The sequence below is a fragment of the Pezoporus flaviventris genome, unplaced genomic scaffold, assembly GCF_033815535.1.
Source record: "Pezoporus flaviventris isolate CSIRO_AGI_PZ_B2104156 unplaced genomic scaffold, CSIRO_AGI_Pfla_v1 ptg000030l, whole genome shotgun sequence".
Lineage (NCBI taxonomy): Eukaryota > Metazoa > Chordata > Aves > Psittaciformes > Psittacidae > Pezoporus > Pezoporus flaviventris.
The window spans coordinates 9456989-9529077 of record NW_026892578.1 but is presented as its reverse complement, the minus strand read 5'-3'; the positions used below and the strand labels follow the sequence as shown (position 1 = coordinate 9529077).

Here is a 72089-nt window from a genome sequence, read left to right as displayed (position 1 = left end):
CAATGAGCTTTAGAAAGTACATGAAAATAACCAGAGCAACAACTTTGTTTCTCTTTTTCTGAAATGCTGAAAAAACCTATCAGCTTTCTGATACTCCTGAATCAGAGTGTTCGGATCTTGAAAATATCCTTCCACCCTCCCATCAGGGGGCTGATACTACTGTATTTGCATCTCAGAGGAGGGTAATAAAGTATTTAGTGCAGAACTGCTGGAAGGTGTTCAGTTTGTAGACAGCCACAACCAAGAAGTTTCAGAAAAGTGCCAATCAAGAAACCAGAGAATTACAATAAAAAATCTTTCTACAACATATTCATATGTTATGTCTTATTCATCTCAAGCTTTATTTATAGTAAGCTTTGAAAGATCTGTGGGAGCTATAAGGTACAGAGTTAAGTATATCAAACAGTTACGCAGTAGAATGTTTTTGAAATCTTTAAGGTTCCTGGCTCCACTCTAAGTCTATCTCCATTTTTGGACCATATTTCTTACCAACAGCATCCAGTCACACCTTCACCATAATAAGGCCACAGTTATTCTTTGTACAATTTAGGAGTTGCCTTAGAGCTGGCCTGAATAAAAAGGAGGGAAAATGAGGGAAGTGAAAAGCAGTGGTTGAAATAGACTGCTCACTGCTCTTAATCTTTATTTTATAGGATATACATTAACACCTTATTCTTCAGTGTATATATATTCCTGCTATCAGATCACTCAAGAAATGTGCGTGGTTAAGCCGACTGTAAAATAAATAATATAAGAAATAATAATAAAAAAGGACTGAAATGGAGGCCATGGTTAAATGTTACAATTAATCCAGATTTACTGGACATCAAAATAGCTGAAGCCACATGAGAAAAGTAGCCAACTGGGTTAAATCTGTTAAAAAAAAAATGTGCAATAGCAGCTTTGAGTCGACAGATTTTCTTGTATTAGCATGCCGAGCCTGATAGCACATTCTACATACAGCCAGTGTGTACCTTTTTCCTCTCCCTTGCTTGCTCCTCTTCTGTTTTCTAAGTCCAGAATCTGCAAGCAGATGCTGGCCCACACCATGTCCTTCTTTGCCAGAACCGCTTCTGAGGGTTAGGTCTTCTTTCACCCACAACCACATTCTCTAAGCCAAAACCACTACTTGGAATGATTTTTTCATCCTGGTATTCGATCAAACTAATCATATGACTTTTAAAAGACACTTAAGAAATAACTCCTTTTATTTTTGCTCCAGACTCTCTGTCTCTACGCCATCCTGACACCAAAGATATTTTATTCACTCCGACCAAATGGCAATCAGAATTACACCTCAAATGTGAGCCAATCCTGACAGAGAGTTAGGATGCTAAGTGCTTCGAGGCTGATTGCACTATGCAATTTGTTTGCCATGCTCCCCACTGGACCCCTACAGAAGCAGTGAACCTGTTAGAAAGAAAGGGAAGCAGTTCAGAAATAAACTGAAGAGAACAATAGTCTCTTCACTTTCTTGCTGAAGTCTCTGCCACTATGCGTGAAGTCAGGCTGCTCTGTGTACTGTATATAATATCTAAGACAGAGATAGCAAACTAGAGGAGGCTTGTGATAGAATGGATGACTGCAAAGCAGCGTAAAAGGACACAGTCTTGTTAGTGAAAATATGAACAAATGCCAATTTAATGAGGTATAAATTGCCATCATCTAGGAAGTGGTCTGCAAACACAGTCCTCACTACAGAAGGAGCAGAAGTTATTATAAGCAAATATGATGCTCACAGCTGAATTTAGGAAGTGCTACATCTGTAATTAGTTAGTGCTCTGAAAAGCTGAGCTGTGCTCAAAGTTTTGTTTTGCATTTTACGTGCAAAGAGTTCTGCTCTTCCCTTTCATTTGTCTGACATATTTACCTCAATATTTCTAGAGGAACCGATCTGTTAGCAGGGCTGTGAAAATGAAAGACTGTCAGGAAAGGAGTCTGGAAAGCCAGGGAAGGATGGAGGCAGACAGCAAAACGCTAAGATACGAACAGAAGATAGAGCCAATATGAGAGGTTATTTCAAATTAAAAAGGACACACATTCACAAAGGGCACACAGGAGTTTTGCACAAAGATATTTGCAGAAGCATCAAACATGAGTTTCCTTTGCTGGGTGACATGGGAGAAAAAAAAATAAGAAAAATGCAGTAGACACTTGTTAGGTTCCAACTTAGTTTTAGCTACCACAAGGCTTCAATGGTCGCCCAGCACCTGGCCCTTGATAGCAACCCACAGTTAACACGATGCAGTCAGCCCCAAGTGGAGCCCACCTATAGTTTTATTGGTGTGCTCTAGGTCCTTGCAGATAGAGTATACCACTTCCTAAGAATCCTGATGGATAAAGAAATAGATTTGAGACCCCTGAGTTCAGACAAAGCACAATCGAGACACCATAACGGTAACCTAAACCAGTATCGTTTTATTAGTTGCAATCCTGAGGGTAATTATCTAACGTAAGAAGAGAGAAAAGAGAGAGATGGGAAGGGAAAAAGAGGTTAAAAGTAGAAATAGTCACCACCCTGAATCCTGGGGCATCCTGTGGATCTGTTGATGGTCCTCAGCAGTCAATGGTGGGTGCACACGAGGATTCTTCAGTTACGGTCTTTTATAGTTGCAATTTTGCTGAGTCATTCCACATGAGCCATTTCATGCCAATTACCTCTGCAAGGAGTGATTGTGAGGGGCATTTGTGGTTGGCATAGAGGTGTGGTTGATTGTTCTTGATGAATCTCCAAATAAGGCATTGTTCCAGGCGGACTCCCTAGCCCCATAATACATGGTGTCTGCAGCCACATCAGTCCTTGTTTGGTCAGCCGTTTTGAGCAGAAGGTAAAACTTGAAATGGTGGCAGGTTTTCTGAGGTATCACAAAAAGTGGCAGAGCCAAGTCCCACAACACTGTTATTTGTATTCATCTTTTTCTCACTCTCAAAATTCAGCTACATGTTCTTCCATGGTCTAGCAAATACTGTGGATGTCACCATAGAAATTATGCCATTTACAGATTTTGCTGAGATTTGAGCTCTATAAGCACCTCTTTCACTTCAGAAACTGTCAATGGAGCAATATGCAGACTTTCTTTTACTTTCATCTATATGAAAGATGCTGGACAGTAAGAGAGAGAGAGAGAAAGATGCCATAAGCTTAAGGCAGGACTAACCTTATTGCTATAGCAACACCTCAGTGATACCTGATGGAAGGTGAAGGTAATTTTATTTTATAAAATCACTAAACCAAAATTGATTTAATGTACTCAGTTACACTGTCATATTCATATTCTCACAAGCACCAAGAAGACATCTGCTCATGCTGCATGTACCAAGGCCTTTTACCCCCAGGAAGTCTGCCCAGGTTTCCTTGTGACTGACGTTTTCTGGGTCTTGCTTAGGTATGCAACCCCATGCAGGTTTTAGGTCTGCCTTTTGTATCCTTGTATGGGCTGACCACGAATGTGTTGTTTGTATTCTCATCTGTCCCTGTCAAGGAGTCATTAGATTTACTCACTGTCATTTGTCTACTTACACAAGTGAATTTTGGCTCTTACCTGTTGTCTGTCTTCCTTCCATCACCTTTTAACGGCCCAAATCTGTCTAATATTGGCTAATGCCATTCCTTGTTTTAGGTTTTCCCTCTTCTTAGGCTTGTAATTTCAGAGCTGTTTGTCAAGAGAAGCAGCACATACATGTACCAGAGTCTTCTTGACCTCCTATTCAAAATACCACTGGGACCTGTGTTGCTCACAGCCCTCTTCCTGCCCTCCCTTCTTTCTGCTGCTTCCCTACCCAGAAATTTCCATTCTTTCTTCATTTAGACTGGTCATAAGGTTTCTATGAAAACTTTATACATTAAGTTGTATTGTTTCAAGAACCCTTTCATACTTTAAGGGCAAATCTACAGATTTGGTACAGGGCTACTACAGAAGTAGCATAGAAAACAGATACTGACTCAAGGTGTAGAAGGTTTTTTTGGGTACTAGGAGAAGTCTTGCTGCAGTTACTTGCAGACCAGTACTGACTATTTCACTCTGCTTTTTCAGTAGTTAAAGTGGTTGAAACACTGAATGAAGATGAATTAAATCTTATGAGCTTTTTTAGCATGCCCTGAGTTATTTGTTTCTTTTGTTATAATTAAGAATAAAGGAGCTACAGTCTAAAATTATCTTGGGTATGTGATCCCCACCCTTTTGGCACAGTACTGATTACTTGGTAAATTACTTTTAAACCCAACTATGTGTGGAATGACATGGACAATAATAGAGAAAAAAATTGAAAACTAGAAACATTATATTTACGAATTGTCTTAACTTAGAAACAGCCTTCAGATTTATTTTAAATCTCTTTGAAGTTTCCCTTCATACAAAATCTTCCATGAGAAGTAATTAAACAACTATGACATGGAGCTAACATTTAGTGCAATTTCATAATTTACCAAATTGGCAGTGAAAAAAACCTACTAACTTAGCAAGAAGTTGCTATAGAGTCGTACAGTTTGTGTTTCACTGACAGAGTTGTACATGCAGTATAATTTATACATGTTATTCAAAAATCTATGTAATGAGCTAGAGGTTATCTGGCAAAGCTTCTGATGAGCTTGTTTTATGTTGCAAGCTGCCAGAGTAGCAACTATTAAAAGCATTAATCGATATGCTACATCTTAGGACTTAGAAAACAATGCTTTATTTTCAAATGTTCCTGTAATCTTACTTTCTTTGGTATTGATCATCAATCTCCATGCTTCATATAAAAATAACTCTGTAGTACACATACTTCTGATTAAACCACTCATATTTTGATCTCTCCCTTATATCTCTTATACCCATCTTTTTTTTATACATAACTTTAGACATAGCTTCCTTTTTTACAGAAAGCTCCATTAAAAATGTAATACAGAGACTGATGGTGAAGGCTGTGAATAAGCTTTAAAGCCTAAACACCTCATCACTTAAACAATGTGGTCAGCCTTTGAAGCTTTATTAGGCCTGCCTGAGACACAAAGTCTGATCATTTTCACAGTTTTCCCACTTGGCAGTCATTGACTGTTAACACACCATTGAAACAGTTACTTAAGAAATTTGTGTTAAACTTATGTTTTATTGGTTTAACACTTTTCCACATAATAGGAATGAGAGTATGATTATAGATTAAAGGAGCACAACTATTTTTTTACTGAATATTTTTGTCTCCATTTGATGAGTTCTTCCCACAATAATAAATTGGAGCAATGTCACCTGATTTTTTTAAAGTATTTAAATGACAGGCCAGAAGAAGTATTTGAATAAAAAAATATTGATTTGTGTTCTATTAGGAAGTAACTAACAGGTATTTAAAATTTAATATCTCAGGCACGTAAGGGACACCTGTTAACCATATATTAGGATTGCTGACACAGATATAAAATATTTGCAAAAACAGTACCTTAAAGCTTCTTGGACAAATTTATTCTCCTCAGCATTGAAAGAACTGTGGTTTAAATGAGGAAAATAAGTTTAATAATAAAGACAATATAAGAAGAAAAGGAAACTAAATAATAAGCACAAAAATATGCAATAGCTGAAATTTTTCAACCCCTTTGACTTTCATCATTACAGCCTAAAAAATTAAAGCAGAAAATCTCCATTGGTGTCAGTATTCATAACTGCACTGGATCTGGCAGATTTATGCCAAATGGCTTTAGGCTCTGGATCCCTACGCTATAGATCTCCTTACTCTCTTTGCCTCCATCCTCACACCCCACTCCTCACAACACTTCCTCTTGCACATTCCTGCTCACAATGAAAAGTAATGGAAAACTTCCACTGTACACGATGGACCAAATTCCCCAGGCACCAGCATGTAAATATTTTTTGCTCCTTAAAGGAACTGAAGACAGGATCAGGACAATGAAGATATATCCCTTTCATATTCTGAGAAAATTCTTTCAAGCACCTGTGCTCTCCACCCGCTTCATTTTCCTGAAATGACTAAACCTCATTTTTGTGTGAACACTGACAACCTTATAGGGTATCTATTCCCTATCATTAACACAATGAACAATCAAGGTCAGAAACTAGATGATGCGTATGAAAAAATACAGTGTTGGAAGGCAAGCAATTTTTTGTTTTTTTTTAATGCTTTACTCATGGCAGTATGCTGCTGAGTCTTCCGAATGGCAAGATAATTTCTTCCCTTTCTTTGGAGATAAGCAGGGGTATTCAGTGTTGCTTAAGAAAACGCAAAACTTTTGGAATACAGATAGCCTTAAGTTCATCTTATATAATCAACATGTTAAATATGATTAATCCTATTATTGTCATATTGTTTCTGTTTTGAAAGGCAAATCAATATTCGGTATTGAACACATTGTACTGCTCAACAGTACTCAGAAATCTTCTAGGCCAAACGTTGTGTGAGGGTAACAGCCTATCAAGTTCCCATGGATACTCATAACGCATGAAGGCCTGAAGGTCAATGAGTCATGAGAAAAAAGTTACCAACCTGAAGATCATGGATGCTGCTTCTGTGAGCAAGTTCCCAAGAACAGTCGTGGTGCATGAGTGGCTGGAGGTCATGAGGGCATGAGAATTCGGGAGGTTCTGAACATAGAAGTCCACCCCTAGAGTTTACCAACTCCACTCTAACTAGCGCTCCCATAACCCCATATTACAACTAGATAAGCTCTTCAGAAATTTTAGGATGCCAGAAAAGACTCGACATATCACTGCTGTCTAGAAATGACATCTCTTAAAAAATAAGAGATCTAATATAATATATAGCTATCATGTTAACAGACTTTTCTAAAATGGACAACATAATTTTCGCAATGTATGTAAAATATTTATCAGAACAAATACACCCAATACAAATTTCAGGATGCAAGCCCTGAAGGCATCACAGAATTGCCCAAGCATTTCTTATTTTTGCAAGGAAGAGTAAACACCTAGCAACAAAACTCTTGTAAAGCTGACACTTTTTTACCCCATAATAATTTGTTTCACCATTTGCTCATATAGCAAGTAGTATAGCTGAAATACCTGAAAATATTACTAAGAGTTAAAGACTAATTTGAAAAATTCAGAGAAGAACTCAGGTCAAAGAGTTGAAGTTGCCACAATATAGATAGATAGATAGATAGATAGATAGATAGATAGATAGATAGATAGATAGATAGATAGATAGATTGATTCATATATTTAGTTTCAGTTTCAGGACAAAAAGATATGACATGGTATTTCACAGAAAACTCTAACTAAAATGTAGACAATATGTACATATGAGTAAATAAGCAAGCAAAAATTGTTTCTGAGAATGTGTCAGAGTGAATGTGCTGCAAAATGTACAACTAACTTGGATGCCATATAAAATGGAAGAATTAGAAATATCAGAACTTAATTTGAAGGCAAAAGGTTTTGAGGGATTATGAAAATGGTGTCAAGGAATAATGCATTCCTTTCACAACAGAGGCCATTTGTATATTTAAATAGAGGTCATATGGATGGGGCCTGTTTACCCATTAAGAAAATCTAACATCACAGCATTAGTTGAATCTTGTATTTGGCTTTAGTTTGGTGAGTTGTGGTGGCCAGAAAATAAGCAAGGAACATAACATTTTCCTCATTATGATATTTTTTAACAAAACACGAATTTTTTTGGTTATTTTCCCTCAAGACTTTTTGTAAAACAGAGAAACACAGAAGATATATTTATCTAAATTTTTTTGGAAATGAAATTGAGTTGCACGGTTATTCCAAGAATTTTTTTCACAATTATATTTTGAAATGGGAACTGACATTTTCTCATGCTTTGCAAAGACAGAAAAAGCTGTGAGCAGTTAAAAGGATGAAAATTAAAAACAGCACAGAGGAAACACATAACAGTGCAAAAGATCCATTATTTAACTTTGGATCTATTTTTTTTTTTTTTAATTGTAAAAATATATGTTTACTTTTCTTGTCTCTCACAGTTTTTTGGATGCCTGGATTTTTTGATTTTATGTGTCATGCAACATAAAAAAATAATGTGGACTCCTGGTTTCAGGACTTTAGTCCAATCAAGTTTACAAATTAGAAGAAAACTGTTCCTGCTATAGTTATTGAGTACCAGGAATAAATATCTTGTGAGATACAGTAATGAAGTAGGGAGGGAGAAAACTGCAGGACTGAACTAGGCTCAACAGAAGAAAAAAAAGCTGAGTTTTCATTAACTAAAATCTAAACTCCTTAATCTCCACTCCTTCTTAAGAAATCCATCAAAGTCACTATCTTCGCAAGAGTCAGATGCAGAAGACTGGCTTCTCTGTCTGCAACAACACTTACATGCCAGGCATGCCACAAAATTTCCTGGAGCACAAGACCTGGTTCTCAGATCGTATGTATGTCACGGCATGTGATGTGGGTGTCATTTTTCTTTTCTAAGAAAACCAGAGCATGTAGTAATAAGAGTCCATTGCTTATGAAGGTTTTATTCAGTAAGAACATAGCTGGACTGCGTCTAGGGATGGAGACAGTTGGAGCTGGGAAACTGGCAATACTCCTGGATCCTGCAATACATAATTAGCTTCTCATAATGTCAGTACACTTACAGCTAATAAGCTTGGTTTTGCTGATTTTTGGCTAGAAGGCTGGATTATTGCCAACCACTATGCCAAAGCTAACCAATAAATGATGTGAAGGCTCCCTCACAAAGCTAATCAATAAATGATGTGCAGTAAGTTTCTGCCGCTTAGACTGCTGTTTGCTTTGGTTCTTTACGGAGCATCTTCAGTCCCTCTGTTGAGCTTCAGTGCTCTTGACAAGTGCGTTTCTGGTTATGGTGATATTTTCCTCAACAATTACATTTATCAGAATCAGTGATAATTTCCTCAAAGACTCACACTCTTGGCTTTTGGGGCACATTATCCAGTTATAACTGTATCATGGGTTAAGCCCAGCTGGTAACACAGAACCACACAGCCACTTGCTCACTCTCCCCCCTTCCTCCCTCCAGCTCCCGAAGGGATGGGGAGGAGAATCAAAAGAATGTAACTCCCAGGGGTTGAGATAAGAACAGTCCAGTAACTAAGGTATAACATAAACCACTGCTGCTACCACCAATAGTAATAATGATATGGGAAATAACAAAGGAAGAGAACACAACCACTTGCCAACTGCTGACCGATACCCAGCCCAACCCGAGCAGTGATCTAACCCTTCCGGGTAACTGCCCCCAGTTTATATAGTAGGCATGACATGCTGTAGTATGGAATATCTCTTTGGTCAGTTTGGGTCAGGTGTCCTGTCTCTGCTTCCTCCCAGTTTACCATCCTCCCTGGCAGGGCATGAGACTCAGAAAGTCCCTGGTCAGAGTAAACATTACAGAGCAAAAACTAAAAACATCGGTGTTATCACACTGTTCCCAGGCTGAAAATCAAAAAAACAGCACTGCACCAGCTACTAAGAAGGAGAAAAATGACTGCTACTGCTGAATCCAGGACAAAAAGAATTCACTTTATCTTGAGGAACAAATCCCCCTATTCTTTGTTGGCAGAAAATGCAGCAGAAAATGCATCTTATAAAATTAAAAATTTAAAGTAAAGCACAACTGCAACTAGATTTAAAATGTTTACCAGCTTTTGCTTCCAGGGCTGAAAATCTTATGTCCCCACTAATTCATAGTAAGTAAGTATATTAAACATTCAAATTATGTATTTTTTTCTTATCTATTCTCAGGTATCAAAGCTGTATGGCTAGCAAAACAATCTTGGCTAAGGTCATTCATAATTAATCAGGGTGAGTTACTGTAGAAGACCTTGACAGTAACAGAAGTTCTCAAAGTTTGTTTCAAAATTTCCCCATCACATTTGTATAATTTTAATAACAGAAAAAGCAAATTCCCTATGAATAGGATTCAGATCTTTGAGCACATACCTTAGATGCTTCAAAACTTCATGAAGAAGAAGCAGTCTGGTTCCTCTCTCCTATTGCAACTCTTGGTGACTTAATTTTTCATTAAAAGGTCTCACAATATCAGACTGAAACTACATGTGGGGAAAGGGAGAACCTGCTTGTGGTGGAGGAGCTCAAATACACATGGATGTTTGTGAAAAGGAAAACAGCAGAGTTAGTTTTCAAGGCCTGGAGTGCTGTCCTCCACTGTAGGAGTTTTTCTCTCATTGCTCAAGACCACCTCTCTTAGAAGAGATGTTCAAGATACCTCTGCCAGCTGGGGAGCTCTTAAAGAAAAGCTGGAAGAAGTCTCAGTGAAGGCTCCCTCACAATCCTTGTGAGCTGCTCTTAAACTAAGACTAAGACTCCCCAGGTTGGTGGGTATCCATCTGAGTCACCTTGCAGCTGCATTGCAACAATTTCCATTCCTGCCAATGTACCAAATTGATCTCAACCTTATATCACAAATTTGACTGCCTGGCTTGGCCTTCAACCTCAGCATCTTGGGATCACTCTGTTTCCTGTCTCCAGACATGATCCTGACTCTGACCTGCAGGCTGACTCCCTGGCTAGACCTCAGCCCTGCCTGTCACCATGACCTTGCTGGGCACACACACAGCTCTGGCTGGTGCTATCACCATACTTCTCCCAGCTCCGCTCCTTCAGTGGTTGCTGTGGGATGGGGCTGTCATGACAGAGGGCCCAGACCTGCTGGCTCTGTGGCCATCTTAGCTCTGGTTTTCTTCCTTGGCTGCACGCTAACTGTAAAACCTGTTAGGAAAAGAAAGTGGGGGAGTATGTCTTTTGACAATAAGAATTAACTATTTGGGGTGTTTCAGGTAACCCAAACAGTGGATAAAGCCTAAAAGCAGATGAGAGAGAACAGTCCACCCAACCTGAGTGAGGTTCATCTAATGACTGTCAGATGACTTCCTTACTTCTCAAGGACCAAAGCTATTGCACACAATATTGTCTTGAGAACCTATGGCAGTACTTTGGAAAAAGATTTCACATGGACATAGGGGTTCTTAACATGGGTCATGTTAAACCGTGGGTGATCTCCTGGCCAGATGCAGCCTTTATTTACCAACATTGTTTACTCGATATTGAGCAGAAATTATGGTTAAGGATATGTTCACTTGAGTTTAAGATGGCAAAAAATCTTGCCATTTCGAGCCAGTTCAAGAGTCAGCATCACTTGAATGAAAAAGTTTTAAGTTCCTAACATATTTCAGACCTGTACAGTTTCACTTGGTTCAATACAAAGTCTGTAAAGGCCTAAATGTCAATAAGAACCTAAGATCTGTGGAATTTCAAGGAATATTTTATTTTGTAAAACTAAACTCAAAAAAGAAATACTCCTACATATTTACACACCTTCTTAAGTTAATCAACCATATCCTAATTAGAATTTTCTTTCTCAGTTGTCATGTATGTATGATATGTTCAACATTAATGAACAATACTAATTAGGTCATTAGACTGAGAAGTCTGTTAGAAAGTTGGATAATGCAATTAAATACCACTTCCATAAACCAATTTCTTTGCAGGAAAGATTTCTATAACATGAATCATTGTAAGTTTCAAAAGTTAGGATTCTTTTTCATTTCAAGTTCAAGTAAGACAGCTAAATCTGTTATTTTCATAATTTTATGCTCAAGAAATTTCATTTATGAGTTGGAACTGCCAAATGTCTGTCTATAGTCAGCAAGTTTTATCTCCCTTCTCAAAGAAAGTCTTCCTGAAAATAAGATTTGAAAGCTGACAAAGTCCATGCAAATGTGTGACTGTTGATCATCCTTTTTTTCTGAATATCTTATTCCTTATCCACTACCACAAACTGGCTGTGTTATTCTGTGACTGTCCCTCACCATCTGAAGAAATAGCTGCAGTTTTAATATATAGCATCAAACCATAGACAGGCAAAACTACACATAACATGCCTGTCATATGCCAGTTCCTACCTTATGAAAATTGCCACCAGCTGGTAGTACAGAAAATCTTTGCAAACAAGACAAATACTACAAATATATTACAATTTAGTAGGTTTTAAGAATATGTTTTGGAAATGTGATCATAATTTAGTTCTGCTTCTGGAATAGGCTCTTAAGGCCAATACGGGACCATATATTCCAGGAAAGAGAGAAATCTCATTTTTCTCCATGAGGTAGCTAGTAGTATTTTTAAGAGGGAGGACTATATGTCACATATTAACGTATGAAATCTCCTTGCAATATACACTTTCTCATCACAAGTTATTTTTAATTTTGCTGTGCATGAGACGGAATGGAGGAATCACTACAACCCTGAAAAGTGATTCACCAAACAACCTTTCAAGTTTCCTGGAAGTATTTTGTAGATGCTTGGACCTTCACCTAACCAGTACTCTTCTGAAGCATTTCTACTGCTCTATACCATGGTAGCAGGCTCTTTCAGCAGGGAATACTGCATTTAGGAAGAAAAGATCTTGCTTTATGTACACTAAGGAATAAGTTAAATGAAAACTGAGCAGAGAAATTAATGAAGAGGCTTTTTTTTAATAAAAGTAAATAAATAGGGGAATAATCTATTTATTCTCCCCTTGAAAGAGAGAATTTGATGAAGGGCAGTGCTTCTCCACTTAGAGATGAGTAATTAAAGTTGTACAACCTAGGGTTACCTTCTGTTATTGTCTAAGATACCAGGGCTGGCTTACCAAGGATGTCCCTACTTCCCTCTCTCATCAGCACCCAACTACAACTATCCAAGAGATTTGTGACAACTATGTACCTGAAAGCCTCTTGCATGATTCACTTCCTTGATTCCACCCCTGGCTTACAGACTCAGATGAAGAATGAATTTCTCTATTTCTCATGAGCTGACATGTCCTATCCCTGTCAGGCCTTTGGTAATTCTAACCTTTCCTCATGCCAGATACTCTGCCTTTATCACATCCTGAAGACCTATTGTCATCATACAAAAGCATAATGAAATCTTTCAGCTGAAAGTCTATGGGTGTCTTAAGTGCTATTTTTTTTTCTTTTTTTTTAAATGTTCTTTACTCAGCCAGGTTATTAGACTCTTTCATAATATAAAATGGAGATAGAAAATATTCTTTTGGCTTCCACCACCACCTATTGCAATCGAGTACAACAATGAATCAAAAGACTCAGTGTCCTAACTGGCTGAAGGCAAACAAGTTCCTTTTGACAGCATCAAGCCTGTCCTGAATTCTCAGAAAAGATGAAGAAATGAAACAGTAGGTGCTAAGTCTCTACCTCAGGAAGGAAAGCCACCTTCTACAGCATGTGGAAGACTGGTAGTTCTAAGAATCTGACCAGATTGTGAGATTACCACCAAAGCAGTGTAGTTAATTCAAAGTGCTGTCCGTTTTATCTGCTGTGGCTAATTCTTGGTACTTGGAAACAGCAACACTCTAGACATTAAGTGCTTGAAACAATGACAACGAGATTCATACCTCAACCTTACCCAAGACAAAACAGAAGTCAACTTTTGAATGTATGAGACCTTTCTGTGTGCTGGTTCTAAACAATCTTGTCCCAAAGCACTAGTATGTTTTTATTTTATTTTATTATTTATTTATTTAATTAATTATTACTGTTGATTGGTTAACTCTAGGTTTAAAAATGTAACCCATTTTTCCAAAGTTGCCATCTGACATTGCTATTCTATATATAGATTATACTAGAGCAATGAACTGGTTCTCACCAGAAAATTAAATCTACACCTGTCTTTGTGTATTCACAAGCGAAGGTTAGGGTGACGGAATGCACGTATTTGGCTGTGCATCAAGTGATCAAATATTTTATAGCTAAGAAAGGAAACTATGATTTCATAACATAAGCTTTCAGATTCCTTGTGCATTCAGTAATAAAGGAATTACTTTGAAACTGTCCTGAACCAATCATCTTTCCTGTTTTGTACATCTTTTAATAGATGTCATTCTAGCTAAAGGAATGAATATTGAGGAATATTATGTAACTTACAAATACAGGTAAACACTGTTGATAACAAGATGCATATTTTCCATGTTCACTTTATTGTACTTTTTTTTGATACACCTTTGTCAGCTTTCTGTTACGGAAGGAGAAAAGATGAGCTGAAAACCTTCAAAATGAAACAAAATGAAAATGAACAGCTGTATACTTGTAGTCTACTTTTCCATCACAGTTGTCCATAAAATTCTATGGTCTGGTTCTAAAATCCCCATGAACAAGGAAATATTTGTCTTATTCACATAGCACTTGTAAAGGGCTTCAAACTGTAGTAAATGTGGAAAATGTGGAAAAACTAAAACTTCAAGTATGAATTCCTGGGATTCAATCTGAATGCCAGAGACCTGACCTTTAACACTTCCTAGACCAAAAGAGAAACTATAACAAATATGTGTCAAGAGGTGATGGCTCTTCTCTCTGTCATCTTAAGGAACTTAGAAGTATCTGTGCCATTCGAAGCATAAGCATTATTGCATCAATAACAAATGATGTCCCGATGAAGCAAGCAAATCTTGAACTAATTAAGAATTAAGCTCTTTCATATTGTTGACTATTTGATTAGCTTTTGTTTGGTGAATGTTATGAAGACCTTTCTCCTTCCTCTATTTTCTACCTTTCTTTCTGAAATGGTGTCTCAAAAATAATCACAGAAACCTACTTTTGATTACATTTACAACTGTGATACATAACAGTTGATCTATTAAGACTAAAATGCATCTGCTTTCAGTGTAGAGGACTATTAATGGAATATGCCTGACTAAGTAAAGAGGCACTTACACATAGAATACAGCCTTGCCTGGACAAACTGGTGAAGAAATCTGTAAGATAACTCCCCAACAGCTTTAAAAAATGTGGAAATCAGTTAAGAAATCTGTATAAAATAAATACACATCTGAAATAGATAATGCCACTATATTAGTGTGGATAATATATTTTTCTTTTTGTGGGGGTTATATGAAGATATAGCTGTTTTCCATACCTAACAGTAATGCAGCTCCAATGCTGTTTTTTCTTTTTCCTAGAACAATGTCACAGAGAGAATAAAATGGTAAAAAACGAGCCAATGTTTTATTCTTGAAAATGTCAGCGAAAGTGCAACCAGAAGTATTGAAATCCTAATGCAGAATAAAATATAGTAAGTGAATTATAGTGGCCTTTCATTCAGTTTTGACAAATCTAGAGATAAGGATCTGCTGCAAGAACACAATGGTTATTGCATTGTAGAGCATTTATCAGGAAATGCAGAATATCAGGAACATGGTGTCAAATCCTTCCTTTAAATCTACAAAGAAGGACCAAACAAATCAAAGCATTTATAAACAGTTTACTGATAAATCCTGGAAATAAAATTATCTCCCCTCAGCTAAGCCTCTAATCTATGATTACTCTACCACCAAAATAGGTCTTCCATTTTTCCTGGGTATAACTGGATATAAATTTGCAAAGATGCGTGATTCCATTTTGAAAGAATAACAGTGGGCTCCCACAAACCACGGTATAACTAAAACTTGTAAGTCATTATAATTTGACTGCTACTGGGAGAATAGATACAAAAAAAAATGGCATTCCAGGACTGAAAGGGAGTAAAACGAGCTGAAACTGCAGAGAAATACTATCAATCATGCAGCTACCACTACAGCCATTGCACTGTACTTGCAGGCGTTGGATAGTCTTCTCCTTTTGAGTGATTAGTAAAACCAACTAATCACCTTTTTCTGCCTAGTGACAGCTCTCAACTCTGGTCAACTTCCATTTTTGCTAATAGTTAATAGCTTTTTTTTTTTTGTCTACTAAGGAGAAAGATTTTCCATAACTGGGAAGCAGAGAATGGTTGGCAAAGTGTTGAAAAATCAATGACATCTCTATCAGGGCATTTGATCATCATATTCAGCTTCTATACAGATTCATATGTACATATCCTGGCTATTTTAGAAGTGTAATTCCATAATTCCCAATGTTTATGTTTACAAAGGTCCATCTATTATCTGTGAATTGGAAGTTATACATGGTTTGCACTCATAACTTTATAGGTTATAAATCTGTACAATTCTACTACAGCCAATACTTAATTAATTCTATGAAAAGTGACAATTTATCCACCAGCACTCTCATATATGCATGTAACACATCAGATAACATTTTATATTAGAACTGCTTGCCAGCTGAGATGTCATGTCTTGTTTCTTCTATATAAATATAATATTTCTAAAAAATTATAGCAAGACATTCATAATGTGTATAGACTAAGTAAAATCACCAAGTTAGTAAAGATGTCTGAAATGTTATTAACAGATCATTTGAAAACTCTTTTTCTATACTACATAGAAGTATATGTAGTATAGTAAGAGCAAACATAATCGCATTTTATGTCCCACTTTAAAATCATCATCTTAATGCTCCTCATCAATATTAGTACGTACAAGAATATAGAAAAGCATCCTTCAGAATGTAATTTAAATCTTCTTCTTAATGTGACTTCAAACACACAAGAAAAAGTTGATTAATATCTTCAAGAAACAACTTTTTTTTGAAAAAAAAAAAAAAAAGACTCCAAACCTGACAGTCAAACCTCATATAAAATGTCATCAGGCAAACGGGTTGGAGAAAAGTCTTAATAGCTTCCATTGCTACTTTTCTTTGTATTGCAATGCCCCCTGCAGGTATAAAAGATCCTCTGTTTATAGCATCTTCTTTAGCTCTTTGAGTGGAGCATCTCATCTAAGAAACACATGACTTCCAAAAGTATTAATTGCAAAGCATTGTTTGAATCACACAACAAACTTATAAAGTAGAAAATAGAAGGTAGAGGACAAAGACCTTGATATATACTGTAGCTTAGATGGAGAAGACTATAGGAATAAAACAGAGAAAAAAACACGTTGAAGTAAGTAGTGAAAGCTTGTGTCCTGGCTTGTACTCTGTAGGTTTAAACTGGTGAGGAACATGATGATCCTCTAATGCAATTTGTATACAAAACCGTGGCCTCAGTCTTAAAAGAACTGCATGTTGTCATATTTTTTAAATGAACACAAGAGAAAAAGTAAACAAAATCTCTCAGAATGATAGATTTTGTGAAATAGCCATCCCTACCAATATATGCTAAGCATGAAAGAAGACCACTGATTTTATGTGATTACCATTATATTGACGAACATACTTTGGCAGATAATGGATGCTTTTATCTCTTTGACAGGTTTCAGATAGGGAGCCTATGGAGCAGGCAGACTGAGGCAATGTGAACCTCTGAAACCCTGGTGGGAGGCCTGATGCCACTCAACAGCAGTTACCCTGCTATGATTAGAGATTACTGGTCTATACCAACTGTGTTAAAACTAGATAATTTGAGGAATTTGTGGAAATCATTCAGATTCATAACTTAATTAAGGAAGCACATAAAAAAAGAGAGCAAGGAGATTTAATTGCTGATGGCAGGTAATGTTTGATAGTATCAAGTGTCACATTTCCTACTGCGTTAAACTCTGGAAGGAAGTTAAGGAGAAGCTCCATGATGTAATTACAACATACAGCAGATACCTCAGGCAAGGAATGGATACAAATGGATACAGTGGTTTCTCCATTTTTGTGGAACATAGTCTCAATGTAGGAACACATGAACTTCAACACCACCTGCAGTGCATAAGCCTAACACAGAGGAGTCTATAGGCATGGTCCCTTGCGTGTCTGCCATTCAAAAATTTCAAATTTGTAACTATAAATTAATAAATTAATGCCTTTAACCTGTAAAATACTTTCCCAAAGAAGATGCTTCTGTGTAACTCCAGCGTGGGCTCCTGTCTCCATGGGCCACAGGTCTTTACAGGAGTCTGCTCCAGAGCAGGCTTCTCATGGAGTCACAGCCTACTTCAGGCATCACCCCTGCTACAGCCCGGGGTCCTCCCTGGGCTTCAGGTGGAGATCTGCTCCAGTGCGGACCTTCATGGGCTGCAGGGGCACAGCCTGAGGGTCTTCATCATGGGCTGCAGAGGAACTTCTGCTCTGGTGCCTGGAGCACCTCCTGCCTCCTTCTGCACTGACCTTGGCGTCTGCAGGGCTATTTCTCTCACATACTCTCACTCGTCTATCCAGCAGCAGTTTTTCCCCTTCTTAAATATGTTACCACAGAGTTGCTTCCATCATCTTTGAAGGGTTCAGCCTTGGCCCATGGTGGGTCCATATTGGAGCTGGCTGGTGTTGGTTCTATTGGACATGGGGGAAGTTTCTGGCAGCTTCTCACAGAAGCCACCCCAGTAGCTCCCTGGCTAGCAAAACCTTGATATGCAAACATAAACCAGTAATTCAGCTGTATGTGAAGCTATGTAAAATATATTATATATAATAAAAATGAATAAATAAAATACTTGTGTATTTACAAATAGTTTCTGCTAATTTTAAAATGGCTTGGTCTTCAGTAGCACTGTGTTATAATTTCGGAAGCATAGAACTCCTCATTCTAGCTCTAAGGCTTTGACTGTAAACTTTTTCTTCAATTATATAAATAGCTATCACAGCTGCTTAATTACTACTGACTGATCAAGTTGGTCAAATGTTATATTTTACACATTAGATATATATTCCAGACTTCTGAATTGGAAATATAGAGCATGTATAATACTAGATGATAGAAATCTCATTAAGGAAATGTCTGTAAACAGATCTAGCTCAACCTCCAATTTAGTGATCTCAGCTTATGAACTGATGGGTTCCAGTGCAGCAGCAGTGGTAAAATATATATCTATATGAGAGATATAGATGCACATAAATGCACATGCACACATACATATGGGCATGTCCTTCAGTTCAGAAATATTTAATACCTGCAGTAGGCTGTATCTGTACCTTGAAAATCAAACCCCAAAAGTTCATCTGGAATTTTATTCTCCTTAACACTTCTGACAGTGACAGGATGTGTCCTGACATTCAGGATGTATATTTCAGAAGAATATAAGATTTAGGAAAGGGGGGAAGGGTGCAGTTGTCACATGTAAGTACTTTTCATTACTTCTGGCTTCTTCTAGAGCCACCTGTTTCATCTGATTTCCTACTCACCATTCTTTTACGTCTATATTTCACCCTTTCTTTTCAGACACTTAGTTGATCACTATTTCAGACACTTTTTCTTCTTGTCATCAATAGAGAACTGTTTATTAAAACTCAAAGACAGTAGATCGTAAGATGGTAGAACATTTACACAAGAATATAAAACCACATTTTAAAAAAAGCCCCACAATACAGAAATTTCAGAATGAAACATACAGGCTGCCCAACTATCCTTTCTGCTAATTGCTGAAGATACACAGATTAGCAAATTATTTCTATGGGTTTTGTGCTTCATGTCATTGAATTTGATTCTTGTTACTGAACTCAGACAAATACAGTGCTAAGTTCTGAAAAGAAGTATTTAGTCAAAGCCTTCATCAAGGCTTTCTCTGCAGTCTGTGGAATGAGACCTGTCCTACAGCAGTTATCTAAAGGGCAATGGCATTGATTGTCATCTGGAGATGTCTATCCCCTTTTCCCCGCAATCCAGGAGAAAATACAGTAAATAGCAAGCAGAGAGTGTTGATTTTCAGTGAAAATTTTGATAAACAGAAGTGGGTAAGTGGAATCTTCTTGCAGTGAGAAGAATTTAGGAATACAATTAGATATAGAGCTTTAAGTGTCAAAGAAAATCACCGAATAATCAGAATTAAACAAATAAACTACATTTATTTAAATATTGTAAAATTGTTCATATAGAATAACTACATATGATCAGGAATAAGCAGTCATTTTAACCTATACCTCTGGAATAGGAAACAGGTTTTTCTGGGAAAAAAAAAAAAATAAACTTTTTTTGTTTGGCAGGACTAGGTCATTAGTGATGGAGGAGTTAGGAAGAAGAGAATGAGGGACTCCCTTGTCCACAGCAGCACAGATCTATACAACCTTTACAGAAACCTCCAACCATGGGTTTCAGCTTGCAGGGAACTAGAGTGATCAAGAAATCTCTCTCAATTCTGTAAACCGTTGAAAGGACTCAGAAACTGAGGACAAATAACTAACAACTTACGGGGCAGAGGAAAAGGTTGAAAGCAAAAGCATGATGAATCTACCCTAGATTAATATCCTTCTATGATCAGTGAATAAAAATGGACCAGAGGCTAGGTTTCCATTCAACAACTACACATAATTAACCACAGCACTAATATTTTGCTGTAATTTTGGAAGTCTTTGAAATTAAATCCTTTGGAGTTTTTGTTGATGAAAGTGAAGCAGCTTCCCTGTGCAGCACTGACAATATGCAGGTAAACTCCAGAATTAAACTCTAGACTAATTTGATTGTGTTTGATTTTCCTAACAGTCAAAAGACTGTGGCTGTGTTATTGAAAGAAGAGCTGAAGCAAACAAAATTAATGACTTGTAATTTCATTTGCTTGATTCATGGAGGAATACTGGTGCAGAAAAGATACAGCCCTTTTTTTTCTTTCAGAGAAATTCAAAAGTTAGGTCTATAATAATGTCTTGAGCTAACCCCTGCTTTTACTCGGTCAAACACGTACGACACCAATGATGACATCTGAAGTTCAAAGAAGAGAACATGAGGTGAATGTGCAACAACAAGGGCACAAATATGCTATAAGGACCAAATTCTATAAAGTTCTAATGATTTTTAGAAAAATACTAGAGAAAACTTCATTCAGGTAAATTGTATGTGCTGAGATGTTGCTTACAAACAGCTCAAAGGCTGTTTTGTTGCATTAGCTGAAAATACACAAAAAGGTAGTTATTACCTACGTTCCCTTTAAAAAACAAAAACATATATATAAAAAAATGCAGCACATATATCCGAATTCTATTTGAAGGCATCTATCCACTCTTTCTGACTGAAAGTGCTAAAAATTAATCAAACACTTAAGAAGTTGATTCACTCTGGCGTAATAAAAATTGTCTATCAAGACAGGGAAGCTCAAAGGTAATAAATAACTGGCGTAAGCAAGGACTTCCTCTAGGACAATCAAAAAGAACTCCATTTTGGAGTCCATAACTTTCTTAAAAATTAGTAAACGAGTTCCAAAATCATAGAATCATAGAATAGTTAGGGTTGGAAAGGACCTTAAGATCATCTAGTTCCAACCCCTCTGCCATGGGCAGGGACACTTCATGTTAAACCATGTCACCCAAGGATCTGTCCAAACTGGCCTTGAACACTGCCAGGGATGGAGCATTTACAACTTCCCTGGGCAACACATTCCAGTGCCTCACCATCCTCACAGTAAAGAATTTCCTCCTTATATCCAATCTAAACATCCCCTGTTTAAGTTTGAACCCCTTACTCCTTGTTCTATCACTACAGTCCCTAATGAAGAGTCCCTCCCCAGCATCCCTATAGGCCCCCTTCAGATACTGGAAGGCTGCTAAGAGGTCTGCACGCAGCCTTCTCTTCTCCAGGCTGAACAACCCCAGTTTTCTCAGCCTCCGCATTTTCAGCTTCTTAAGATGGTCTCAAAACACATCACCTCTTAGCTCCATGTTCTTCTTACACAATACTTCACTGAGGGTTTTAAAACTATTCTACACAACTGAGTCACTTACTTGTGTTTCATGAGTGTTGCAGGGAAAACCTGCTTGATCCAGACAGTTTAAACCAAATTGGGATCAAAAGGCTTTGTTGAGCTTTCGAGAACGTGGAATTAGGCAGCAGTCAGTGAAGTGTTGCACTCAAGTACTAATGCAAGAGGTAAATCCCCAGACTAGACACATGAATGTTAACAAACACAAGCAAACACCTAAACACTCTCTGCTACAAACGTTGCGCTGTGTAGCAAACGCAGGAGAGATTTCTTGAATTCTCCTTTCCGAGAAGAAGACCTCACCATGAGCAGTGCAGTCGCAAATGCCAATTGGTGTATTGATAAGGAACGGTGAGGAAATGCTGTACGCTCTCCATGTTTCTGCAAAGTTCATGCAGAGGGAACCCAAACCCTTTTCCTTTCACCTTCGGGATCGCCACCATCAAATGACGGTACGGGCTATAAAAGCCTTTATGGATACAGCCCGAACACACAGATTTATTTACAGGGACACCCCGCAGCGGTGCCCAGGGTGTGGCCACCATGGGCAGGGACATCCCCCTGGGCTTCCTGGGCACAGGCACTGCCTCAGGGCCAGCAGCCCAAAGGCTTTTCTCCAAGGGATGCTGGGTGAAGGGGCAGCAGCAGCAGCAGCAGGGCTGCGGTGGGCAGGGCTGTAGGCGCCCTGTCACCCCTGTGTCATAGCGCCAGCATCACAATGCTCTGGGGCAGTATAAGGCGGCGGCGGCGCGTGTTCCACTGCCAGAGTGCCCGGCACTGCCACCAGGGCAGGGCTGGCAGCCTGAGGGCATCCGAGAGGAAGTCCTTGGGGCACCGGGGGAATTCCGGGGAGGGGGGAGGGGCTTGGTGGGGGGAACACTTGAAGCTGCACGAAGCTGCAGGAGGTTCTGTGCTGCAGTTCCAGCTCCTGGAGGGGCCACGCTCAAAGCATCATCGGATGGACGGAAATCCTGCTGCAGCTGCCGGGGACCCGCCGTCCTCATCGGCTGCGCACTGGGGAATTGCCTGTCGGGGTGCTGAAGGAGGGAACACGTGGAGCTGCACGAAGCTGCGGGAGGTTCTGTGCTGCAGTTCCAGCTCCTGGAGGGGCCACGCTCAAAGCGTCATCGAGGGCTCCTGCCTCAGCTGTCGGGGAGCTCGCCGTCCTCATCTCCTGGCGAGAGAGTGGCAGTGGCCAGAAGAAAAAGGGTGCACAGGTGGCTCAGTGCCCTCTCTCATTGCTCTGGAGCTCCCATTGCCGAGCACGGGAAGGATTCTTGCTGCGAGGATTCATCAGGCCAATGGCACTTTGCTGGTGTTGGAAGCCCCTGAGACGGCTCCAGGTGGAAGCAGAAAAGGCAGTGCCAGTGTCCCCTTAGAGGCGTAACCAGCGTGTGGACCGGGAGCAGGTCTTGCTCACATGCTCAGGGAGTAGCCGATCGCCAGCACTGGGGTCAGGAAGGAATTTTCCCCCGGAGCAGATTAGCACCGGTCCCCGGGGGTTTTTTGCCTTCCTCTGAGCACTGAGCATGACCACTTGTCAGGGCTCCTCTGGTCCATTGTGCCTGGTGCTCATGCTCCACGAAGTTGGCCCCTCATGTCCTGCAGCTGGGGGAGGAAAGGGCTTTTTTCACCCCAGGCTGCACTAGCAAGCGTCCCTGGGGTTTTTTGCCTTCCTCTGCAGCCGAGCACAGCCCCTTCATGGGGCTCCTTTGGATCATGGTGTCCCAAAGGCAGTGGCTCGTGCTCCACGCAGGCGGCCCTCGTGCCCCGCATCCGGGGGGAGGCAGCCTTCTGGACTCCCCAGCGTGGCCCTGGGACTTGCTGCTGTCCTCTGGAGCATTGAGCACCACCCCTTGTCAGGTCTTCCCTGGCCCTTTCTGGCTGGGTTCTTCTTGCACTGCTCTCCCACTACCACGGCACCGCTCCTGCCCTGGCTTTCCTTTGTCAGGCTGCAAGGGAGCTAAACAGAAGGTTTAAACTAAAACAGACTAAAATTAACTAAGCTGAACTAAATCAAATAACTTCATTTAGAAAGAAATAAAATACTCTTTCCACCTGTAACCGTTCTGATTTGTGTCTTTGAAAGTGCTTCTGGTGCTGAAATTCCCTTGGCAATTCAGATAAATAAGGATCTCCTCCTTGTACAATGCATTGTGAGAGCAGGGACTGGAACGGAATAAAATGGAATGGAATAGAACAGAAGAGACTGGAATGGAACAGAAGAGAATACAACAGGAAGTGAAGCTATGTTATGCATATAGAATCATAGAATAGTTAGGGTTGGATAGGACCTTAAGATCATCTAGTTCCAACCCCCCTGCCACAGGCAGGGACACTTCACACTAAACCATGTCACCCAAGGCTCTGTCCAACCTGGCCTTGAAGACTGCCAGGGATGGAGCATTCACAACCTCCCTGGGCAACCCATTCCAGTGCCTCACCGCCCTTAGAGTAAAGAGCTTCCTCCATATATCCAACCTAAACTTCCCCTGTTTACGTTTTAACCCGTTACCCCTTGTCCTATCACTACAGTCCCTAATGAAGAGTCCCTCCCCAGCATCCCTATAGGCCCCCTTCAGGTACTGGAAGGCTGCTGCTATGAGGTCTCCAGGCAGCCTTCTCTTCTCCAGGCTGAACAGCCCCAACTTTCTCAGCCTGTCTTCATACAGAAGGTTCTCCAGTCCCCTGATCATCCTTGTGGCCCTTCTCTGGACTTGTTCCAACAGTTCCATGTCCTTTTTATGTTGAGGACACCAGAACTGCACACAATACTCCAATTGAGGTCTCACGAGAGCAAAGGAGATGGGAAGGATCACCCCCTTCCACCTGCTAGTCACGCTCCTTTTGATGCAGCCCAGGATACGGTTGGCTTTCTGGGCTACGAGCGCACACTGAAGCCGGCCCATGTTCATTTTCTCATTGACCAACACCCCCAAGTCCTTCTCTGCAGGGCTGCTCTGAATCTTTTCTCTGCCCAACCTAAACTTCCCCTGTTTAAATTTTAACCCATTACCCCTTGTCCTATCACTACAGTCCCTAACGAAAAGTCCCTCCCCAACATCCCTCTATGCCCCCTTCAGATACTGGAAGGCTGCTGCTATGAGTTCTGCACGTAGCCTTCTCTTCTCCAGGCTGAACAGCCCCATCTTTCTCAGCCTCTCTTCATACTCGTTACTGGTCTCCAGCTGTACACTGAGCCTTTGACCACAACCCTTTGTGTACTGCAGTAATATCCTTCCTTCGGCTGAATTTAAAGTTATATCAATTTTTTGTTACTCAAAAAAGAAAAGAAAAACTTGAACTTCAATAAAAGTTATTCATAGTTATACCTTTCCAGAACATCCAGTGATACAGCCATAAGGTCAGCTGAAATAAATGGCTTTTCTTATTACTACAGCATAAGGTCCAAGCTACTACAGTCTTGCAAGTGTATCATACCAACATCAATTTCTGACATCAAAAAAGTTAAATATCTGATGTTGTTTCTGCTATTAGTTGGCCCTTTAATAAGGGGGCTTTTTTATGTATAGATACATATTGAATGTTAGAAATGCACCCTGGTTCTGTTGTCCCTCAAAGTCTGGCCTTATTTTGTCTTAGAAATTTACAGTACCATGAAAGTTCTTCAATTTTAAACCACAGAAATTAGAGGGACAGATATCAATTGTACAGGAAAGGGAAATATAAGTTGAGATATGCCAGCCTGCAATCAAATTTACTGTAAGAACATTACCACACAAATTGAACTATTTCAGGAACAGGCTAAAATGATACGAGGTATTACCCATTTGAGGATATTTGCAGATTGAGGCAAGCATATGCAAATTTCTTCATCTTGTACGACTCATGATTACACGATAAAAATGATTTCATCCTGGAGTCACATGTTTTGAAAGCATAAATATCCAGAAACTGTCAAAATATAATCTGTCAATCTTAATTTGAAATTTAATAAATCAGACTCTAAAAGATGATAAGCAAAATCCCTTTGTAGTAAAAAAAAAAAAAAAAAAAAAATGAAGCAAAAAGTACTAAAATTACTTTTAGTAAAAAAAAGATAATATACAAGAATAAAATTTTTGCCCAGGTATTTGCAAGAATTTAACAGGTTTTTGCTGAATAAACTTAACCTTTTCTAGCAAAAAATCTTTATGGGAATACAGTGGATTTACAGTATTTCACTACCTGACAGCTTGCACTTCAAAAACTTCCAGTTGCATGCATTTTATCTGAATATGGGCTGTCATAATTAAAATTAATAAAACCTAAATGGGTCAGACATGCAGATCAAAACAACTATCAAAAAGTAAACAAACAGCAACTAAAAAATTTAATTTCTTTCAGAGGTTTATCTAACTCCTATCAAAACATGAGTCAGTGTATATGCTGATTTAAGGAGGGAGGCATCACTTTCTCTGTCCGTGGAAGTCTCATCCAGGTTACAACAATATAGACATTGCCTTCATTTCTCCAGTGGCAATGGGTTTATTGTTTGGATTAGTTTGGCTGCAAGGGCAAAGAATTATTTTTGCCCTCAAAATCTCTAAGGTTAGTTATCGTTTCTGAAAGCACTAAGGCCAATTAAATGTAGCTGAGGGTTTTCTTGAAGTTTGCACATTCAAAGAAAGTGCAAAGAAAGATCACTGTACACAGTATAAGTCTAAAGCTACAATTTTATTATCAAATAAGCTGAATTTTATATTGCTTACAGAAATGAAATGCTTCAATAAGCCTTCCATATCTCTTTGAAAGCTGTGTACCTATTAAAACATCTTAATATGTACTTTTCCCTGCCAGTTGCCATGACTGATCAAGAGGAAATAAAAATGCAACTCCCTACTTCCTCAGGTTCTATGATTCCCATGCAGGCAGACAGGAGGAGAGAGTCCATCTTCCAAAGGCAGGAGCTATGTGTTCATTATTCTGTACCTGATGGAGGCATGTAAACTAAAGCTGCTTTTATGTCTCTTTTAAAAAAATGTAAAAATACATTAGTTTATATTATATATATAATATATATTTATTATATATATTATATACATTATTTATTAGTTTACTTCTGTGTATTCTGTAAGCATCTTTACCTGTAAATGTCATTTCTCATGAGGATTATGATAATGAAGATTGTCATGTATTTTAAAACTAGCAGGAGTTATTCATTCACAATACAATGATGGCAAAAGAGAATTTTTTGGGGGGTTTGTCACTAACACTCCCAGCAAGGAGAAATGCTTTGTCCAGCAGTAAGGACAAAGAAAAAGCTTGAAATATTTCTGCTTAAAGAGTTAGTTTAATGCTTATTCAACTATCTCAATAGTTAAATCTGCTTCAATACTTCACACTGAAATTATTCATAAAGAAATCGTCACCCATCTCTAGTGATGATTCCAAAAAGTATTTGCACATTCTATTTGGTATTATTACTTGAGTTCAACAAACTATTGGGAAAAGCTATTCATTAATGTGTATATTACAAAAAAAAAAAAATTTAAATGACAATTTTACTAATTAATTTACTGAATATTTAGGGAGATATTTTTTTCATGAACAAAACCAATAGAAAATACCCTAAAATACCACTTCTGAAATTACATTCAATTCTGGAAGGTTATTATAGAGCAATTTCTGAAATTAGACCTGTTTTTTGCAACAAAAATGTAACAAATGTAATTGCTTTGAAATTAGACTACTATCAAATATGAAAACATATTAAAAAGGGTGTCTGTCAGTTTCTCAGAGCAAAATATCCCAATTTTAAGCCATGTTCAGATACCATGCCCTTAGAACACATTGATGTCAAAAGCTACCATGGTCTATCTACAGCACTTAAAGGCTGTCATAAAATAGCAAATTATACTGAACTTACTGTGGAATTTTAAGTGTGCTTATAAGGAAATAAATATTTTTAGTCTGAATTTCACCTGTAAGAATTCCTGCATTCTGAAATTATTTTGTTGTTCTCAAAGTGCTCTGCTCTCCACAATACTTCCCAGAGATGACAAGCTCTGCCCCAGTATGAGAAGGGTGTGGGCTGAAAAGTAAGAAATCCTTGCTCATAGGCAGACCTCTTTGCTCCTGCCTAGGACTCCCAAGATGTGGACTCACAGCATCATCATTTGACAGCAGCTCCTGCTGCTTGCTGCCACACATCACCTGGATGCAGAGAGACTTGACCTCTTCTCAGCAGTAAGGTGGGAAATATGATGAGATTGCTTATGCAGTATCTACAAAGCTCAAGCAAAGGTTCATGAGGATACACAACAACAGAATATAGTCAGGACTGCCACGCAGGCACACTGGAATTTTTCATCCAACTGTTTTCACAATTTACCATTCACCATTCAGATGAAGATTTACTTAGAAAAAATTCTCAGGATGGCATTTATGGTAGAAGAACACATCCTCCCCACAAGTAGCTTCATGCTTAGATTATGGACTTCATTCTAAACCCAGCTCTGCCCCATCTGGAACAGATTTCAACTCAGATGAGCTTTCCAGCACTTAGCTAATTCAGAATAGGTATACTTCCACAGTTTTTGTTGGAGCTAAGCTATTTAAATGCCTACTGAACTAAATTCACATATAAATGAAAAAAAAATTGTTAGGGAGATGGGAAATAATATGACTCACCAGGAATTCTTCACATCTTAGAACTATTTCTAAAACATTACCACTGACAACATAAGTTAATTGATAGAAGTAGAGAGTCCTTTTATTCTTTTCATATACATCTTATTTAGACTGTTATAACTTCATCTTCCCTATATTCCCCAGCTGCAAGCTTTCAACTTCTTCCTTAAGTTGGGCAGAAAACAGTATAACTGGATAATATTTCATTAAACCCCCTGCTTCATCAGGTTAAAATATTGAGCACCTGGTAGATAATGTTATCAAATTAATCACACTTTGTCCACTTTTACCTCTCAAGAAGATTCAGCAAATCTGTCAGAAAATATTACTATAGCAGTCATGGTTAGTAAAGATATTCCAGAAAGTGGCAGACTCAATTTTCCATTTTTTGAGACATCAGGTAGTTTTAAAGTAAGCATTACTAAACTGCAGATATTTTTTTTTCTTTCTGGCTTCAGTTCTTTGCTAAATTCCTTTGAGTCTGGCAATGGCTTTTATTTTGTAGTCACAGTTGGAAAAGCGGAAGACATGCACAAAACACTCAGCACATGAACTTCGGGCAGGTTCCTTTGAAGGACTGAAATGTTACATATACTTTTGCCTCCTTTTCAAACTGTTTGGTGTATTAATATGTTTTACTTATGTACATGTGTCTATTGCAAGATCTCCGAGTCATTTAAGGAGATACTTACTATAAATTTATATCATCACTGGTAAAATTAAAAAAATTAAAAAAGATCCTGCAAATGCATCACGTGCATTGCTTCATTCACTATCATTGAGTACAAGTTAAATCTGAACTTTATGTATGACATCAATGTGGAAAAAGCTTCAATTAGCAACTGTTTGTCTAATACAAATGCTGTTTAATGTTATCTTTTAATGATCCTGCAAATACCAATACAATAATGCATTTTGCTCATTTTACAGTGATGGAGATGATTGTAGCTAGTAAAGTTAACTGGAATAAAATATAAAGTGAAACTGTAGATCTGAAGGAGCTGTGGAGCTAAAGCAGTACTCAAAACAGACAGATCTGATATTTTTTGAAGTTACTTAATATCATACGTGCCATAACAGATCAAAATACAAATTAGAACTCAGGTAATTTTGTCTTTTCTATTGCCATGCTCAGCAAATTTTCTATTGCTTTGCCTGAACTTCCCATAATTCCTTGTGAACTAGCTATTTTTAGAAAAAAGAATGCCTTGTCATAGCAAATCAACAAATAACTTTCTTCTCACAGTCTCATAGTGTCTCAGTCAGAAAAGGAGACGTTTAAGTTAAATGTTAGTGATGACACAGTTAACAGTATCTGTAGATAGTACAAGAGATCACGTGCTCTTGAGGTGTGTTACCTGGTGAAAGGGAGGACAAGTCATTTTGCTCATAAATACCATTTTGCACTGAGGCTGTGTTGAATCATTACATACTGCCTGTATGGAAGGAGAAAGCTGTGTTTTCATAAGGAGGGGGATAATAGGCCACACAGAGATCAAAAGTGGCCCAAAAAAGCTGAAGTGATCATTTATGTCCTTACTCAAGGAGTCTGGCTTTTATCTCAATTACTCTTTGGTATTTTTATGAAGATCAAATTCGCATCTAAGAACAGGAATCAAAGTTTTATCTATTCTTTTTACCGATGTACAGAAAGAGAAAACAAAGATGGAAATGCTTTGGAATGTTTTTCTGTTTTAACATCCAAACATTTTTTATGTCTGGAAGCTCAGTTATGACCTTTTTAATTCTGAATCAGTACCTACAAAGAATTAATGGGGCCTAACTAATCTACTTCATATTCACACCATCAGTTTACTTAGATAAATTTTCTATACTGTTCCTAAGTGTAAAAGCTTAACAAAGACTAATAAAATTATAGAAAGTATATTACAAAAAATAAACTAAGTTCTAATTTGCTTAATTACCAGGGGACAAATATTGTTACAAGTTACAGTATTTTCAAAATCATAGAATCATAGAATCATAGAATGGTTAGGGTTGAAAAGGACCTTTAAATATCATCCAGTCCAACCCTCTGTGTCATAGATAAAATGACACACTTCACTGGTAAGAGAGAATTAGCAACATATTTATTGATAGAAACCAGTGATTTACCAAGATTGAGTGGCAAGGTATTTACTGCATATAAGTCAGGGTCACACAAAACTGTGAAGGAGACCTTCCCATTCAGTCATGAGGTTCATAAAGGACCCCACTGATTTCTAAACTCCTTCTCAGACAGGAGTCTAGGTACAGGTGGATCCAGACTTGGCTAACAGTTTCTGTCTAAAGGGTCATGTGCACAATCAATCCTTTACATTACTTACCTAATATTTCCAAGTCTAGCATGCTATTTATCACTTATTATGAATCGGTTGTGGAAAGGAATCTCTTGACCTTGAGGAGTAACACTGAGAGGTGTTCCTGCTCAAGGGGAGATCCTGGTGCACAGCCCACTTCCATGCAGGAGTGAGATAATGGACTCATGGTCATGTTTGCATATCAGCTAAAGAAGTTAGGGTTTTTTTAAACTTGGCTCGAGTTGAACCCTGACTGGCATTATGATTAGGGGTTGCAAATTGCTCATATTAGCCCTTGGCTATTGCATTGTTATCTGTCTCCGCTGAATCCACTTTGAGTATGCAACCATCATGACCAGACACATCCATTACCGCCACTGGTGGTTATCACTTGGACAGTTACAAGAGATAAAAGTTAGGTTGAGTCAGGGAGGGAATCACACTGCCACACCCTGCCACGCACACGGACACCTTCCAGTAGACCAGGTTGCTTAAAGCCCTGTCCACCCTTGCCTTGAACAGTGTTAGGGATGGGACATCCACAACTTCTCTGGGCAGCCTGTTCATGGACATGGCAGCTGTAAACATGAACAGAGTCATTCACACAGGCTGTGACAAAAGGGAAAGATGGAGTGCAAAAGTAGACACTTTAAATGATATGTTAGGAAATGAAATGAGACAAGTTGTGGGCAGATGGAATGATTTAACAGCAATGTGCCATTCTGCTTTTATAGTGCCCTTTTGTTCTGACTGAATTTCCTATTTAATGGATGACTTCAGGTTTTGCTTTCTGGCTTCCAGACATTAATACATCTCACTTCGGAATTTCAAGCAGTGTCAGAGTCAGCATTTGGCAGCCAAGTGAGCCTACACCACTGCCAGGACAGAGGTTCATTCTGCCAAACTTCAACCATACCCCTCTGAGGAAGTTTTCTTAGACCTTCCTCAATGTCCATAAAGAAAAATAAGCAGTTTTAGAGATTGATTCATCTTATATATTTTAAAAGTCTACTCTGGGTTGAAATGAGTTCCTTTCTAAAAATGTCTATTTCTCTTCACTGACCAGTGAAGCAGTTTAGAATGACTAGCTCAAATACCCATGTCTAGACTGTAGCCCATGCTTGCATTCTTTTGATGAGTCCCGCCCAAGATGTCAAAAACCGAGAAGGAAAACATAAAACTGTCAGCTATATGAAAACTTATAAGCAAAAAATCGCTTTTATGAACTATATGGACATTTATGAAAGATAACTCTTAATATCAAACAACATGCATATATCTGTGATGCAAACACCACCCCCACACTCCCTTTACTTGGCGGAGATTAAAGTACCAAGAACCTGACAAAAATCTTCATTGTCACTTAGGCTTTTGGCTATAATAAAATCAAGCAGAAACAGAATAGAAAAAGAACAAAAAAGCAAAACTACCACCCCTGTTGTGACTGCTCCTAATTTTATTAAACACTCCTATGTTTTTTTTCAACAGGTCATAAGATTATGAAGAAATTCTTAGAGACAATTGGCAACATTAACAAAGATCTGCTTTATATTTGCAGATCTTAATTTCTTGGGGGGGGGGGGGGAATTCATTTTTTTATTTCTTTTTCACCAAATTAAACTCTTGGCAACATTGAACTTATCCTTTTGTTATTTTTATTAAGAAAAGATTTGCGAGTCAGACTTCTGCTTGACTCCTGGCCAGATCAAGAGTACTATAGAAGCGGGAACTGGAAAAGTCAAATGCCACTCAATATTGTTGGCAATACTGAACTGTAAAGACCAGCCAAACAGCAGTGCCACCTACTGTTTAGACTTTACAGAAACTCCTAAAAGTTGGGTCCAGGCACCTTATGTATGGTTTACAGTAGAAGGTTCACTTTGAGAAGGAATTACTTTCTGTAACAAACACGGTGTAGCTGAAAAAATAAGTTTAAAAGAAAAATTAAAACCAAACATCTGTGTATGAGTGAGATCACTGTCTTCTACTCTTATTTTTTTATGCAAAGTATTCCAGTCAGGGAAATAAGAATTTTAAACATGTTTTTTAATTAAGGGATAAAGTGGGAACTGATTTAATCTTCAGTTTTTTACAGGATTTTGCATTTTTTACAGGATTTTTTTGCATTTTTACAGGATTCAGTTGCATTTGAGCTTCCTACTCGCTCACTGACTCTCAACATGCATATACATGAAATGGACTTGCAGACTGAGTTAATACATGATTTGTTCTCATACAGATGATTTACAGAAAATAATGTTATTTTCAGATTAATTTATAAAAGGTACATAAAATATTAGCAGATTTTATTGTTAGGAAATGTTTGTACTGAAATGTTTAATCAGGTATCAAGGAGCAGCTCTTATCATAGGTGTAGTGGGGTCCATTGCCATGAAGACTAAATAACCCTCAGCAAATCTCTGAGTCTGATTTCATTCCTGCATCAGGCTGAGGCATGGCACACAACAGGATGGAGCCCAGCACCACAGATGCCAGGACGTCCTCTGAGCCCATGCATCAGCCCCAGTGAGGATTTCCCTGCTACCCTCTGAAACCCCTTCCCCTGTCAAAAGGCATGGGCCAAATGGGGCTGAGCATGGAAAGTAGCATGAAGGAAAAAGTTACTAGGTCATTTGGGAAGTAATGGCCATTTGTGGGGGTGGGGACATTTTCCCAGCCTGTAACAACTAACTATCCTTCTCTTTTATTACCCAGATAATGAATAATCTACAGCGCTCTTGGTGCATGTGTTTGTACCCTTAAGTTGCATTAAACATGGGTGGACACATACACAACGGCCTATAACAAAATTTTTTGTTGAGATCATGACTAACCAAAAAGCCTTAGCAGGCTCCTGGAGACACCAGTCTAAAAGGCTGTGAGTTTTAGATTACTCATCCCTCTTGTACAATGACTACAATATTCTAGTAATATTAAGTCTATGATAAATGCCAGTTGTTGAAGCCATGTGACAGCGAGGCTTCTAATTCCAACTACCTTGGGTACCTGAAAGACGAGAAGCCACTCAACAGCATCACAGAATGATTCGGTCTGGAAGGGACCTTAAGGATCATCTAGTTCTAACCCCCTGCTATGGGCAGGGACACATCCAGAGGGTGAGACACTTCATTTTGAGATATGGTACGAGCTGATTTAGCTTACTGTAGAATGCCAATGTTTACTTTACACTAAACAAATAAATAAATGAAAAATTTTGGCAAAAATTAATAGGGCAGGAAAATCTTCTAGCAAGGAATTTCAATGAATTTCAATTCCCATTTCAGAGCAATGCTTTTTTAAAAAAATTACATTTGTTTTTAATAAAGTATATCTTTACCTGAAATTCTTGGTTTTGGGTAGAACACGGTAACTGTAATACATAAAGGCAAAATCTAAACTCTCAGAGGCTGCTGAGAGATGTAAAGGTGCTGAAAGCCTGACCTAGCAGCATATCTAAGTGGCACAATATGATCAAATGCATGATTTAAATAATGCTACTCTGCTCAATAGACAGATGAGGCCTTTGGAAACTCGGGAAGAACTATCTGCTCTTTGATATTTAGAAGTAACTTGAACATGTCATCTTTGGGCTAGATAGCAGCTGCAAGTCAGCCCAGGGGAAATCTCACCTCAGTCTTTTTGTTAGCTGCTGTTACTCAGTTTTCATTAAAGCAATGCTCCAGATAAAGCGCAGACAGGTGCAAGGGAATAAAATTGAAGAGTACCTTGCCTGCTCAGCTTGATCAAAGCAAACTTAGTGGCCCCAAGTGATAAAATAGGGGCAGAAAGAAACACAGAAATCAAGATAAAGACAAACTTTAACCAAAACAACTATGAAAAATGTATTATGTGTTCCTCATAAACAGTACTATACCATTTTATTTAAGGAGCCTTAAATTACACAATGTCAGTAGTCTTCACAATAATTATGCTTTGTTTAGTTAATTATGTCAATCATACCCTCACTTGCTGCTCAAATCAACTACAGGCTTGTCACCCTGCAAATTACATCATACAAACCTAGTATGCACTGTTTGATATGACTAAACTCAAACAAACTACTTCAGGCTTGGACCGAACCTCTTGTAAGGTTCAGCAGATCTAATCAGCTACTCAGAACTCTTATATACTATATGGTATAGTATCTTTTTCGCTCAGAAAGTCTGTTAGCCTTCTGCCTTGAATGATTTTCTTGGTTCAAATCAACTAAATAGGAGAAATTCCTCATACTTTGCTGTTGTTGTGATTCCTTCTGAGAGCCCATATTACAGGGCTGCATCTTGAAAGTCCATTGTTCAACAGTGCCCTATGTTCCAGCTTTCTAATTTACAGCTTAAGACAGGTGCTTATTTCATCTAATATGACAAATAAAAGACACGTTGAGCATTTCTAAGGACAATTTAAATTAGGCAGCTCAGGGGTTTCCCCCCTTTAGGCAGAATTCTATGGCTTATTCACCAGTTGATGTTTTTGGTTTGACAGGTATCAGAGATCTTAGTTTTCTAAAATTTATCAAAAAAATGATTCAATGTCTATCCTGCTGATAACAATAGGTTTCTTCTGCTTACATACTGTTTAAAGACTTGTCTTCAAATCCTGCGAGACACTGCAATTATTCAGCTTATAAATCAAAAGAACCATCAGAAACTGGTAACTAGTAATTAATGATACAACGCCATGGGAATTACTATTGTAACTAAAGTTACTTGCTTTTTGAGCAGACGTTAAATCCACTTTCATTTTTTTTGGTGTTTTTCTGATAATTGATAAATAACAACTTTCCTTTCCTCCGCTTCAAGTTTTCTGGAACTTTTGACTTCAAATATATGCATCTATCTAGCTCTTCTTCCCAATAATAAAAAATCTTTCCCTTTTTCACTTTCTCTGGAACTTCTCTGGAAGCTCTTTTTTTATTTGCAATGACAAATGAAACTATTAATGCAAACTGTACCTCTTCTATGAAATTGAAGCCCAGCTCTGCACTGTGGACTGTTGCCTTGGCTTCAGTAATATTACTGTTTACAAACAAAGTTCAAAGATGTACTCCCAGTGTTTTTTATTTGTTTCCCACAGACTTGAAAAGAAGCAAGACAAGAACTGGAAAGAGCAACTAATGAGAAAAACCCTGCACTTCCTGCTCTGAGAAATTATCTTCCCATACAGTGCCCCAAACTGCATTTCACCTTCACATTTATTTGCAGTCAAACTAATTAATTTTATTTTTTTCTTTCCTGTAGGTATAATTCACAAAATGTACAGCTTTAAAAAGTACTTTTCCCTGAGAATTCTCTTCGGAAGTATACCTTCGAAAGATCCAGTCATGACTTGATCCACTAGATCTATATTCACCCTGCCTTTCAACAATGTGAACTTAATTTTGGTTTTATTTATTTTTCCCTTTTTATTACAAATTTCAATATTATGTCTGTATCATTTGGAGAAGATCTTTGCTAGGGCTTGCTAAATCTGATTTTATAAAATTGGCCATTAGTATCACGGCTGTTTTCCAAGCCAGCTGTTGAACTTTACCTTCTGAAAGACTTATGCTACTGTTCTTCTCTCTTATGAGCCTCAACACACTTTCAGCTTTGTTAATACCTCCTTTCTTGCTCAGTTCCTTTGAAGCTAGACATTTCCATCCTAGTTACCCACCCCCTTCTACCCTATGAAGTCACTAGACTCCTTGCAAAACCAGTTGTTTTTTATCTAGAAGCACCTCTGTTCATTTGAGCTTTCTGGGGGTACAGTTCCTACATTTGCTTTATCTGTGAACTTCTATCTCCTGTAATCATCACTCTTTGGGTCCCTGTTTGGACACATTAGTCAAGCACAAAGTGACTCTCCTAGCAGGATATACCCAGTTTAGAAGTATAAAAATTATTAATTGGTTATCATACACATATGATCACTACTAGATTAGGCATTAATATGCTCACCATGTTTTGTAAGACTATGCAGGGTCTTTACTAGCCAGGTAGACAAATGTCAGGAGCAGAGCCGCAGCTGTGCCATTTCTGACACCCTGGTTTTAATTTGTGATTTTATACTTGCCCATGTTGATGCTTTTCCTTGTCTTACCGTGTCTGCAGTTTTAGCTTTCTCATCTCACATGAATCTCCTCTTCAGATTTCCTGACAGGTTGTGGGTTTTTTTTTCCCCCTCCCCCCTCTTTTTTTTTTTCCTCACAACTCTGCAATTTTCTCAGTCTTCTGAGCCATGGTTATGTAGCTGTGTAGTATCAGCAATGGGCCTGGTATCCTTCAGAGCACAGATGCCCCAACAGACTTCAAGACAGAGGGAGTCACACTCCTCTTTTTTAGCACTGAGATGACTGTGACACAGAGGTGAGGAAATGAATTAGTTCCAAGTGGCTACCAGTCAGACCTGTAGGTTTGAGTATACATTGCTCAACAGTAACCTATATGCCCGTGCTTACTCCGTAAGAAAAGCTTATCTTTTTCCCTGTGATACACCACCAGACATTTCTTCAGATCTTAATACACTGCATTAAGTCATTATGTTTCTCAAACTTTTCGCTCTGTGTATCAGTATTTGGATCTAGGCCAATAATTTGAATTAATGTTGCAAAAAACGGTATTTAATCCTTTAATGACACCTATCTACAAGAAGAATCCTCTATTGTCCCCATGAAAATTTATTATGCAGAGCTCATAGAAGAGACATTCAATAGGGGATATAACTTTAAAATGAATATATTTCCAAATTACACACATAACATCTTTGTCAGTAATAAAGAAAGACAAGTTAAGTTTCACTCCCAATGATTTTCTTTGTATGCCTTCTCATTTTCTATGTAGGACTGTGAAATAAGAATTCAGTCTTACTAGCAGTGACAAGTTACAGTGGACAATACTGACCAACTTAATTGTGCTGACCAAAAAAGTAACACAGATACAGTCATATTCCAAAATCTCCTTTTGCCGCTGTAGCTTATCTTGTTAAGGGAACTGAATTTATATACATTTCCAAGTAACTATATCAGTGCTCCAAAATGCCTATTCTGGCACACACCATATAAAACCATCAGAATGTTTATATAACTCACGTAAGCTTTTTTCTTTTTGTACATTTTATTCTTAAGAAAATGGCAGAATATAACAAAGAACAACTACTAAGGGAGCAAAGAATGAAAGACATGTCATGCTATAAAAATGTTGAAAATGGATACACTTATCTAAACATGAACATGCTGCAGATATAATTAGCTTTGACACTTGATGGATAAGAGTCTGATCAAGTCTACCTATGGGAGAGGGCAAGAGAAAGGACTGAGTTGAGACGGGGAGAAGTCTTATTTACACTTTCTTCTAAAAGGGTAAAAGAGACACTAGTGTCAGCAGCTACATTTGGAAGACAATGTCTCTGCTATCCCTGGCAATGACGTGGCTTTGCCTATACATGGAACTATCCTTGATTAAAGTTTTCATTCTCACCAATTCATAAATCTTAATCTGTATTAAGATTGGAATAAGATTAATATTGGAATAATTTTCCAGTTCATTAATAGATCAGACATATTACAGAAGGAAGAAGAGATTACCTAATGTACCTGAACCCACATCTGGGAGGATGAGAACAAAAAGGGTCCTCCTGCTATGCTTGTGACCTTTGCACTTGTCATAGCTGTGAAACAAGTATTAATTTAGATGCAAGAGTGGTGCTCATGATGCTACTGCCCACTACAAATTAGAATTCTTGCCTGTAATTAAAGCAGGCTTTTTTCTTAGACATTTACGGCTCGTCTCTCATCTACAAGCACACCCTGTAAATATGGGGAAAGAGCACAGGATGATGAAAAGGCAGTAACTCCACCATGAGATTATTTGGTTGCTGCAAAACAATTCCAGGGCTCTGTTTTGCAACTATTGCTTTTTAGAAGTTGGAAAGACGACTGAACTATGCACAACCACTTTAGACAACAGAAGCTGCCAAGGTCCCACACAAAACAGATGCAGCTCCTTCTATCCCAAACCCATACCAGCCTTTCCCATACACCAACAAAAAGTAATAAGGGACTCCAGAAGTGGAGGCTTGTATGTGAAGTCTAACATATTTCTTTTCCCCAGCTAGTTTAACTCCAGTAAGGCCCCTGGGAGACTTGACACATACACTTTTATCTCCCTGGTTTTATTCATCCACTGTTGGCTATAGGATCCCTCTCCACCTGGAATCTACATGCTGAGCTGGCTCTGCTACTCGCCTGCCAGCAGGGTGAGCAGACTCACCTAATTAATACACACGCACCCCCCCAAAAAAGGGCAAGACTACCCAAACCAAACCAAAACCCAGGTTCAATGCCGTCTCGAGGTCACCCCTTCAGCCACAAGGAAGCGCCTTCGCAGTGCCGGACCGGAAAGCGGCGCTGACACGCGCCACTGTCTCCCGGTTGTCAGCGGCAGCTCACTGAGTGGTGTCGTGAGTCAGGCAGAAAGGCACCCGGCGGGCCTCCCTCCCTCGGGAGGCCCCGGAGCAGGAGAAGGAGGTGGCCAGCCTAGGCAGGCACGCTGCCTCACCCAGCACCTGTGGGCACGGCGGAAAGAGGCCACCCCAACTGGAACAGCCCACAAGGTCCCCTCGAGGGACGTAACTGCTCATCTCCTCCGTCCCCCTCACACGCTGACTGTCGTGCCGGGCTGCCCCGCGCTGCGCACGCGCGTAGGAGCAGCAGCATGGGGAAGGCTGTACTCCCTCCCTTCCCCCCCCCCCCCCCCCGCCGCTTGGCTTCCTCAGGCTCCGTGGGCGCCCTTTCGTACTCCCCGCTGCAGCTCACGGAGCCAGCGCTGTCGCCGTAGCCGGGGAAGGCAGCGCAGCGGGGGAGGCCCTCGCCGTCTCCCGAGGATAAAGCCACCCGTGGACAGGGTGCGCTCCTGGGTGCAGAGGTTGGGCACTTCAGGGTTGGGCTTGGGCCCTTTTGGAGCCGCCCGGCACCCGTCGCGCACCCCCTTAGCGGAGGTTGTAAGCGTTCGTGGGTTCTGCGGCTCCCCGCGGACCTGCTTCCCTGGTCGTCGTGGAGGGACGTGCGGCCGCTCTGGTTCGGTCTGGGTCCTGGTGCCGGGGATGTGGCTCGCAGGTTTCACTGTAGACCCCCGGGAGGGTCTGGGGCTGGAGCCTCCGGGAAGGGAGGCTGGGAGAGGCTGGGGGTGAGCTGGAAATTTGAAGGGATGTGGCCCTCTTAAAAATCGTCCTTCGGTTGCTAAGTTTACAAGTTTAAAAGGCGCGGTGACTTAGTGCTGTGTTCGCTTCGGCTGTCATGTGACGTTTAAAAATGTCTCAGGGTTTCTGCTGTGTTTTGCTTGTTTGTACCCGTTGTTTACTGAACAACAGTGTGTGTTTGGGGGAATCGAGTTGCATTCCAGGCCTGTTCTCATGGCGCACAGGACGAAGCAGAAAACTTTAAACTCACTTAGTCGGGATTCAGTTTGAAGTTGATAAGTACACCTGAGACCTCACCTGTGCAGAAGCGCACTGGGTTTCTTTGCACTCATGGTAAGGGCAGTAACTTGTTTTTCATCTGAAAAACTTAATTTGCATATGTTACTCTTTATGGTCAAGGTCTTGCTGGGTTTAAAGCAGACTTGTATTTGATTTGTAAGTCGCTACTAGGATATCCTTGTAGAATGGAAGATTCCAAGGCTTGTCTTCTATCAGCCAGAGTGCTTGAGTTTTTCTTACTAGGATCTTGACACCCGCACTTTGTTTTTGTGAGCTATTGGTTTGAGTTTGCTGGAACACTCGTTGCACATTTTTCAGCTGAGGTAGAGGGAGCACAGTATCCACATTGTTAATCATAAGGCACAGTTCATTTGCTTGTTCCTTGTGTTGCTAGCAATATTAGTCCTTCCTGTTTCTGAAATGAACAACTGAATTCATGGTTAGTGGTGAAGAACACAGTGCCAGATGGATACTGAACAAAAGTTCTGCTTAGAACTATTTCACTGTCAAGTGAATCAACTGTTGATACATCTGTGTTTTAAATAAAGTGTTTGTGAAGAGGATCTTGTTACAATATCAGGGCCTTGGTGTGCAATTACCTTTCAACTATTCTTAAATTTTGTTTTGTTTTTTTCCTTAATGTTTTTAAACAGATTATGTTTAGAAGAAAGTTTCTACTGTGTTTGGCAATGGTGTCCAAGCTCATCGATACTTACTTTGTAACTTCATGGTGAAACAGCTTCTAAGAGTATCAGTTTAGGTACCACATCATCTGGATCCAGAGGTCACTTTTAAGAAAATGTGGACTGTTAAAAGTCTTTGTAGTGCTCAAATACTGTTGCTTCAGTTGAAAAAAAACAGATCATGTAGTTGTACACTACCAAAAACTCAGCAGTTCTGGATTGGAATTCTGAACTGTCGCACTGTAAGAGCACCCTGTAACAAAGTTCAATTCCAAGTAAGTATTTTTGTGAGGCTGTAGGTATAAGTGATGAGCATCAATACAGTGATAATATAATTTCCTTGAGAAATCTGCAGAGCTAAGCTTTTGACCTTGCAGCCTTATTTATGAAGTGAAGATACCTTTAGTATATCAAGGTAGAGGGCTTGTCAGCAGCAAGTTGCAGGAGAACAAGTGTTTCAGAAGGATGTTTTTTGTCTGACAGTTCTAAGTTAAAGGGAAATACTAATTTTTTAAAAAATTGTACTTCAGGCAATACTGCACTATATCTGGCAGGCTTATTAGTTAGAGTGATAGCCATTTGATGAAGTATAGGACCAGAGCTCTGTAAACTTTACTAAGGCAATGTTGAACAAAAAAGTGGGGAGTGGGAGGGGAAGGTCAATTTTTATTGGGTTGGTAAGGGAGGATAAAAGCATAAGAGTCTGGTCGTTAAAAACAAAACCCCACAAAAAACAAAAAAAAAAACAAGAAAAAAGAAAACCCAGAAAACAAAAAAACTGTGGATATAAACAAAAACAATGGGAAAGGACACCAAATGAAGGCTAATTTGACTTTGAGAGTTTCAAGTAGCAGTGTTTTTCTAGATGTCTAATTAAGTTCCTCTTTAAAATATAAATTTCTGCCTGTATAAATAGTGGAACACTCTGGTGTCAACTATTTAGGGGGGCTAAGCAATTGAGAACCATCTAGATGGTTTTACAACTATTTTAATTGACTGTTGATCTGTTTGGGGATAAATAATGTTTATCCTATATCTTCCTGGTTTTCTGTTTTTAATAGTAATATTTGACTGTATGATTATAGGTTTCAAAGATGAATGATAAACAATCAGTAGTAGATATGGGAATGGCTACAAGTGCAGAAGAAACTAAAATAGATGCTGGAAAAAGTCCCAGTGGAGTGTGCGATAGAAGCCAACATTCATTAGAAGGTATTGAGCCTTTTGCTGCCATCTTCTTAAGAAGGAACAGCCTTCCCTGTCCTCTCTAGACTTGTATTAATAATCAAGATGGTCTAAACTCTTAATTTGAAATCTTTGTATCATGCAATGTGTTTATTTTTTTACTCTAAACAATCACAAGGATTAACTCACAAATCCTTTTAAGGGGCTTATACACAATTTTTCTAGTTAAAAGGACCTGTGTATTTTTCCTAAATGTCTTAATGGCTGATTACATAGTGTACTGATTATTTTGTATTGATTATTTTTTTTTTCTTCAATGTCATCACACTTTTTCAATGCTTATTCCATGTGACTGAAGTATTCTTTACTGAATACTTCTTGAGTATTCGTAAAGGCTATGAATGATCTGTGATGCTAGTGAACGTTTCTTTTTCTGTTATAAATGTGAAAAAAATTGGACATTCTTGTGTGAGTGGTGATTTCTGATTCAGATAAATTAGTCATTACAATTATAACCTTTATTTTAGCAGTGCTGCCTAACTAAACAGTTCTTTCTGTAATTTTGGTTGTTTTATCATTCCTAGCTAATAACTAATCCTCAAACGTGCTGTTATGCGTCACATATTTTAGTTCCTGTGCTTCAGGGTGCTTGGTCATTCACATTCTGTGCATATTTAATTTTTGTTTATAAAGATGTTTTAGTCAGTTGCTTTGGGCATTTTCAGCTTTTATTTACAAATGAGATGACAGGGAGGTCGTTATGATTGGTTAAGACGCTGAGATCCTGTGCTCTTTATATCATTATATTGCTCAGGAAACAGCAGTATGAGAAACTGCTGTGCTATTTCTTGTGCATGACAATTAGGAAGAGAGTACCTATTCTGAAAAAGCTGTATTGTACTGTGTCGTAATTCTGCTGTACAGGCTTGTCTCCTTACATACGTTCTCTTTTAGTTTTGCATTGCAAATGAAAGATACTGCTGAGTAAGCCAAAAATGTTCCCCTGCTCCCCCATCTGTTACTCCCTCCCTGGTGTATTTTTAATCAGCAGCATATTTTTTTGTTGTTGTTTTCACAGATGTGAGAATCTTTTAAATAGAAGTCTAAGGTTTATGTTTATTCCTGAATGCTCCTGCATTATCTGTAAAGTAATGAGATTGAGCAGGACCAGCGTCCTTCTGGATTCTTCTTTTACTTCTCTTTTCTTATTCTTCTATTTTTTTTTCTTGGATACAACAGAAGCGTATCTATCTACTTGGTTAAAATGACAATGTTTTCTAAAAGCAGTAGCAAAAGCAGTTGCTCTGTGCTATTGCTATGTCATATTTATGACAGAACTTTACAGTGTGCACTGTCCAGCTGAAATGTACTTATGCATCTTTTAAGTTTCGTTGACAGTTTTTCCTAAGACATGGCAATATGATAACTTTGAGTTAATAGATAATATCTTTAATGGTCAGAACTTACACTGAACCATCCAGGAGTATTTGTTCTGAAGTCCTGTGGAGCAGGTGTTTCAAAGCATTTCTAAGATAGCAAGATTTCTGCTGTTGGCTCAGGCAGCTGAAAAAATGGCCTATGTCCAGATGTGACTATGCTCCTATTTCTGGTAGTCTGTAAGAAATCTGCAGGGGAATAGTCATCCTGTAGACTTAGTTCAATTTCTCTGCATGTCCTCTTGGGAATTGTTATAACCCAACTATTCGTTTTGATCAGAAGAGGTCTACCTAGATTATCAAAGCAAAAGACACTTCTGAATCATACTGTCTCTGAAATTCACCGTTCTAACTTGCAAATCAAGTGTTGCCATAATGTATTTGCAGGAATCAAAAGAAAAGGGAAAGTTTGTATTCTCATAAAAGGGTGTACATTGGTTTTCTATTTATTGCTGTAATGCCTGCTTTCTTATCTTCTACTCAGATTCCTTTGCAAGGTGAAGTGACATTGCTTAGCTGCATCTGTCATGTAGGTAGTTTCTTATGGAACCACAATTTTTACTCATCTGTATGATCTTTGTAGGTTAGTGCTTTGTTACAGATTTGTTTTAACCGGCCTTCAATGCAATGTACAGAACCTCCCTGCAGGCAGATGCATAGTGCAAGCCCTGAGCCAGTTTGATCTGATAGCTGGCCTTGTTTTGAGCAGAAGGTTTGGGCAGCAGACCTCCTGAATTATGCTATAACTCAGTGTTTTATTTTTTTTTACTTCTCACTATTTACCCAGTCATAGTGTCATTACAAGTATGTGCAAAACCTGTTTCTCAGTCATGCAGCTAGATGTAACAGCTGGATCTGTCATTTGAACATGAATGTAATCTGCCAATTAACATTTGTACTGAAGTATTTTTAAATTTCATATATATGTGACATACATAACATAGACCTGGGAGCTGATTCCAATTAATAAAAATGTAGTGCCTTGATAATGCAACTAAACTGTTGTTACTTTTGATTTGAAGTCCTCTTGGGAGACCTGTAAAACAGTGCCGTATTGTGTGTCATACAAATCCAGTGGATCAAGTACTTCTACTGGGGGGGGGAGGAGCAGGAGAGGTAAGAAAAAAAAAAAGGTTGAGGACTTTTAACTGCTGTTTGGGTTGCTTTCACTTCATCTTTTTGGACTTGAAATTAGTCTAAATAGAGTACAAGACTGACAGTATTCTTTAACAGTATTTCTTGACTTGAAATCCTAGTGTTATTTTTTTCTTTTTGCATGCTTATCTCTCCCTGAATCCTTCTGTCAGTCAAGCTACTGATGTGAATACTCACTGAATAATCTCTTTCTGTCTCTTGGGTAGGGGAATAAAGAGCGAGAAGTATGGGATCTAAGTATTAAGAATTAACTCTCATTTAAAAAATGAATGCCATGTATCCAGACACTCAAGAGAACAGCAGTTACTCACAATAACTGGTAATTAGGAATAAAACTCATCAGAAAATGAAATTTCCTCATGAAGTGTTGTAAAAACAGGAGCGGACATCTGACTTTAGTCAGTATATTTGCAGTAGTTTTTGTTCTGATCTGTTGTGGGTTTTTTTATTTAATCTTAAATTTCTTAGTGTAAGTATGCTTTAGTTTTCATCTTTTGGTGTGTTTTGTTTGGCTTGGGCTTTTGTGTTGTTGTTTTTTTTTTGTGAACATCTAATTATCTTACAGTAGAGAGAGATAACCTTTTGGAATGCTTTGTGGATGAGCCTTGTAGGAAGTTCAGAAGATGTGCATGGACATAAGCATATATATGCTTGGTTTTATTTACATAACCGTATCCTACCCATTATCTTAAAATTATATTTCGTAAGTCCTGTAGATGTAATTCTTGCGATCTGTGAACTCTTACTTTGCTTATTTTCTGACCAATCAACTACATAAATATGGTCCTTATTTTATATAATGTTTACTATTAGTAGTGTCTTGAGACTGAAATCTTTTTGGAAAAAAAATGGGAGTTAATTTTTCCATGCTTGTGTTTCTTCATACCTAATAGTGCAGTTGCTTTGACCAAGTTCACCTTCTTGTCAGAGTGGCCCATGATGCAAATGTATCTTTGCTCCTAATTTGTAGAAGGCATGGAAACAGCTGCAGCAGTTCATTAAACTCCTGAGAGTTTAGCTAGCCTGAAAGGAAGCACATCATGGAATCATACTTCAAAGTCTGTTTTAGTTTCCTGGCACTTGACTGAAAAAAAAACCCCTCAAAGTAGAGTTATGTTTATTGTTTTCCAGTAAAATCTTGAGTAAACTTTTATCTTCTCTGCAGTACAGTGATTTTTATTTAGATTAAAAGATCCTTTCTTTGTAAAATTAGCAACATGATTTAGCATTTACTTCATTGCAAATGCCTGTCATTGTCATAGCAAGAGTCGACCTCAAGTCCTTTCTATCAGTACAAATGTGTAAGATGCTTTACAGGTATTCCTACTTGTAAGTGGATGTGCAAGGGTTTTCAGTGTAAAGGGGGTAAAGCACAGTCTATAAACTGCCTTATGATAGTATAGTGTTTTAGCAAAATGATAATGCACTAAACATTACAGTATTCCCTGTCACTGAGACATTGTTGCATTTTAATAATTGATTCATTGATGGCTTGACTTCACGAACGAAGATTTGGGAAGGGCTTTACCCACGCTTACTACAAGAGCCTTGATGACTAAAGAGGCCAATGTGGGATAGGCAAATCCAGTTGCAAAAAGCACAGTGAAAGGTCTCCTTGGGTGGTATAGGCGAGGCACGATTCTTTGTACGTTGTCTTTTCTCCTCGAGACTAATTCTGCCTGTGTTCTCAAAGGAGACAATGTTATGGGTGACTAGTTTGGTTTAGCAGTTTAGTATGTCTTCTCTTCTAGTGTTCTTGAAACCTGTTTCTTATCCTAACCTTTCCTGCACCTCTCATCTCTGTGCTGATTAGGCAACTTAAACCAAATTCTGTTTCTGTACGTTTGCCTCTCTTCGTGAGAACAGATACCACAGTGTCTGTAGATTATTTCCAAAAGAAACATCTCATCAGCTGTCTTATTACAAACCAATAAAATCGAGTATATTCCTGAGTGACCAACTTTTTTTTTTTTGTCCTATTCATGTTGATATGTACCCAGATAGACTAGGTGTCTATTTTTGATTTAAAACGAAGATAATCTGTCCAATATCCTGTATATCTGTACAATATAATCTGTGGAATATCTTGCTCTCATAATTGTAGTTATTTGCAGAAACAAGAGCTAAAAAATATACAGCATCATATGTTATTCTTTTTAGTAAACCGTCCCTAATTATCTGAATTTATGCTTCTATTTGTGTTTTGTTAATTTTAAATTACTATATTCTTGACCCCTTCAGAATATGTTTTCCTGCATTTAGTACTTTATATTTTGCTTAATATTTTTTATTTCTTATTTTAATAGTAGCAACAATATGTTGTGGGCTTTCTTTTTTCTTTTTTAAATAAGAAATGATTCTAAGAATTTGTCTATTAATGATTACTAATAATATTACTAAGCAAATGAGTTCCAAAGGTGCAGGAAACAAGCTACTTCTTTACAGAATTATATTGGGTTCAGGGCTGTGTATGTGTAAGGGGAGTGTGATGACACAGTAGCCATCAGTTTTATAATTTGACTTTGACTGTAGATGACTAACCGTGTTTGCTCTGCAGTGGCATTCTTTTACCGCTTCTGAGTAGCTACCTTTGCTTTGTATTTCTTTGACAAATTAGATGAAATTTTGTGTATATATATGTGTGTATATATATATATATGTATATGTGTATATTTATTTCTTGATTGAAAAAGGGATTTGTCCCAAGGAGTAATTTAGGGTTGTTTCCAATTTTGGAACTAAATGCTACTTGTTCGATGTATTTAGTAATCAAAAGTTTTTACTTTTCTTAAATAAATTGCTGTTTGTTATTTAGATGTAGTATATTATATGTTCTGTACGAAAAGAATAGATGTATATTATAAGATAAAATTAACTGATCCTTTTTCCGACTGTGAAACTTTATCTCCACAGCAAAAATGAAACACATCAATCTGTCATTTGCAGCTTGTGGTTTTCTGGGTATTTACCACTTGGGGGCAGCAGCTGCTTTTTACAAGCATGGTAAGAAGTTACTGAAAGAGGTGAAAGCTTTTGCGGGAGCTTCTGCGGGATCACTGGCTGCCACTGTCTTATTAGCAGTACCAGAAAATATAGAGGTAAATTAATAAACTCGTAGGTATAGAACATGATAATTTTCAAGGATATTTTTGATATATCATCTACCATTAATTTTTTAAAAGTATTTTGGTTCTTGCTTTAATCGCTGTAAAGGACCAGGACTTGTGTATATGTTTTTATAAACAAAATCTGTTGACTAGTGGGCAGAACTGTTTACGAAGCAAGTATTTCTTTATGGAAAAAAAAAAACCTGTCATAGGAAACTTGTATTTTAGGCTATGTAAATATAATGTGTGTGAATGTTCAGTTGTATGCAGCCAGATATACGTTAATATACCAGAGTCTGTGTGTACTTAATCCTTGTCCATTACAAAGTTAATCATTGTGGTCTTGGCTAGAGTTAGGCTTTGTTATGCAAATGAATAGCACTATCCTTTCCTTTTTTTTTGTGAAAGGAGATGAAAATGGTAGATTGAATGTATCTTCATAAAGTCAAAGAACACCACACACTGGCTCAATTTTTTCCTTCCTGACTGTGCTTCATTAGCCAGTACAAGAATTGGCTTGTGCACCTCCTTTTCACTAAGTACCATTCACAGTGTAACAGCAGTAGCCCCATTATATCATTGTAGCATTTTGTGCCTTTTTTCTCCAGAGATGCCACTCTTTTCTCACTGTGAATATGGCATCATGTAGAGACAGCAAAGTTATATTTGATGACAACTCTATTACAGGTTCTGTGGGGAGAGCATTAGCTTTCATTTTTGTTTGGTTGGTTTTCCCCATAGTTTGTCCTCCTGAAGTGCCTGTAGTGACTTTCATAGAGGACTAGGCCTTGCCAAAATGCTATTTCTTTAATATTTTGAATTATAATAAACAGCATTATTGGGAGGGAAGGGAAAGCTGTTAGATATTTGTCTAAGTACACTTAGGTTTCAGTCCAGTGAGCATCACCTAACTTTCTCCAGGCCTCGCTTATTAAAGCTTTCATTGCATTTGGTTAAAAAAATATTCCCTGCTGATACCACACTTTGCCACTGATTTTTCTGTTTGTTTGTTGCTTGTTTCTGCTGGGATATGAACATAGCTTGCAGAATTAGCTATACTTCTGTTGCTTTCAGCAGTAAGTTATTCCCTGGCTTCTTTCCACCACCACCCCAGGTACATTCTTTATATGATTTGGTATTGGGCAAGTTCCACTCTGTTGTGAAGAGAACCTTACTTGAATTCTGTTAAGATGTTAGTAGCCTCTGACTAGTAGTTCAATTTCAAGTTTGTCTGGTATGATGCATACCTCTGATTTCCTTTGTGGTGAGTACAGCAGCTATACTTTTAACAGTTCAGGGAACTTTTTCTGCATATTGTAGCATCTAGGTGAGCAATGACCATTTGGTCCTAGCCTGGTCTAACGTATGAAGATCTTTCTAAGTAAAAATGTTAGAACATTTTTTTGTTGTCGTTGTTTTGTGGAAACTAAGTCTGTATTGTATTTCTTCCTAATTCTAATGGAATTTCAGTAAAGGCAGTGTTTTGTACTGAATAGAATTAACTTTTCATATCAGGGTAATTATATTATTACATTCTTGAGTTAAAATATTTTATATCTACATCTTGCATCAGTTAATTCGTTTTCCTTTTTTTTTTCCTTCTCTCTCCAGAGATGGCTATGTTAGACAAGGTAGAATTAGGATTTTCTCCATCTCATCATAGTCTCAAAGCTCTAAAACAACCTTTCCTTATCTTGGAGAGAATTTTACCATTGAGGATTTCTTGTTTTGAATGTTGCTGTTCTAATATGACAGTTTGCAAATGTTTTTCTGTCATGTCTTGAATTTTTGTCACTGTTGAAAAGGCATGGGATTTGAGAATTCTAGGGAGTCTTCTAAAGTTATAGATAAGTATGTATTTATTTCAAAAGTACCTTGATCATGTTTGATGTCAAGTTTGCTTAATACAAGTAGTTACAATTTCTAAACATGTTCTCACTCACTGTTTTAAATTTAGATGTATTGTTTAAAGCTTCTAGCACTAAAATCGTAAAACAGTCATATCTGTAAGAAGTTGTCCCTTTTGGCAGCAAGAATTGAGAGTCTAGGTATGATTTATTCTTAGTACTTGTAATATGGAAAGTAGTTTCCTGTCATTCACCTAGGTTTGCATTCATCCAGCTCCCTTTTGCTCCATCACTTTATTAAATCATCTTAGGTTTAACGATAGTAGTTCTGAGGTGCCTCTCTGTGGGGTTTTGTTTCTTCTGTATTTGGAGAATGAGGTGTCTGAATGTGCAGCTGACTGACTACAAAAGCCTAACTGCCTAATGTAGATTAATACTTTGTGCATATAACTAGGTTTATATATTAGTTTATATTTTTGAATTGGCTTGGAACTGGCAATGGCAAGTACCTCAGAGGGTAAAGGTGCAAATCTAACTTATGTGAAATGAATGTGCGCAAATCTTTACAGGGGTTGTTATTTTAAGAGGTATGGGCCTCTTTATGTACTTTTTTTGACACATTTATTCAAAGGCCGTATAGAGAAAGTGGATGCAAAGACTGCTTTCCTGTCTTGAATGCTCTGTCATACAAGTGATGTGACAGAGTTTAACTGCTTCAGTCAGCTTGCTCATGATCTCATATTAATCCTTACCCCAACGCTTTCCTGGTTTTCCATCCATTAAATCCTGTACAGTTCTCAGTAGGACACACTTTTTTTTTTTTCACCTCTGGTCATATCAATCATTTATTTTGTTACTAGCAGCATATTTGTCCTTCATGCAGGAAGCTAATATGCCAAGAACCCAAATCTATCTATAGACATCTTTTCCTCTGTAAACATGTGGTTATATATGTAAATAAGGGCATAATATATTTATTGAATTTCAGAAAACTGCATGAGATTGGATTTAGGTTTTTCTTCCCCCAAATCACTAGAGAAGTCTGCATGAAAGGATAAAAAAAATATATATATATATAAATACTGAATAGTGAGTCTTAAGCATTCTGAATCATAATTTATTGCTTCAGAATCTTATTGCTAAAAGATAGATGCTACCAATTCCTTTACTCTCCCTTTGGAGTTCTTATGGCTCACACTTCAAGCTGTTTTTCTGCAGTCACTAATGCTAGGTATTTCATCTTGTATAAAAGAAGTTTTCTGTGCAGTGGAATCTGTTGTCTGGTTTTCTGTAATGCTTTTTCTTTGTATGTCATCACCCATCACAGTATTCCATTCGTTAAGTGCTTTCATAGTATTGTATTCAATAAGTATATGCATTTATTTATGTAGCATGTATTTATATATGTGTATGTACTTATGTAGCATGATTTTTGCATTAGTGAGAAGAAATTGTGTTAATTGTAATATTTTACATGCTTATGGGGATCTTGTATATGGTTTTAGTATTGAAGTAGTCTTTAAAATAAAAGGTGGCTTCACACTTGAAATATAAATGACCATTCTTGTAATGGCATGGTTCAGAGAACTGACTGTTTAGCAGTAGTAATGCATAGAAAAATAACCTTTAATTTTCCTTGATTGTTAAAGTTGTGATCTTGTGATGAGGGATTGTTATTAGTATTATTAGTGTTATAATTATTTTTATTTGGGATCTAAATTTCTTACAAAATAGTTCTTATAAAGGATCAACATTTTGTTATGCATATAATATTACAAACCAAGCACATAAAAGAATTTCAGTCTGATCTTATAGTGCTCTCTTGATTAAAGTTTTAGCTGCTAGCATGTTTTAGATACCACAGTTGAACATACTTCCCATAATTAAAATATCCTTAATAGTGAATGTTTTTAATTTCCAGCAAAGTAAGCAGTTTGCCTATGGATTTGCAGAGGAAGTTAGAAAATTGGACTTCGGTGCTTTAACACCTGGTTATGATTTTATGAAGACACTTAGGTACCTATCTTAATGCATCTGTAAGATCATTTATGTGTGAAGCTCTAAATAAAACTGGAGAGTGTGCATATTTTTTCTATACTGTGGGGCTCTCAGCACTTTTTCACCCCTAACATATTTGCAAGGTTTTAAAATAGTGATGGTGAATAACGCTAAGCATTTTCATTACTCTAGGGAAGGCATAGAATCTATTCTTCCTCCTAATGTTCATGAGATAGCTGAGAACCGGCTTTATGTGTCAGTCACTAACACCAGAAACGGGGAAAATCATTTGGTTTCAAATTTTGCCTCCAGGGAGGACCTCATTAAGGTAATGATGTTGAATATTGCTGCCTTAAATAAAAATGCTTCAGTTTCCTCAAGACTTAGGAGAATGTTATTAGCTTTACAATAAATCACTATTTTACTCAAATAGTCACACTGTCAGTGGTGCTACAACCATAACATAAATGATGGAAGCAGAATTCAATCCTACAGTTTCACAAATTCCACTACAAGTTATTTTGGTGTTTGTGTTTCTTTCATTTGTCTTTAAAGTGCTACCTTGTAGGCAAAGTGTGTTTAAAAAGCAAAAGGGTAACTAATGGTTACAGTAGATGAGAGTAAAACAGATAATCTCAAAATTTTGTAACAATTTGCTGTCTTTTTGCTTCTCGTCATTGATACCATTTATACTTTAATTCATCATGAAAGTAAAGGTTACTGAAAATCCAATACTTTCTACAGCTCCTTGTGGGGAATAGATATAATATAATGTTAAATACCATATATAAACTGTATTTTAACTGTCACTGGAAAGCATATCTTTTACTGATCGTCTCTTCTTTTGAATGTCACTTTTAAAATCTGGATCAAGATTGTATACATAATCTGATATGAAATGGTAGGAGGAATTCAGATGCATGTAAAGCAAATGTTCTTTCTAGTAATTGACTATACCTTAGTGGAGGATATCATAAGATATAGCAAAATAAAGGAGGAAATAGAATAAGAAGGAATTCCTTCTTTCCCTACTCTTGTGGATGGGAAAAGATAAGAGTAAATAAGATCTTCTTTATAATTAACACTTAGAGAAAAAAGAGCATACTCGGTAACAAAATCTCAATGCATGTAAATTTATGCATTGCAAAACTAATGTATTGACTGATTAATGCCATATTATTTAATATGGGTATACATGCATGAAAATACGTATGGTTCGGAATTACTTTGCTGCCTTTTCTTCACTTTTTTTTCTCTATTCTTTCTCATTTATTTTCTGTAGGTCCTGCTGGCAAGTAGTTTTGTACCAGTGTATGCAGGAATTAAGCCAGTGGAATATAAAGGAGAGGTAATTTTTCATTAAGTGTAACTACAAACTTTGTTGTGAAAGAGTATTTTTCATTTATGATGCAATTATATTATCTTAAGGGAAGACAACTGCAATACTATATTTATTAGAATAGTTATTGTTTCTGTTGATACTGTAGATTAACACCATGAAAAAGGTAACATGAGTTTGTTCATGGGTTGTTTCAAAAATTGTGGGTGCTGAGACTGAGATGATCTCTGTGCATGAAGCTGTTTCCTTAACGTCTTAGTAAAGATGCTTCTCATGACAAGCTGTGTTACCAACTTTAAAATGCTTTTTGAAATTTAAAGGACCAACAATCTGCTTTTCTGTTTAATGGAAAGAATGGTAAGGAAGGTCTTGGCAGATTGGACACTGCTGGAGTATGTGTGCTTGTTTACATATGTGTTGTTCTCATGGTGTGTACGGAATTACATGCTTGCCAGGCACTTTCAAATCTCTTACCTTTGGACAAGCATTAAAGAATAAACTTTTTTCCTATAACACACAGTTATGAAGTTTTCAGAGGTGTACAGTACTATAAGAAAACCTTTTCACAGTTGCCTGTACTTGATTTATCTTCAAGAATATTTTTGTCTTTCTTCCATAAATATATTAATACTTCAAGAATAATTTTGACTGTTTAGTATGTTTGTAATAACTAGAAAGATGAAAATAGCCATTTCTTTCTTTCTGAGAAATACTACATGGTACTTTTCCCTTTACTCCCTCATACATATCCACATGATGTCTTTAGAACATCTATAATCCTCACAGCAACCCTGCAAAGAAGAAACATCTCCAAAACAATATGTATTTGTTTGTAGCAAGAGGGAGTTGGAGTTTGTTATGTCAAAGTTTGCCAGCTTTAGAATTATGTGTACAGCAATATATATCAGCTAAAATGTTGGAATGATTTAAATCAGTATTGCCTGACAGTTGCTTGCAGCTTCCCATGATCTGATTGGAGTCTTTGTATGTTGTTTGTGCATTGTAGTGGTCATGCATGGATGTTTGGGTTCATTCTGCCATTAGTTAAAGGGAAGAAATGACATTGTTAAATTTCTTGTGTTCTTCTTTCAATTAAGAAATTGAAAAGGTGCTTTGGAGTTTTGTACAAAGCTCATCTAAAACTCATTTTATTAGATGAACTCTGCTATTATGGTTTGCAGAGTATTGCAGTATTTACTGGAACACCTGCAGCTTCTTCCTAGTGCACACTTCTCATTCCTGCCTAACTTAATTCTTTGCATTCAAAAGTGAAATCAATGGATGTTTTTTTGCAGAAACTGGTTATTCTGTTACTTGAAAGCTTGTTTGTCATTCCCAAAGCTTCTTACTACCCTCTGTGAGATTAAAAAAAAAGGTATTTTTTGGGAATGAGGTTGTTTTCATTTATTGTTACTTGTTCTGATTAGTTCTGCATGTCTTCACTGACTTTTCTCATACTCTGTAAAACATTGCATTGGTGGTTTGGGGATATTTTTTTTTTTTTTTTCTGTTAAATGGATATGGCTTCCATTCTCTTAGTCCACAGCACTTAGAGCAGGGTGGGAACTTAGGATCTCTCTTGCAATAGTAATGAGTTTATGTGAGTGGGTACTGGAGGCCCTAAAGGATTCAGTATAGAGCCAGATATGTGACATGTAGCCTCCTGATCTAGGCATTGTCAGCACTGAAATCAGTAAGATGGACTGGATATTCATTTGACTCTGTGAGGTCACCTGTCATATTAGCGTATTCCAAGTTTTATGGAAGCTGTACTGTAAAAGGCCAGTGTTCAGTCTGTCTGCATTTACACTAGTTTCAGTTATTCCTTAGGTGGTATTCCAGGGCAGCATGGAGTCAAGGTTACTCTCTGCTAGCTACTGAAGTCTACTGGCCTTATATGTGCTTCAGAACAGTTAATGTGCATCTTCTCTGTGCTACATATGTCACTTGCATACATATTACCAGGTCATTTGGGAGCATTTTTAAAATGTAATTCAGTATGATATTCAGGTGTATGATGCATGGTAAGTACGGGAGTATGGTGCACTTCTGCTGGAATGGTATCAAATAATAGCCAAATTTTTTGATAGCTTGTCCGTACAACCTAGGGTAAACTGCTCGCAACAGTGTTCTTTTTAGGAAGAATACTTTTTGGGAAGCATTTGGCTTGCACTGAAATGGAATTTGGGTGTGGTCCGTGTAAAGACCAGGCTTGTGCCCCTAGACTGCCTCTAGACACAAAATATCACAGAATCACAATCCTAGAATGCTTTGGGTTAGAAAGGACCTTAAAGGTCATCTAGTTCCAACCTTCCTGCCATGGGCAGGGACAGTTCCCACTATACCACATTGCTCAAAGTCCCATCCAGCCTGGTCTTGAACACTGCCAGGGATGGGGCATCCACAGCTTCTCTGGGCAGCCTGTTCTGGTGCCTCGCCACCTTCATAGTGAGGAATTTCTTCCTAATATCTAACCTAAATTTACCCTCCTTCAGTTTAAAGCCATTACCTCTTGTTCTATAGCTATTTGCTCATATAAAAAGTCCCTCTCCAGGTTAATTGTAGGTAAAGCTACTGGAAAGCTGCTGTAAGGTCTCCCCTGAGCTTTCTCTAGGCTGAAGAACCCCAGCTCTCTCAGCCTCTCTGCACAGGAGAGGTGCTCCAGCGCATCATCTTTGTGGCCCTTCTCCGGACTTGCTCCAACAGGTCCAAGTCCTTCCTGTGTTGCGGGCCCCAGAGCTGAACGCAGTACTGCAGGTGGGCTCTCATGGGAACAGAGTAGAGGGGGAGTATCGCCTCCTTAAACCTGCTGGTTATGCTCCTTTTGATGCAGCCCATGATGTGGTTGGCTTTCTTGGCTACAAGCGCAACACTGCTCATGTTAAGCTTCTTGTCAGCCAGTATCCCCAAGTCTTTCATATGTGGGGCTCTGCAAGAATTCGGTTGGTTGCTTTTGTTTTTCCTTCCTCATTCTTTCCTATACTCAGCTTCTTTAGCAGACTTGTTATCTGCTCCCTCTTATGTGCTATAGTTGTTCAGCTCTTTTCCACCTTTACCTTCAGCTTTCCAGCTATTGCTGTCTTGTATTGTATATATAAGAATACAAGAGGCTCTGGGAGAAGAGAGGAGTCATTTTTGGTTTAGTTTCTGCAATCACTTTACTTGAACATACATGTTGTCCAGCTCCTAATTTGCATCAGAGTAATATTTTAGAGGAGTATATGTTTCATGATATGTTTCATGTGTAATATTATTATCTGATGTTATCATGTATGTGTTGCAAAAAATTCTGCCTGGGGCATTTTGTTACTAGGTTAACAAGACTTATCAGTAGCTTGATAAATACCTCATGTATTTACACATAATGTCAAATGCTCATTAATGAAACACTCTGTGTGTACTTTGTCAGGTCTTTGATTTTTATGTATTATACACAAGTTATTAACGGTATTCCGAGAAGGGATCTTGTAAGTTTTCTTAAGGGTGGGGTGGAGGAGGGACAGGAAGGATGAAGTATTCAGTCATGATCATACTGTCCTAAGGTTACTTTTAAAATATTTCTGTTTCCCAATAGAGGTGGGTTGATGGTGGCATTACCAATGGCCTTCCTATCTTGCCTTTTGGAAGAACTGTGACAATTTCTCCTTTCAGTGGTCGTTTAGATATATGTCCACAAGATAAAGGACATGTGGATCTTTATATTAAATATGCAAAACAAGATATAATGGTGAGTTGCTTGTTTGTTAAATAAATTCATAAGAAGAAAAAGTAGTTGTGCAGTTAAGGCTATGCTTATTTTTAAGTGTCTGGTTTGTGCCTATATATCAACTTAAGTAGTATTTTGGCATTTTCTGGTTTGCAAATGGAGGGTAAACTTTTTCTTAAATACAAGGGAAGGAAAATGTAGAATAAAGAAGAAAGGTTGAAAAACATTGATCTAGTATGAAATTGAGCAAATTATCACAAGCTTTTAAATGTAAATAATCTAGGCTTGCTTTAAGTGTCAGCTGGTTTTGGCTAAGCAGAGTGTTTATAGGACTTCTGTAGAATACCTTGGAGAGAGAAATGCCAGAACAGCCCTTCATCCTTATTGAAATCAGCTGCTCTAACTGAATTTAAAATACAAGTTTAAGTTGTACATTTGAAATGGTATGCAATGACTTGTCACTTCATTGCTGAAGAAAGCTTGTGAACATTTGTGACCACAGTGCTTTCTCAGAAGTCAGATGTTATAGAAACATTTCTGCATACTGAAATGTAAGCTAAGACTGATTTTTATGATTTTTATGCCCTCCTTTTCATCATTGACATTTCTGTCTTTGCAAGGTTCTTCTCATAAACTTTAACCTCAGTCTTGCTTCCTTTGACATGATGAAAGAAAATATTGAATAGCAGTAGACCTAGCTGTCAAAAAAATCCCATTGAAAGAGAAATGAAGATTAACAAAAAATGGTACTTTTTTTTTTAGTTTCTTTTAGACAGTTCTTACCATGTTTTCTTAATTTGAGTAAAATTAGTGTTATGTAATGCAATACTAAAATAGACCAATTTCTGAATCTTTATAATGTTTCACAGATTTTAAGCATAGCAATACTTGGTAAATGGTCATAAGGTATGATTACTGATTTAATATATATTTAAATAATATGCAGTCGGTTACTGTATATTTCTTAGTCATGATTTGTATCTAAACTCTAGTGCATCTAGAGGAGGAAAAATGAGCTGGAGTTTAGGTTATTTTAGAGACAAAAAGTTAATTGCAGATTTACATTGCTTCTAAGGTCATGCAGGTGCAGACTTGTGAGGAAACTTGGGCAACATTTTAAACTATTCCATTCAAAGCACCTTTAGCTTGTAGAGCTGTAAAAATGTGCACTAAGAGGTTTTTTTGGTTTTTTTTTAGCAATTTAATTTGCATAAAATGAAGAGTTGTATATTTTAATTTATTGGTACTGGAATGTGAACAGTTTTGTGTCTCCTCAAACCTCCTCCATCTATTAGTGCCAGAATTTGAATAATTGCTTACTTCAAATAGTGAAGATTATTTTGATACTGTTTTGCAGAATTGCATATAATAAAGTCTTTAGCTAAAGTATTAATAAATTAAATGAACATTAGTTTTAATTTAATTACGCCTGTAGTTAAGAACAAAGTTTTGAAATCTTTTTACACCATCAAAATGACCACTTGACATGCTGAGTAGTTCTTAATTTGTTGCTGATACAAGCTACATTTATACTCATATGTTAAACATTGCTTGGGAATGTTCCCAAGAATGTGGTTGTTTGCACTAGTAAACTGTCAAAATATTTCCTTGCACAAGTTTAGCATGTGCCAGGACCACTCTGCCAGACACTTCAGGAATGATTCCAAAGTCAAAATGTTTCAGAAACTTTGGGCAGTTTTACAGGCATGCAGTCTGTCTTGGATGCTGTGAGTTTACTAGCGTTTATTCAGACCCTAAGTGCCAGTTTGTCCTGGCTCTCAGCAGTGTACCTGGACATGGTTAATTCACTAGTGTAGATGTAGCCATTCTGGACTTTTGTTTTTACATATGCTGCATGAAACATGACAGAACAGATAGCAACACAGTCAAGTCTAGATAAGTTGCTTTAATAAACTAATTTATAGCTTCTCGCTCTGTTGCAGCTGTCTCTGGCCAACCTAGTAAGACTTAATCAAGCTTTTTTCCCACCAAACAAGAAGAAAATGGAGTCGTTGTACCAAAATGGATTTGATGACGCTGTTCATTTTTTACTGAAAGAAAACTGGTTTGAGTAGATGCAACACAGAAAATTAACAAAACCTGATGGCTGTCAAAACAATTCCTACAGAATCTCAGGAATTGCTGTCCCAATTCCTGTTTGCAAAAATAAAAAATCACAATGGCATTGCATCTGATTCTGCAGAGAAAGTACTGGTTGCGTTCCAAAGACCTGTATAAACATGTCAAAATCAGGAATTGTACTTGCCTGGTAATTGTCTTGTTTTGAGGAGATTCAAGCTTAGATCCGTTTTGCTTCAGCTGAAGACTTGAGTTTGGGAACTATGAAAAATTACGATCTGTATTGTTCACTTGATTTAATAGTTGTGCGTGCCAATTGCATGCTTGTGATATTGCTGATCCAGTACATACTTTGCAGTATTGTAAAGGACTTGAATGCTTAGCACTAGCCAGAAGAAATAAAACATTTGCACTAACTCTGTATATTTTTTAGTATTAAAAGTTATTGGCTTTTTCAGTGAATGTGGTCCTCTAAAATTTTAAATACTAATTGAAATTTGTAACAGAATTGTAATGTTTGAACATAAAAAATCTTGTAAAAAAGGGTATAAGAAATTGTTATTTTATTATGTTTTCTTTGCTAAAATTAAATAAATATATTTTCTTGGAATTTTTGTCAAGAGTTCATTTATAAATTTCTTGGTATGCTGTAACAATCTGAGTATCTGAAAAAAAAAAAGCCCCTCCCAACCAAACCAGTCTACTGGAGAGAAGCAAGTCAGCAGTAATGAACTCAGACTCATATATCTTGTTTACCATTCACCTTGCATGTTCAGGATTTTCAGTCTTAATGCCTTAATGCTAAAATCCACAGCTGTTTACTTAGAAACAAACTGTTGCCTTTTTAAGTGGGCTTTTGAAGTTTATTCTTTAAAGAGATTGAATTAAACGTGTATGAAATTAGAGAATTCCTCTAGAAGAAAATCTACAGAGTTGAAAAATAAGATTACAAAAATTCTGCTACAGCTGTTTGAAAGCCTCTTCAGCACATAACCACTGTATTTATATATAGATTGCGTCAGATTAGGATTCATGTGGCAGGTAGCAAATCCTTTTGTTACTGTTTTAGATAATGAAAAAAATAAGAAAAAAAAAACAAAACAAAAAACCAACCCCCCAACACTGATGTAAAGAACCTTACTTTCACTTTAGAGCAGCAAATCTCTCTCACGACATGAGGTTCTTTATATAGCGAAAACACTGTATCCTGCACAATTTCTAGATCTGTGGGGCATCATTTTTCATGTAAAACTGAAGTAAGTTACCTTATGTGCTACCAAGGCACCTCTGCCTGGCTCACTTGCATGCTCGTTTATACAGAGGGTAATGCTCAGTATGAATAGAAACACAAAATAATATGAAATTTTCTTCTTTCACACTGATCTGCTACGGTCTGGGTCTCTGATTCAATGGTAATACCTGTTTTGGCATTCTGGTGGAGACTTGAAGCTGCTCTTTTTTACTTTGTGTTCTGGAGGCTTGGAGCTACTGACTGGCTTTCAGAAACAGCATGTATCTTCTGGTCAGTTACCTCTCTGAGCAATAATGTCACCAGATATATATTTAGTGAGCCTGTACAAAGCTTGTTTTTCTAGATGTGGGTTTTTAAAAGATGCTTTTAAAGCAGAAGGTTATTAAATGCAAAGTTCATTTGTTGATGCATGTAGCTTTTGAGCATCGACACTGTCATAGCTTGCTATGTTCTTTAACCCATAAAAATCTGACTTTTTTTCAGTATATATTAATATTATTCACAAGAATGTAAGCTTTATCATGTTTACTGAGCCCTAAGAGCCACGGGTAACATTATGTGCTTTAGAAACTGACCTTTTTATGTAAATGATAGGATGATATAAGATGTTTCAGGAGTAAAATCATATTAATGAAGATAGTGGAAGTGTTCACTGTGGTAAAGTGGATTTTTTAATGTTGGAACACAAAAGTTCAATGAGAAGAAAAATCTGTTCGGTCACCACACTGGTGTACAGAGTGAGTACTGCTGCACGCATAGCAAGACTTGAGATTTTTCAGTTACTACTAGTTTATAAATGTGTTTTGATTGTGTATGACCTACCCAAAGCCTGTTTTCTCCAAGTTGTTCAACTGGTCCTAATGAAACATAGGAAAGCACATTCAGAAATACATTATTTTCAGCCAACTATGTTTAAATCCATGTTGCTTTTGTGAAAAAATTTAGCTTGTTTGAAAAGGGGCAGTTTTCCTGATCAGTTAACATATTTGGAAAATATCAGCCAAAGGTAATTCAGGATGATCGTCACAGTCTCTTTTTTTTTTTTCATGTAAAAAGCTGAGGCTGCTACTAAACAGTCAGGTTTTGGGAACAGCAACCATTTTATTGTCTCTTTCCTCCAATCCCTCCACTGTATCACCTTGAAAATATCAGGTGTGAAGTTTAAAGGAAACCCTTTTTTTTTCTGAATAAAATTAGCATTTTTACAACAGAGACATAACCTTATTAAAGGTAATTCTGCTTCCTAGTTTAGTCTTGCTAATTGTCTGAATTAGTCGTGATTTCTTCCTATCTTTGTAAACTTCAAAGCCTCTTAATTCAGTTTTGTGTTTAAGTCTGTATTTACTGACTCACTATTGCAATGTTTGGGCAGAAATTTCTTTTTTGAAATCTCTCAACTTCCAAGTGTATTTCCCATATCTGAATGTTGGCAATGTTGGGATGCTGGATTTTTTTTTTTTTGCCAAAACCATTTTAGAGTAGAGACCTCTAGGTGTGGGGAATGTTGTTTCCAGTTCTACAGCATGTAAGTGCCACTCACTTTTGCTGGACAAGTAAGTAACCAAGGAATGTTTGCAAAGATGGCTTCTAGGTTAGGAAGGCCAGCAAGTACCTTTACTTATGTCAGTCTGTTTCATGGGAAAAGATCTGATCCTTTTTAGATAGTCTCCTAAGTATTGTCATCTGTATTAGTATTAACCCTATCCATACACCATCCCAGCATTCCTAATTGGAATACAGATGGCTGTACTTGTCCCTAACAAAAAAAAAAAAAAAAAAAAAAAACCAAAAAACACACCAAAACAAACCTATTTAAAATCTTTGTTCTATATAGTCTTACTGGGCAATTGTACATTTTGATTGCTCAAATATTTTTCTACTTAAAAGTGAAACAGAAATCTAACAAGATCAGAGTCTCTTAGAATTTGTTTTCTATTAAATGTCATATTCTTCAAGAAGTGAATATTAACCTTTCTGAATAGAGAACGTTCCAGGGGGTTTAGCACTTTGATCTAGATCTTTCCTGGCTAATTATGCTGACTAATAGCTGGAATTTTCTGTTAGAACATCATAAATCGGTTCTTCTGAAAAGATCCTAGCGAGCTTGCTTAAGTTTCTCACAAAAGCATAAGGTAGTCCTCTTTCAAAAAGTCTTAATACATGGAGTTGAAAATTGGTTAATGATCTCTTTTGTCAAAACAAAATTAAATATGAGTGTATAATTTTAAGAATACTTCTCAAATAGACTCTGTTGTTTCTTTTCTTAGAGGTGCTTTAGGTGTAATCCTGTGGATGGAAGCAGAACCCCCACTTTGTCAGAGTATCATCTTCTCATGGACTTGCCACACAAATAGGCTGCATAACTTTTTTTAAAAAATAGTTTATTAATAATCTTAAAAGACTGAAGGAAATTAAAGTTGCTAAAGCTCACACCTACTTTGTACCATTATGCAGTTAATAAGTGATTGCAATGAAGATAATTGCAAAAAATACTTTTATTTTTAAAAAGTGCCTTTTCTGCTGAAACACTACTGGCTCTGATGGCTGTATTGCCTGGGAGACCACTGGGTTGTTTTTTGTTTTTTTTTGTTTAACTCAGATTTCACAAATTCTGTTGAAAATCATTAGTACAGGCACAAGATGATGAGATAGGGTAAGGTATTGTTTTATCCTGAGGGTGAACATATTTTTAAGATGAAGCACAATGTTAATATATCTGTTCTGATAATACTACTGAAGATTGTTAAGTATATGCTAAGGTATTTTTTTCTCATTTAAATATCCCATACAGAATTATATTTAAGCAGGCAAGATCTACAAATCCTCTGATGATTCTATGTGCTCCAGTCCACTTATTGTCCTTATGGCCCTCCTCTGGACTTCCTCCAAGCTGCCATAAAAAAACATGACCTTGCTGACTGCAACTTAGCAAATAATGTCTTTTTATTATCCTTGTGCTGTTGGTGTTAGGCACTGGAACACACTACCTATTACTTGTATTCAGTCCCCAGAACTTTCTGAATATTTAACCTTTCAGAATGGAACTTCTTCCAACTTCTTTGCAAACACTATGTTGAAAATAGATCAAGTGTTTCTGAGAAACGTGAAAAAGTGCAGAAAACATGTTGACCTTCATTTGAAGGTCCATTGATCTGAACTGGAGGCAGTTTTATGAAGTGGAAAGAAAACAGCCCTATTTGAGTATCTGAGTTATCTGACTGAGATGCTTCTTAAATGTCCTTCTAGTTTCGTCTGCTAGATTAGGTATGAATTCTTGCAATTTTTGCCAAAATGCCAGAGCTGGAAGCTTTCACTGCAGTCATTGACCTCTGTGTGCTTCTTATACTTTAAGGTGACTTTGATTCAGTGACTGCTGCCTTCAGTTCTCTTCACAGAACTGCATCTTTGGCTCAGATGGACGTCACGCCTTGTATTTTAAAGGGTGGAGAGGCTATTTCTCACTTCTCTAAAGCTCCATGTTAAATGTGTGAACATTCCCTGTTTCTTTAATTATCCCTTAATATTTAACCCAATTTATAATTTTAACTTTAAGTTAGACATCAATGCAATGAGGATTTTATTTTTAAGAGATTCTTAAAATAGTAAATTTGAAGTCCTTCTGAAGAGATAGTTTTGCTGGAAAAGAAATGAATTGCCTATTTTCATCCACAGTCAAGGTTTTGAGTTACTAACTCTGGAAGCTTAAATATGTTTGACTGCAGATGCAGTTAGTTCCCAGTTTAGGTAGAGGAGGAAGACCACTGTTTAATTCCCACTGCCCAAATAGAACAAAAAAAGGGGGAGGGGGGGAATTGTCATGATTGTCCTCCCCTCAAAACACTCAAGCACAGTCTGTCTGTCCCTCTTGTGATGGTCAAGAGCCCCTTGTTGTGTTTGTCTCAAAACAACTTACAAGACAGAAGGATCTGACATCTCTCTATCGCTTGGGCAGACTGCGGGCACAGAGCAGGGATCCTGCTCCAGGAAGGTGGGGGATGCCCCCCTGTGCTGTTTGCCCTGAGGCCGTGAAGATGAGCTGCCTGGCGATGAACTGCCTGGCAACAAACTGCCTGGAGACAGCGACAGACCCTGCGGTGCCTACCAGGGCACAGCTTGAACAGGGCCTGGGGCTCACCAGATCCCCTGCGGATGAGCTTCACCTGGGGGAGGGCTCCAACGGACCCGGTAAATATAGACAAAACCGACATCCTGCTGCCATGTGCGCGCATCCCCCCACCCTCGACCACAGCAGGGACAATGACCAGAAGGACCACAGCAGAAGAATTTCCGCTCACTGCTCGACAAGATGTTGCTGGATCCATGGGGGGGTGAGCCTATTTCTTTTGTTTTCTGTTCTTCTTTCATTCCTTTTTTTCTCTCTCTACTTCGTATGTTTTTTTAAGAGTAAGAACCCGCCAGCGCTTTTGTTCCTCCTGACACAGTTTAGGGAAGTTTACAATGAAATTAATAGTTGTTTCATTTTTCAACCTCTGGAGGGCCTGTGGTTCATCCTGTGCAGGGTGTGGTAAAAGATCAGCTCCCCTTCGGGCCCGCCGATCGCGGGCTATTAAACTAATGAAAAGATGTGAAAAATCCATTTGCATGCTGTGAATTTGAAGATCTGGGGAAAAATAGCAGTTACAATTGTTCTGGAGATAGACATCGCAAAAAAAGACAGGATTACATTAAAATGGGATTAGACCAAGGGAAACGAAAGGTCATTGTTACCTTTATTAAAAGTAATGTTAACGCTCTGTTAATTGTATCGTATTATTTCAATATATGATTATTTAAATATTTGCATGCCCTTTGTTATGGGCAGAAATACTGGAAAACAAGGAAACACAATTGCAGCTAAACAGTGTAAAAAATAAAAATGAAACAAACACAACAGTAATGGGTACTTTGTAAAAAAAAAACCCTCAATGTTTGTTTGTATTAAATTATATGTAAGGATTATTTAAGTTTACTCAGACTCACTGCTTGGAATACTTTCTATGCATCTCAAAACAGTCTTCAATTTCCATAATTTTTTAGCTTTGGTAGTTCCTGACATCAACCCCCGAGTCTTTGGGTATTTTTTTGATTTTTCAGTTAAAGCCTTGTATGGATATTGTGTGCACATAAACTACTTCTATACAGTTAATGCAGAAGGAGGATGAATCCATAGATGATGAATATTTTGAGAGAATATTCTTGCACATTCACAGGCAACAGTGAGAAAAATGGGAAAATGTGGAAGTAGATCTACGACTCTGCTTTTACAGCTAGAAGTAAAAAAGAGGAAAAAAAAACCCACCGTGAACAATATAATACACCTCAAGAAATAAATTTGATGTTAATTGCCAAGGATACAGAAGGCTAAACTGATAATGCATTTAGACATTCCTTCTTCCAGAGGCAACAACTAGGAAACTCATTACAAAGAGCAGACAAAACATGCTTTTAAAAATAGAAGAACAAATCAATAAAATGTTTCTAAAGAGCCATTTATTCCTGTTCTGTCATGTTATTCTTATTCTAGTCATGTCTTTTTAGACTAAACAAAAATTAACAACATGCACGCAATTCTTCTGCTGTAAGAATGTAAGATGCTGTAAAACATCTCCATTTCGGAATAACCTATCTGAATCTGTTTCTTGTGACTGACATGCTTTAAAGCTGGACACCTTAAAACCCCTTTATTCAGGGTTAAAATCAAATTCAGACTCTCCCGCCCCTCTGTCATGTTTACAGAGTCCTACCTGGAGGTCACTGTCAGCTGATCCTCTACTTAAAACTTTATGTATCTGTCCTGGGTTCAGCAGTAGCAGTCATTTTTCTCCTTCTTAATAGCTCATGCAGTGCTGTGGTTTTGACTTTTCGGCCTGGGAACAGTGCTGATAACAACGTCTTTAGTTGTCGCTAAGTCACCTTTACTCTGACCAAGGACTTTCTGAGTCTCATGCTCTGTCAGGGAGGAGGGGAAGCTGGGAGGAAGCAGAGACAGGACACCTGACCCAAACTAGCCAAAGAGGTATTCCATACCACAGCACGTCATGCCCAGGATGTAAACTGGAGGCAGTTACCCGGAAGGGCTAGATCACTGCTAAGTCAGGCTGGGTATTGGTCGGTGGGTGGTGAGCAGTTGTATTCTCTTCCCTTGTTATTTCTCTTATCATCATTGGTGGTAGCAGTAGTGATTTGTGTTATACCTTAGTTACTGGACTGTTCTTATCTCAACCCATGGGAGTTACATTCTTTCGATACTCCTTCCCATCCCTCTGGGAGCGGGGGAGGAAGGGAGGGGAGCGAGCAAACGGCTGCATGGTTTTTCTGAGTTACCGACTGGACTTAAACCACAACAGTATGTTTTCAGAGGCTTCAGCATTAAGACTACAACCAAACCCTCTAACTTTCCAGTAGACACTATTTAACGATGTCTTCTCAGTGATAACTTCTAGAGATGTTTGTTAAGCTGATCTTAAATCACTGATGTATACTCTAATAATTCTAGTTGTTTGCACTTACGACTTAAAGAATTCCATTCTTTTAATCCACATTAATTCAATGGTACATCACAAAAAAAAGCCCAAACATTTGTTACCTCATTTTGTTACCAGCAAATAAACAGATATATTTAATTATTTTTACCAACATCTGAATATCTAATTGGTTATGATTCTTAGTGATCATATCTGATACTAATCAGGTTGAAGAGAAAGTCAAAAGAAGTGGAAAGCTCTTCAAATTTCCCATTTCTACATGTTAATTCCTCAGGTAACACTTTAGTTTTATGTATAACACTTTGAACAACAGTGATAAATGAGACTTTAAGATGTTGACTTGAATACGAAATAACTGATTCAGAGAAAACTGATCAAAGACAAGCATTAAGTAATTTAATGTAGCTAATCTGGGATTCACATGTCTATTTAAGGAACAATTCAGTACCAGAAAAAAAGGGTGTTTATTTTTTTTCTCCAGAAAATTAATTTAATTAGATAGCAATAGAGTTATTCTATACTCTGTGTTTATCTCAGTATTTTGATCGAATGAATTTGGGCCAGCCAAAGTTTAACCCGATTTTAATACTATATAATCACAATAGTGCTGAACTATACTAAGTAGTATTTCAGGCTGTAAATGAGCATTGGTTTACTGGTGGAGTGTTCAGCAAACAGAAAGGCTTACCTAGAATTGTGACTAACAAAGCCAATAAAAATCGGTATTTTATTTGTCTTGAAGTTCATGCGTTACTGTTACACAAGACAAAAAGTATATATTATTTTTCTAAAATACTAGAGAAAATTGCTAATGAGCTGAAATCCTGCCAGAGCCTTGAGTTTCAGCTAATGAGAAGATTTATGTACATGCTTAAAGATAAGTACATGCTCAAGTCTTTTTTGCTATTCATTAATGATGTTTGAGAAGAAACTGTGTCCCATAGGAGTGATGTGAATGTGGCCTAATAAGCACTTTCATGCAGAGAAATCAGAAGACATTTGTACTTAGCTATGCAAGTGAAAGTTGTGATCAAGAAAACATGATGAAAGATGTGAACTAATGAAAAGTTTAAATGAGATGGAATCCAAAAATGCGCTTTTATGGCATAGAACAGGAACTATTAAAATGCCATTGCATAAAAAGGGCTTTTACGCTCTAGCACGGGAGAGATACTAATATTTAAATATTTTATATTCTTCCTGAGCATGAAATGGCTGATAGAGAAGAATTTCACAGTTTGAAACATAAGACAAGTTAAGACATGAACAATGACCTTCTAAATCTTCAAAAGAAATGCACATCTGTGACATACCTAAGGACTAGGGGATCAATGTGTAGATCTATTTCAGGATCATCTCATGATGCTGAAAACAAGAATCAGTTTTGTGAAAATATTAGATACTAATATGTAAGTAAAATCACATTCAGATTTTCTGTCAATTCATGCGTGATTTCTCATTACCAACTTCAATTATAATTTCAGGGAATTTAGGATATTGAGTGCGATTACCTGAAAAGTATCTTTTAATTTTATGCTAAAATAGGGATTAGATATAGGGCTATAACAATGACAATACATATTAAAAAGGCCTTGTTTCGAGATCATTATTGTCCTTCCAAAGGACTGGTGAAAATGATAGGTGGATTTAATGAATGAATTTAAGAGAGGGTGTAGCTCCTCTCTTAGCAGCATTATTTTTCGCTATGCTAAGACTTACATGAGTGGTGAGAGTTGCCTCCCTGCTCTGTGATTGATACCGGGAGAAGTGGCATAAGTATGTAATTTCTAAATGAAAAACAAATACATACCTTTTTTCTGAAGAGGTATAAGGGTATAACCAAGAGATGAGAAAATAAATATTGTGCCAATTTCCAGCAGAAGCAATGAAAAAGGATAACAAGGCATAAGGGAAGACTCAAGCAGTCTAAGACAGTAGTATCTCTTCACCAATCCTTATCTGGAGTTATTTGTCTGTGAGAAGCAATCAAACATTTTTAGGTCTGTAAAACTGAAGGTGGATGTCTCTGTGTGAAATTAAACAGTGCATTATGGTTTGACAACTACCCCAGAAGAGCTACTTTACAGTATATAACATCTTAAAGTAGCCATCTCCTCAGCAGCTCCTTAAACAAGTAGCATAACTTGTATTCGGTTTATTGTTTAGGTTTATTCATCATAAATTTAGAGTCCAACAAAGCAGGCTAACACTAAAAAAAAAGCTTCATAATGAAAGTTTTGTTGCTGATTATAATGTGTATGGCCTCAGGAGTTCTCTGTGGTTTCTAATCAGATGTACAAGGTGTGAGAGGATAGCACACTGAGAGAACCTACCTGATCTCCAAAGATGCTGTATGACCAGTGATTGTTCCTGAAGATTCCAGTGAAAATCTTCAGATTCCCCAGTTAATGCAGTGAACTGCTGGGTGCCTTTGTAGGAATCTATTGTCTAGCCTAGTAGAAGGTTAAAGGCACTGTAGGATCCATTCTAATGATAACCAGCACAGAATGGGAGTAAAAATGAAATTCAAGAAGGAAACACAAATACTTTAACTGTACCCTACTTTCACAGTTATGAGAGAAACTGGGTGAAATCACAGATGAAAAATGGTAAAAGTATGTAGTCTTATCTGACCAAATTCACAAGCTTAGCTTAATTATTTAGAAACTCCTGGTTCTTATAGCCAAGAAAGGAAATTGCATCAATACCAGAACATTTGCCATGTGTATGCATCTCTTTACTAACCACTATGAATTAAAAATGCCATTAATCATTTAAAACCTGGAGACCAAATTTATGCAGTGTTTCTTTCAATAAGCAGGTGTGGACAGGGATGCCAGCAGTGTGCCTGCAGTGGATCTGCAGCTTGCAAAATTGAGTTAAAGCAAATTGTTTATGAAGTCAGGTAATTTCAGGATTGCTGTGTGTTACTAATAAATAGAAAACTAATTACTGTTTAAACAAAGATCATTGAAGGAGAATAGCTTGATTTGATAAAAAAAAAGGCAATTAAGAAAACTGTCTGTTAATGAACATTACTGGGTAGCATCTGATTTAGTCAGAACAGCTAGAAATCAGGAATATGAGAATTTCCATACAGAGAATCTGGAACCTGCTAACAGTTTGTTGTTCTCTGTGGACACATCTACATGCAGAGTTTGTATTTCCTCTGTGATGAAACATACTTCCACATTCTGGAGGCTTCTTTCATTTTCTCTGAGTAGGGGTGGAGTAAGCTTGAGACTCAAACACCTACATTTAGCTGTCTACATGTGTAAGGAGTGTATGAACTGCCACCACAGTCGGTGTAGATGCAGTCAGATTATGCAGTGGAGTCTATGAGACATTTTAGTTGACCAGCTGATAGGAGTCTAAAGCATATTGAGATTACTTACTCTTCCTGGGGGTTCTTTTCTTGAATCTAGTGCAGAGAAATCCAAAATAGTAGTTAAATTCTTAACAAACAACCCAAGCAGGCTAGTGGCACTAAATTCTAGCAAGCTGCATGAATCAATATATTTCTGCCCAAACCAACACAATGCTTCACCATTCTGATCCGGGAAATATCCAGAAGTGATAATTCTATAATTTCACTAACCATATATGATCCTCTGAGATCATATATGTATATAGACCCACCTCAAACCCTCCTTGGTCAGGGAATTCTTAATTAATTCGGTTAGCTCTGAACTGTCTCAGAAATGCTGTAATTAACACATTTTTATCTCATGTTGTACAGAAGTAGTATAAGAAATGAAAGTTGCAGTCCTCCAGCTTAAGATGACATCTTGCATTTCACAGAGCACCAGAGTGCAGTACAAATCAAGCTATTATGGAGTCAAAACACCCTTCCTTTGTTTCTCCATCCTCATTGCCTTCACTCTCTTCTGCAGTAAAGATAGAACAGCATTGAAAGTGATCCTCTATGTATTGTTTAACCTGTTAAATTGAGGAAATTTTACTGCAGTGATGATTTTCGCTGTTGGTTGCTGTACTATAGAATGGAAGCAGTTTATCAAATAGGCAGAAACCAAATTATTTTGGTCTTTATAGATCAGTACGAAACCTTTAAAATCCACACAGAGATCTGAAGGCAGCTACTGCACAGTACATAATTGTCATGTGATATATTCCCACTTGGAAATCAACTCAATAAAGAAGCGACAGATTTTTATATTGGCTTTGGATTCTAAACTGGCTTAAGGTTTAACAACATTCCAGGTGCTCTGTGGTAAGATAGTCTCAAAACTGTAAATGCAAGAGACCACATAAACCAATGAGAGTATCTCTTTAGATAGGAGTTATCATACTCAGGTCTTAGGACAGTATCACACAAAAAACAAAACGGAGAAATAAGAGAAAGGAAAAAAACCTCTTGTGCATCTTGTTTTCACAGTGATGATACAGCTGTGATGTAAACTGATGTTGTAGTGGGCTGGAAATCTCACTGCTTGACTGTAAAAAAAACTAGCAACCATGCACTCCCAGAGAAATCTTCACCTTGTATTATGCTTTAAGCCATCTTCCCTAACAGTTATATTACAAATGTATCCGGACTGAGGTAAAGCTCTCTAGCTGTTACTTTTTCACTGGTTAAGAGTGAGATAGCTGTTCTAAGCGTCTCTCAGTCTCCTGCATGCTACTACCACAGTGAAAACTCTGGAGTTTTGTTCCTACACTTCACAGTCCTGCTGGCCAAAGAAAAGACTAAAAAAGGTATAAGACAATCCTTACATAAGCTACAAAAGAATTTTTATCAGAACTATCCTTTGAAACCTCCAACAGAAAAGATTAAACCTCAAGAGTAGCTCTGTTCACTGCCAAGTCAACAGGTCTTTGTGCTTTCTCGTACCAAAAGTAAGCAACACACTTACCAAGCTAATGTATTTTTCATCTGCTGGCAGGAAGAATATGTTCCTTAAGTATAGATAATTTCTCTAGTGTTTATGTCAGTATTGTCAGACTATATAGAACAAGACAGTCTCTCCAAATTAGAAATGTGTTAATATAACACATAATTGCGTTAATGTCCTTCAAATCCCACTCACATTATCACAATATTTAGACATTCTACCACTTATCAAGCTGTGGACTTCTGTTTCTAAAGAAACTCTGTTTTGTGCATAGAAATAGAAACTCAAAGAGAGGAGGTAGAGGAAGGAAACATTAAAGGGAGTATGAAGTAGAGGAAGGTAACCTTAAAGGGAGTATGAAAAAGAGGAAGAGAGCATCCTAAATCTAAATGTAAAACCACTAACTTATTTACGGATCTTTAGATCAGTGGTCCCTAACCTACAGCTCCCAGACAAGAGTATTTGCTCTTAAGATTTTTTGATGTCTTTCATAGCTACAAAAATGAAATTATGTGATGAGGACTGGTTTACTGTATGACATTGAAGGCTCCAATGCCTAACAATAATTGTGTTCTCAATAATGAAAAATTAATTGTGAAGCTAATATTATTTTGATCCCTTATTGTGATTTATCTGTAAACCAGTAATCTAGACTGTAAGAAATTTCTTCTGTTTGATGGAGATCCCAAAATGTAATTCTAACATTTGAATAAATATCCACATTTCTTTTTTTGCCTGAGGCCCCTTGTAATTCATCAAGGTTTTTTCTCCTAAGAGGGCTGTTGATCTCATGAAGTAAATATGCTTTGTTTATTATAAAGAAATGAGAAAGAAAAATGGCTGGCTTTTGAGAATTTTGAGCTCCAGATTCTACTATTAGAACGTGGGAAATGAGGTTTAAAAAAATTAATGAGTGCCCTCAGGGCACTGTATTTCACTGAACGTGAAACTTCAGATGCTGTCCAAATATCTAGAATGTGGAGCTCATAACAGTAATGTTTTGCTAATTCTCTTAAGACTGATCCATAAATTAAAAAATAAACAAACAAAAACACCACCAAAACCCCCCACCTTGAATGATGGAGAAAAACTTGGTCCAGAATTGGATTGTCTTGGTAGAGTGACACATGGTAGCTT

The 72089-nt window shown here is 37.6% G+C and overlaps 1 protein-coding gene and 1 long non-coding RNA gene across 8 annotated transcripts; one reads left to right on the top strand and one right to left on the bottom strand.

Annotated features, from left to right (window-relative positions):
* Positions 1-30974: 30974 nt before the first annotated feature.
* Positions 30975-38621, bottom strand: LOC133272581 (uncharacterized). Its single transcript, XR_009744471.1, has 3 exons — positions 37936-38621; positions 32181-32292; positions 30975-31318 (listed from the first exon to the last, which is right to left on the bottom strand). It is a non-coding gene; the product is annotated as an uncharacterized LOC133272581 (long non-coding RNA).
* A 576-nt stretch (positions 38622-39197) lies between these two features.
* PNPLA4 (patatin like phospholipase domain containing 4) lies at positions 39198-58972 on the top strand. Of its 7 annotated transcripts, none has more exons than XM_061459865.1 (9): positions 39198-39274; positions 40481-40785; positions 41596-41722; positions 47200-47384; positions 51162-51256; positions 51431-51566; positions 52521-52586; positions 56152-56304; positions 58281-58972. In XM_061459865.1, the coding sequence occupies exons 2-9, from the start codon at positions 40627-40629 to the stop codon at positions 58356-58358; spliced, it is 999 nt and encodes a 332-aa protein (XP_061315849.1). In that variant the 5' UTR covers positions 39198-39274; positions 40481-40626; the 3' UTR covers positions 58359-58972. The 7 variants fall into 7 exon arrangements, with proteins under 7 accessions (XP_061315849.1, XP_061315847.1, XP_061315848.1 ...); XM_061459863.1 differs by having other exon boundaries at positions 39199-39274; positions 58227-58972; XM_061459864.1 differs by lacking the exon at positions 39198-39274 and having other exon boundaries at positions 39914-40785; positions 58227-58972.
* Positions 58973-72089: the final 13117 nt, after the last annotated feature.

Bases quoted from the DNA above. Each gene is read 5' to 3' on its own strand.
- PNPLA4 (XM_061459863.1), top strand. From the start codon at position 40,627: ATGTGGACTGTTAAAAGTCTTTGTAGTGCTCAAATACTGTTGCTTCAG. The intron at 40,786-41,595 runs GTAAGTATTTTT...GTATGATTATAG, and splicing joins GTAACAAAGTTCAATTCCAA to GTTTCAAAGATGAATGATAA. The intron at 56,305-58,226 runs GTGAGTTGCTTG...GCTCTGTTGCAG, and splicing joins ATGCAAAACAAGATATAATG to CTGTCTCTGGCCAACCTAGT.